This window comes from Haemaphysalis longicornis, unplaced genomic scaffold, assembly GCF_048455015.1.
Source record: "Haemaphysalis longicornis isolate Haplotype H1 unplaced genomic scaffold, Haemaphysalis longicornis Haplotype H1 scaffold_12, whole genome shotgun sequence".
Classification (NCBI taxonomy): domain Eukaryota; kingdom Metazoa; phylum Arthropoda; class Arachnida; order Ixodida; family Ixodidae; genus Haemaphysalis; species Haemaphysalis longicornis.
In genome coordinates, this window is record NW_027526225.1 from 51,330,806 (window position 1) to 51,402,894 (window position 72,089).

Sequence of the window (72,089 nt, forward strand, 5' to 3'; positions counted from 1 at the left end):
TTTTGATGCCAAGGCTCGAGTACAAAAATCCACAAAGCGCTACTGCGTTTCTCTTCCTAGATGGTCAATTTGCCCGCCCTTCAGCCATATGTGCTTCCTCGAAGGTCAAAGTCAGAAGAATAACCACGCAGCAGGCCGCAGCTTGTGTTTGCTTTCATGCTGGTTGCTTGCGCGGCGTTCCACGGGTGAATAGCGTAGCCACGAGAATGCTTTTCACCCTTCATCGTTTGTCTGGGGAGGCCAGAATGCGCGTCTGGCCTATGGAATTGTTCCCTGGCGGGGAAAGAATAGAGAGTTTTAGCAGTCCGTCGGTTCTGTCGTTTGCGTTGTTACTGGGTTGACCCGGACCTGGCTGGGCACTTGGGCATTCGTCGCGGTAGGGGAATTAGTTCCGCGGGCCTGCCTTCGCCATGTCCGTGCCTCCGCATTCTTCCTACTCGCCCTTCCGCGCGCTCAGGAGCAGACCGATCCTGGCCAACCCGGTAACAAGGTAGCCAACGAAACGGACGGACTGCTAAACGGGATCCGGACATTTCGGTGCTGGACATTTCGGTCCAGCACGTTTCGGTGTGGAGATTTCTGTACACGGACATTTTGGTGCACGACGTCTTGACCCAGACATTTTGAGTGAGTGGATGTCCCAAGGATTGTTTGAACATTTTAGATTTAATATTGTAATTTCGTGACTTGATATGATTTTACGTTCGAGACTTGTGCTTGCGCCGCCGTTCGTGGAAACGAACGGAGCATTGCCACGTGAAACCCAATTTCTGTAGCAGATGGTAAAAATTAACGTTGTTATTTTGGATCCGTTCAACCATGTTTCTGTTATTTTAACATTCATGTGAACAACCCTAATACTTTAAGTGTTACCAAAGCGCTTTCCTTTCACTTCACCCAACGGTGCAAGACGCTGCTGCTTTTAGTCTATTCCCCCCCCTTCCCCCCCCCAGGAAAACTTCCGCAAAAAACAACAGAAAAACGAGTTCGATTAGGCGCGTGTGCATTTCGGCTTAATTAATCTCTCAATCAATATCACCGTCGTGATAACCCATTCGGTGTCAGTTCTACTTAAAACTAACAAACCAACCATCGCACTTACGGTGGCGTTACTTAGGGGAGGGGAAAGCTGAGCCCCGCCGGCAATCACCCCCCTAAGTAGAGAGAGAGGGGTGTCACTTGTGCTTCACCATTGCGTCGACTGGACTTCGAAAACTTGAAGGCGACTGTTGCCGCTCTCGTCACACTAGCCTATTCATTTTTTTTTGCTCCTTATAATGGGAGGAAGCGATGTATGGCTGGGGTGTCCATGATATGCGCGACTTGATGAGTTAATTCATAAGGGGGCGACTGAAGGCGTATAAAGAGCGATTCCTGGAGTGGGGGCGCCGTCGATATCACAGCGGCGCGCGGAAGGGCGTAGCCAGCATACGATAGTGGCCATTGTGTTCTCAGCGGCTTTATGGGTGCCTTTTTGTGTCACATTATAGAGGTTTCGTGCGCCCATGGTGAATGTAAAGCTTTTTCTATGTTTTAAACGCGAAGTGTGCTATCTAATTGTTCTGAATGTATCACCCAATTCCTGCAAAAGCCTCCACTAAGAGGCTAGCAGTATGTTCTAAATAAAAAATAAAAAATCACTGCGGTGACACTTCGGAGACAAAGAACTCCAGCACGCATGTAGGATTTTCAGGGGAACCGAAAATAATACGGCTGAAAAAGAAATCTGGTCGAGATTCGAGCGTACAGGCGGGAGGTGGAAGGTGGGGGGGGGGGGGGGGCGCCAGAACAAAGAATTAAAATGTGGTAAATGTAGGCTTGTAAACATTAAACAAAGGTTGGTTGTCCCGAACACAATGGCTGGATTTTGTATGCACAACCGGTACGTGCTTAATCAGCATTTAGGACATTAGAACCTGCGGCTGCTTTCCAAAATGCCCGTTTTTCCTCCCCGACAATATCCTAGACCAGTGTTCGCGAATTCATTTTAGCAAGGCAGCCAAGCCTACGTAATACTCTTCATAATGTTTTCTTCATTCTGATGGGCTAGCTAATGTTTGTTACTTTTTGGATATTGAGAGTGTGCATGTAATTTTTGTAATTTGAGGGTGTGATTTAAAAAAATACAAAAGAGGCGGTAGACCATCGTAAACACGGGCAATTGTCTTAGCTAAAAAAGAGCGAATATAAATTAACAATCTCTCATAAATGCAAAAACAAAAACGTGTGCTAAAGATTTCAATCGGCTGCATAACAGGTGCCCCAGGAAGAGGTATTAAACAAAAATATAGAAATGTAGAATTTCTAAAAATACCTGGCAAAGATCGAACATGGCATCAATAAAAAAAATAAATTCACTGCTCCAGATTGTTGTCCATAACCCACGTTAAGCGGAAATAAAAATATAACGGCTGTCGCAAACAGGCAAGCACCGGATAATTTGGTCGCCGAAATTTGGACACCGAAATTTCCGCACCGAAATATCCTGCACCGAAATGTCCCCGAGCCGTCTGGAGTTTGTCCAGTGCTTCCTGAAAAAATTCGCCTAGGAGCGTTTCTTTTGATTATCTTTATCTCCACATAATCTGCTGCCGGTGGTGTTAATATTCTTATAATATACGTAGTTCGATGTGAGTTTTAAATGTCCCACTTAATTTCTACCCAGGATTATCCGACACTATATTTTAATTTAAAAACCTAATTGTAACGTTAATGTAACGACACGTTCCAACTTTCGAAGTGGAACTGGAACGCGTTCCTTTCGCAATAAAGGAACTTGTAACGGGAACTCGTTTCAAAATTGGCAAGGAACGAGGAACGAGCTTTCGTTCCTATTTTGGAGGAACGTGTACAACACTGCCTGGCGCGCCCAACCACATGCAGCGTATTTTCGGCGTCAACGCGCGGGCCCGCAGGAGAGGGCGAGTAACCGCATGGGACCGGCGAAATCACGCGCCGGCGTGCGCGCTCGACGCTTCTTTCGGCGTCCAGCACGAGATTGAACAGTCGCCGGTACTTGTCGCGCAGGGACTTCGATTTTTTCTGCACGGTTTCTGTGGCACAAACACACGAAAACAATGACGACTTGTTACAATAACTATGCGCACAGGCTGCAGCGCAGGTAACAAGTGCCTTACCTCCGTCCGCAACACCAGGCGCCACGGCTGCTGCCACTTCATCCCACAACGTCTGTTTGCAGGGTTTGTTCTTGTTATCTTTGTGTTTAGCCTGCCATAGAGCGGGGTGGGCTGCGACTACAGTTATTAATGCCGCAGCGTCGATGTTCGGCATGCCGGCCACCAGTAAAACAGCCATGGAGGAAATAAAAGTTTAGGAGGGAGCGTCACGTGACTATCGTGAAGCCAAGTCATAAAAAATAAAAAGGAGACTGCTGGGAGATGCCCTGCCTCACGTTACAGGCAAGCGGTAGTTCTTTGCGCCTCACGCGGCCGCCCGCCTGCCGCGCTATGCTGCGTCGTTCCGTTTGGTTGCCGGGCCGTCCGGGTATTCGGGTTTCGGCGACAAGTCCCCGTCCGGGCGTTGCGCGCAGCGCTGCCTGCAACCCTAAACGCGCAGCGGGCTGATCGTGCAGGCAAAGTGTTCGGACGGGAGAGACAGAAAACATCTTTATTTATTGAGCTCTGGGATCCGTCGAAGTGCACCGCAGTCGAAGTGTCGTGTTCCGCCGCAGTGCAAAAGCGGGTATGTCAGAGTACGACATCCGTGCCTCACATTTTATTTCACAAACACACCTCACTTCCTTGATTCTGGTAATTTTATATTTTCACCTCCCAGGCGTAATTTAGCGTTCGTTACCCATATACCTATCGCACGGATTGAGCAGTTCTCGGACAACCAGCCCGTGTTCTGCCTGCGACGCGAGGCGGAAAAGGATTTGTTCTTCCCGCGCCCGCACCCAACGTCAGTGGTTCTGCACCTTTTCTTTTCTAATGCCTGAAGGAGACAGCAACGCAAAACAGACATCGTCACGACAATTGTTGCATGTACAACGTGCCACCGTGCCGGAGCACCGATAAGGCGAATGTATGCAAATGCGCACGCGAGCGAAATCGAAGCTTCTCGCACAACCTCTCAGCTGATGGGACACTCGTTACAGAGCTATGATGTAAAGGAAAGGTGGCGCGATAACTCCCAGCAAAATTGGAAACGCAATCGTCAAAGCACACCTGGCAAAAACCACGCACCCGTAGGCCGCTCCGTGCTTGTGAATGTTTACAGCGGCGCGTTCGAGCAAAGCCGGTCGTGGTTCCAGCGGTAAGCGTCAAAGTCGGCTCGCAGCTCGTGAAGGTGCTCCGTGAGCATGGGATCTACGTATCGTGTAGCTTTGAACAGCGACAGTACTTCCACGATACGAGGGATACGAGGGTGGGAGCGCAACGCTGGCGGAAAATCACGTACGGCGCCTTCGGCAACGCCACTCGCCTCCTCCTCCACCGGCAGCCAGCCGGAGCCACTAAATGCTACCGCGGGCCTGAGAGTGGTGCATCTTCCACAATGCATTGCGCGGGAGGAGCCCGAGGAGTGGAGAATGCGGCGTCAGAGGAGGTTGGCTTGCCAAAGCTGAGCCGCCTGACGTCATGCTCCCTACAAACAAATTTACTTCCTCCCTGAAAACAGCGAGTGGACCTGACGTTCAGGAAAGGTGGACGAGCCCTACTGCGCATGCGCCAACTAGACATCAAAAAACAAAGAAAGCGACTTTTTTTGCCGGATGTGACGTCATAATTAAAAAAAATGGCAGCTGTTGTACGTTTACTAGAGCAACGCTAGAGTGAACTAGAATTCTAGTATTCTAGTTCACTGTACGTTTACCTCGCTGCGATCTTCTCGGCGTGATTTTTGTCTGCCGTTGCAGCGGTGCATAGGTGTTCGGCTTGCGATTGTGATAAGGGCGCTCTCAAAGAACTTCTGGAGAGCGCTCACGGTGGTGTGCAGCGTGTAATGATTGAGACGCTGAGTGTGTGCGGCCGCCTTATTTGCGCGTAGTGCGTTACGACGGTGAACACGGGCGTTCTGCATCAGTTGTGCCGCCTCAATTTGCGAGAGTGATGAGTGCGCTCGCGACAAGCTTCTGCGCTGCATTTTATTAGAGCACCGTGTTGAGGCCGCTGGGCGTTTCGTCTCCGATGTGCGGGTGCGCGTATGCCTTCAACATCAAACGGTCGTGCTATCATGGCCAGCCGCGAACGATCGTTCGCACGAAACTCTTATCGCTCACCACACGGTCATTGACTAAGAAATATCAAGACAAGACTATTGCGACCGGCCAGCCACAAACGATCGTTCGCACGAAACTCTTGGCGCTCACCACACGGTCGTTGACTAAGAAATAACAAGACTATTCCGACCTACAGGCTACAAAGGTGATTCCTGCGCGTCGCTTTGGTTCGTCGAACCCCGTGTCTTGTAATAGCTGCGTGCTGTCATAAGCTCTTGACATTATATTCAGGAGGTCATGGTCCTGCTGCATGTTGTTAAATCGTTGCAGAGGACTCTTGGCGCGCAGAAATGAAAAGTTTGTAATTATCCACGTTAGTTTCGTTGGTCTCCAGAGGGTTGCTTTCCTGACGAGCGTATTGATGCGTATATCGCGGTATGGGAGCTGTACAAATGTGTTGACGGATGTGGACGGGCACACTTTGTAGCTGTTCTTGGGGCGCTGGATATACGAGGAGTTCAAGGGTGTCTCGTCTGGTAGGTGGTTGAGGCGGGAGGTTTGGGAGTGATGGTAAGCTTCGTGCAGTTTATCCAGTTCGACCAACTTGCACGTGGGTGTCGAGAGGGCACTGTTCGGTCTGTGAAAATATTTATTTCGCCCACCACCATATTTGGTGCCCTTTTGTGCTTCTGCGATCAGCCTTCGTCGTGTTCTGCTTGAGCGTACACAGTGACAAAGTTTGATAACCGTAGCGGGACCCCGCACGGCATGCGGCAATGGGCCACATTAACATTCTCAAATGCTATTTCCATAACACTGTTGGACACGAATTCTTGTAACTTTGTTCCTCCTGTGGCTACACAGCCCGTCACCATGATGCACAGCATATACTGAAAGTCACGTAGTTTGTTGTTCCTATTTCAATGTATCTTGATGGTACATAGGGCAGACAAGGCCCTAACAGGCGGTGGTGGGAGCATGCCGCATTGGTGACGACTTGAACAGAAACCGATTTGGTGCTCCACTCCAAGACTCAATGCACGCCAGGTGGCTGCATGCCAGAATTTGATACGATGAGAGTGCTGAAGTTGTATGGCACAAAACAGGAACGAGAAATCTTTGAGGCCTATGTGATAAAGGTGGGAGACAGATGCACTATAGAATACTGAATAATTAGTGTGAAGTGTGCAGCAGCTGTAATTGCTTTTTATACATGTGGCTTTAAAGCAGTGTCACATGAGGGTTTTGTTTACTTTGTAATCACTCTCAGAGGGAAATGAAGCTTTCCTCTATCCTTTCCTTGAGTCATGCCTGACATTTGACCAAAATTTCCAAGATGAAGTCTCAACTAACCTGCATAGCCACCTCCATTCAGTTCACTGTTTGATGCATATTTAAGCACAAAACCCTGGGACGTCTGCCATTAATCACTCATAAGAAATCCTTGATGCCCGCCACACTCACCACTACCACTTCCACAACTTTGCAAAAAACAGATGCAAGCACAGCCATGACAGATTCCACCGTGCTTCCCAGTTAGCATGTCCCTTTATCAAGAAGGATGCATCACACCTCAAGTACACTACGACGCATACAAAAGCTAGTGATCATCTACCTCATCTGGACATCACGCCTTTCTACAAGGGAATGAGGCGGCACCCACTGCTGCCCTCAAATTTACTAGCCACGGATTCGTAGAAAGCAGAAAAGACCTGCCAGATTCCCTCGCCAACCTCTAAGTATAAAGCCGTTTTACAGATGCCTACAAATCCACACATACTACAACACAACATATTACCCAACACATGCCCCTATGAATGCCCACCCTGTAAAGGAAGGAAGGAGAGAGAGAGAGAACAAACACTTATTTCTAAGTCCAGGTCCTAATTTGAAAGTTCAGTTTACCGGATCCGCGTAGTACTCCTGAATGCCTGGTCCTAATTTGAAAGTTCGATTCACCGGATCCACGTAGTTCTCCATAATGTCCGTGCGGATCCGGTGCACGTGTTTGTAGAGAGCTTCCTGGGCAGCCTAGATGTTCACTGTCGGCGGGGGAGACAGCCAGAGCTCCCAGGAAGTGATGAAAGTGAGGGATTGGGTAAGAGATGGTGGGGTGAAGTCCCAATTAGAATGAGGGACGGATGGGTAGAAAGAACACCTGGGGCAGGAAGGATGGCCAGGGCGCCGATAGATGCGGTGAAGAATGTGATGGGAGGGGAGTGAAGAGGTTTAAGCCTGTCGAATGAGGCACGCAGCCTCACGAGTTACGACAGGAACTGGGGGGTGGGTACAGGGTGCGTGATAGGCATTGGGCGTTTAATTGGTAATGGTGGGAAGCGCGGTGTTGAGTACGAACCGTCGGCGGGTGGTACAAGGTTGGCCAGGACATGGGCGGACCCGGGAAAAATACTCGGGTGAGCGCGTCTGCTAAGGCGTTTCCGCACATGCCAGCGTGGCCAGGAACCCAAACCAGTGTGAAGCGTGGCCAAGGATTCGATGCAAGTATCGAAGTGACGAAATCAGTGGTGTGTGGGTGGGTCTCATGGTTAGCGAAATTACGAAGGGCTGACTGACAGTCGGAGAAGATATATACTGGCGTGGTGGTAGGAACATTAAGAGTAGCATGCTCTATTGCAAGGGCAATGGCGTATTCTTCGAGGGAGGTCGAATCCGGTGGAGGAAGAAAGGAAAGCATAGCAGTGTTTAAAGAAGGGAGTAGGAGAAATGAAGCCATGCCCATTGAGTTTGAGGGTATGTAGGAGATAGTAAAGGGAAGACAGAGCGGTTAAGCATCCAATCAACTGCACCCAATGCTTATCAGTGATTTCAAATAAATGCGTCAAACTTGCATGAAACACCTTACTGCATTTTGAACTCTCGTTCGTGAAATTATTTGTGTAAATTATACACTTATACTCAAGTGACCAGGCAGTATGTTTGAAGGTGTGTGAACATTCGCAACTTAGAATACTGTGCGAGTACTTTTTGATATTCGATTTGCAGCTCTGTTTCAAATATTTGAAATTTACAAATAGTAGAGGAACGAATGTTTGCTCTATCTGAAGATGTGCAAACTTTCAAGCTTCACTACATGGTAAGACCTTGCGGGTTGGTTTTTCTGCATGACACCGAAGCCGTGCCAAAAGCCTAATGCAGAAGCCTTGCACCAAGCAAGTGTTCACTAACTGTGGTGTATGTTAGGTCAAGTGCCACACTACAAAAGCAAAATTTATAATCTAAAATAGCTTTCCTATAAATATAATAGCAGAAGTGAGAAATAAAACGTTATTGCTGGCTTGTTGGTGAGGTCCCACCAGCAACTAGCATGCCCAGCCTCCTTTCAATCATTGAGGAGAGTGGGGGCACTGCTGCCTATCATATTAAATATACCTAATATGCTTACTGTCTTCACAGTATTTTGAGGAACCCATATTTCTTTATCTCAATATATGCAAAATTCTTGTTGCACTGGTTTGCATGTCTATGTTTTATTTTCTCTGTTATATTAAATTTTTTGTATGTCAAGCGCAAGTACCTGAACAGAGATGTGTCTAGTTCTGACTGCCTAAGCTGTCTTTTTTGGTGTAGTTATGTTTTATACACTCTAGAAACACCAAAACAAAGATAGTGTGGTTTGAAAATATTCAATTCGCAGCCCTATTCGTATTCAAAAATATTTTATTGAATTCACAGCCAAGTTTAACTTGTGTTCAATTCACAGACGCAAAGTTGATAATCACACACCTCTAAATATATATACAAAAGGTAAGTTGTCGTTTGTAGTGACAAGAAACACTCAGCTGCAGTGGCGTCGCTAAGGGGGGGCCGGGGGTCCCTGGGCCCGGGGTACCAGCCCCTCGGTGAAGGGGGGGAGGTGCCACTTGTGCCCCTACAACGTGCAATGCTGACGTCGAAAACTGGAAGACAACTGTAACGAGACCAAAGCTTTGGCCTGTTCAATTTACGTCCCCACCAGTCTATTCAAATTTGTTTCCTGGTACAATGGAAGAAAGCGAGGAGAGTTTTGGCATCCAGAAATGTCACGGTAGTCGAGGATGGGTGCGGCTTGAGGAGTTAATTGGCTGCAGGGTGAGCGGAGGCAAACAAGGAACGATTCCTGGAGAGGGGGTGCGTCGGTATACGACTGCGACGCTCGGAGGGGTGTAGCGAGCGAGCTTGCTTTCCAATGGGACAACAGGGGCCTAACAAAGCCCCTTCATCACGTCCAGGACCACTGTTGGGGCGGCGGACGAGATCAGTAGGGGGGAGGAGTGAAGGGGGAGGCATCCAAGCCTACGAGACTTTGGTCATGTGTCCTCGGTGGTTATTTATGTGACTTTTTTTACGCACATCAGATATTGTGTACGGGTCATGGTGAATGTTCAGCATTTTCTGGAGTCTTCGCAGTGACGCGTTGAAGACCGTGTACCCCGGTCCGGTTGTCATATTTTCAGAAGGAAACCAAGGTGAAAATGACCTGAAAGAAAAAAATATGGGGAAGATTGAATCTTGAGGAAGCGGGGACTGATAATTAAAACGAAATGAAAGTAAGTGTGAAACATGCAATGAAGGTTGGTGCGGGGGAGCTAACTGTACAAATTAAGCCTGTGTTGGGAGGAGGGGTGGGAGCTCAGGTGTCCAACATTAGGTGAGACAAATGGGTTGTCGCGATTTCCCCTTGGTTGCACCCGATTCCTTGAGTGCTTGCACTAACCAACCAATTCGCAATTTAAGCAATTGCAAAGGATCTGATATCGGGTGTTGATAGCTCATTTTTTATGTCGTTGACTTTCCTTCATCGTGCCCAGCGACGCAGCCAGCACATGCCAATTATATGGAAGGGGCGTATTCCATGCGGCCCCGTGTAATTAAACTAAAAGAACAACGGACGAGTAGCTTGTTGAACAAATTATGCAAGAAATAGAACAGTTATGTAGGCATTTATTTTATTTACCTAACTTTTAATCAGGTAAATCTACGTTTTTTTATTTCATTCCCCTGTAAGTTAAGGGCAATATAAATGAGTATCTGCGTTGCGCACATAAATAAAGTGGATAGCCGTGTGTTCATCTTCTTTCCATTTTACCATGGTTTCCGAGTGACCGTCCCAAGGAGTTCCAAGTGAAGAAATAGTTGAAGCTGATGACCTAAATATTTTGCTCTGGTAGGTTCATCATCTAGGTGGAGGGTGAGAAAAAAAAGGACAGGACAACGAAATTAAGTGCATAACAAAAAGTTAAACACCAGGTATGTCACCCACTTTCTATCATTAGGCATTCGATCCGCTGAGTGCTCCCATCCCGGAATATGGTCGGGAGACCCCACGCTAATTGAGGTGGGAGTGAGGGGCAGTTTCTGTGTTAGTGAGAGCGTTCTGCTGAGTGCTTTGTGAACATTACTAGAAAAAAAATTTTGAAGACTGTGCGACAAAGGACAGGACGCCCCGTGTCGTATAGAAGATTTTTGAGCTGAGCGCCCCTCCGCATGCATTGGGGAGGAAAAATCTACTGGAACAACTCCGGCAGCACAACGACGACGTCTGGCTGCAAAACATCAGACCACAAAAGAGACTTCGGTGAAACGCTCCAGAAGCGTGACCAACTGGAGGAAAAGTTGCAAAGAACATAAATCCTTCCCTACGAACCCTCCACTTGTGTACATGCAGGCACCGCGCTCCACAGCGAGGCACTTCGTGAGTGACTGGCGCTACAACGCGACCCCAGTCACCCCTGAAGGAAGAGGGAATCGAGATGGGTCAACACCACCTAGACTATAAAGCCGAAATTCTCTTTTGCGCGACGCGGCCTACGTCATCGTGCTGGGGCGGGCGGGGGCTGATTGAAAAAGTCGGCTTCTTGGCAAAGCACAGGGTCGTCTTCCCTGCAAAGCCCAAATACTTTTCTGCTGGCGTCGCCTGCAAGCTTTTCCGGGGGCCCTGCCACCCCTTCCACTGTCCCCTGCAGGAGCAGAAAGACGGCCATTGTCGCGAGACACGCTAATTGCCTCCCGATGGGGCCCACAAAAGCCCAACGAGAAGGGGGCGAAAAGAAAAGGCGCGCCCACTCAGCATAACTTCCCGGCTTATCCTTTGTAGTGGCTGGGCGGCAGGGTTCACTAACCACAACTTCCCAGAATTTTCATAGCCACCCCTCACAACAAGTTTCCTTCAGGGTAAAGAGGTACAAGTAGTGCCACACATCATGCCCGTGTTTGTGTCAGTTCGCGCAGTGACAACAAATATCGATGTATATTTTGCGGTAGAATGAGGACAGATTGTTCGGTAAATTGTCGACAAAAATAACTTACAATTATGTTTATAAGTTACAGCCTTCATTTGCAAGCAAGTTCGACGGAGGTTGAATGATACCTACCCCGCACTATTTTCGACAGCGCCTGTAAACTGAAACTGCTGTGTTCTCAGTCAGCTTTTTTTCTCACTGCACCCACGTGCATGGTACTGCGCGCATGATCCTGACGAAGCTTCTTTTCGTGCCTGTCATTTGTCATTCTGCCGGGATGGTGCGCCCTAAAATTGTGATGCCGAGCAAGTGATCAGTTCCGCGGTGTCGCGGAAATTACACACCAGAGTGTAAAGTGCCGGTGTTTCGGTTTCCTCAAGAGGACGAGTTGCGACGAAATTGGATACGTGCGATACGCCGAGAAGACTTTCAACCTACACTGAACTCCAGGGTGAGCTCCTACTGAAGCATGTGCTGTGGTGCAGCACAAACATTCTGCTTAAGAACTTCTGTTGCCGACTGAATGACAAGATCGCGGACGCTAGCGCAAAAACAAAAGAAAGAAAGCTTCGAACGCTGAGCAAGTGAGTCACTGTGTTCACATCAGGACTGGTGTTCTTTTAGTGCAATAAATCCGTTTAAAGTCATCATAAATGCATTTGAAGTGTTCGATCTGCATGCTTTTAAAAGATAGCTGGCATCATTTGGATGTTTCGCTGCAAAAAAAAAAGGTTGCTTGCCGAGAAGTCGCAAAGACAGTCCTAATAACACATGTTTCACTAATCTAGACGTATTAATTCCCCTATAAATACTTTACGCGCAATAGCAAAAAGTAAATGGCGCAGGATTGACGTGAACTGGTTCATAAAAAAAATCGAGTAATTTTGTGGTGATACTTTTATCTAAATGTGGAGCAACATGCCTTCAAGTTTAAGATAAGCGTAATAGTTCAACATGGTCGCATAGTTTCCTGCGAGATACGATAAATAGTCCTGACCCCTTCGAGTTTCAGCGTAGTGTGTGAAGGACTGCTTAATTCTAATGGATTAAAAAAAATTAAAAGTCGTTATTGAGGTGAAAACTTTTTATCAACTCACTCTTTTTACAGGCATCGGCTGCAGACACCTCCGTGCATAATAGAACATTTTTATTATCCTTATAATGGTGTCCACGAATGATCAGCCAGTTAGTGATATAATAATGCTATTTTTCGGTCTTGCTTTTCATTACGCTCTCACAGCGCTTTTTGGCACATGGCAGTGACCTTGAATATGGTGTGCATGTTACAACAAAATATTCGTAATGATGCTGTTCGTACATGACAAAAAACATATTTAAAATAAGAACAGGTAAAATTCAAATTTAGCTTTACGTTGAGTCTTTTAGCATGTATTGCATTGTACTGCCCAAAAATTATCCAAAACGAAATCGTGTGCTTCGTGTGTTAATGTTTTGTGCTTATAACTTCACTTCAAACCTATCTAACTTCTCGTTTGTGATTGTAGCTTAAAAACGTTAGAGTTAGTTGCAAGTGCAGCACATTTAAATCCCACGTATACACTACAATGTAATCAATGAGCAGTCTCCTATTGTCTGATGGATTGATAGTTAGTACGGTTAATGGTTAGACAAGAAAATATTCGCGAGCAACAGCGGAAACGATTTTTGTGGCCACCGATATGTTTACTCAAACAACACAGCTTGGCGTTACATGGTCGGCTGACTATGGGGTCATGTCCAAGCACGGGAACAGAAACAGAATGCTACGACCCCACAATTTTCGCCGTGACACGGCACTAAACCTGTTCAGTGCCTCCGCTTCCGTGCTCTGCGGGCGGCGCGCGGCCGCCCCAGCTGTGTGACGTCACGGCGGCACTCCGCAGGCCTTGAAAGTCTAGGTGGTGTTGGATGGGTCCCAAACGTCTTGTTCTTGGTTATTACTTTTGGTTGGAGAGGGCGATATTATTTCCTCAGCTACTGGGAAAAGGTTGTTTCATCTAGGATCTGTCTTGAGCTAGTCGACTGTACAACGACGTCAATGAAATCGTCACTAACAAATCGGGATGGGCGCGACCGAACGGTTGTGACCCAGCGTGTGGCGCTGATACACTCGGGCCCGTACGAATCTGATATTTTACTCAAGAGTTATTTCTTTATCGCTTCGTAACCTCCTTCGATTCAGATTTCCTCCATTGACTAGTGGCGGCTTCACTGGTAAGCCCGAACCTCACATTTTATACTTTATACTGTGTTCGTTTTCCCAAGACGCCAATGTCAATTAACGTATTTGCAAATGTATGGTGGAATCTTTTTACAACGTACGAAAGGAAACGACAACATTGTCGCAGACAAACATCCACACGACTAGCCGTGCACTGGCCGCTTAGACGACTCATGTACGGCCAGTCATCTCTTTCCCCGCTAAATGCTCCCTTTCTATCTGCTTCCATTCTCAGTAATCACATAACCACAGAAATAGAGACCCGACAATGTATCTATTTCAAACGTACTGAAATTCTCACTTAGAGAAATTTCCAGCAGTCGCATGCTGCCACAGAGGCTGCCTTTAGTGACAAACGGGCAGGCGCAGGCGGTTTTTCCTAATTTATGGGGCGGCCGTTTCCATCACATTTTATACCACTTGTCCTGCACAATACTTGGAAATAGCTTTTTTTTAAGTCCGGCTGTTGTTTATTTGCTGGGACAACTTCTATTTCTCCCCCAGCCTTCTTTCACCAGGCTCCGCCTGTGGTCCTTCAAGCATAATTTGTTCAAGGCGTGTTCCTAGACACAGGAAAATTGATGCGAATGAAGTGACTATTTGTCTTGCATGTGTTGCCTTTAAACAGCCCTATCATTGCTGGCCACCCTCCTCCAGGCCCGCGGGACGTCTGCATGATTTAGTCAACACAGCGGGCTGCAAAGCTTTCCGAACGCCTCTGGCGACCAACTTATTATAAGTGTTGTTGTCTGACGAGGCCCGAGACTCTCTCACACCTCCATTGCTCTTGCAGGCATCCATTCGCTTGGTATCGGCTGTAAGATGTGGTACTCTCACACTGCCGCATATCAGCCTTCACTTTTCTCCTAACCTACTTTGGTTTGGCGCATTACACCCTGTGCTGCCGCAAGTAGCTCTTGGCCACTCCTTTCTCGGCTGCTAATGGTGTTTTCGTGCTCACGACTGACACACCATAACGCTCCTTACTGGTAGGATTTTTATCGATGCCTAATTCACTGAAAAGGTCAGTGTTGTGTATCAAGATCTGCACCAGAGTCGTCGTCTGGGGTTCTCTAAACCAAGCTCGTGTAGCTATTATTGCCTAAATAACACACGGCTTCTTATTTTGCTGCCTACTTTTCTAATATATTGCCAGTTCTTATAAATAACTACACATCAAGTATCCTGTGGCTTCATTTCGCATCGCATGTCGCATATTATGCATGCTTGCATTGACGTTTCGAAGCCCATGCATTCAGTAGCTGTAAAAATTTTTTTTTACATTGGTATCCAAATGAAAGACAAAATTTGTCGAGACCAATCGCTCTTGTCGCGCGATGAGAGCAATGCCAAGTGACAAGAGTGACAGAAATCGCTTTTGGTAGCTTTAGTCGCAAGTGTGAACCAGCGTTCATATGCTAACAAGAGAAGACATTAATATTATCAATAATAACAATAACACTAGTTTTATTATTAATCATTGTTTTGTATATGTGAGGGGGAGACAAATTTTCTGGGCCTCGGGTGCAAGTTTACCCAGCAACGCCACTGCTCAGCTTCCATTGCCATCACTGTTGGAGAGAGAAAACTGACAAGCAAACCTCATCCCTGACTAATTTCAGTTTTAAGTTGTAGTGGTACTTTTGTGCTGTTCGACAAGCAATCACTTATTTGCGGTAAGATTGCTGCAGGCAAGTCCTCAGTCACGCTAAACACAGAAGAAATGAACTTGAAAGCACTGCACATCATAAGATCTGTTCCTAAAAGTACCAACTAAAGTACAATATTGTTCTTCGGCATGTGACAGCACACATCAAGGGCATATTGGGTGAACTGTCCAGCATCTGTTGAATGCATTGCATTATACCAGCTTGAACGTGCCTTAGAAGGGATAATTTTAAAAACGGTAAGTTGAGAGGGCCCACGAAAAAAAAAATGCTTAGCACCAGGGCTAAGTGCAACTAGTTAATATTTTCTCATTCACTACTTGAGGCCTGGATGTGGATTAAGGCTTGGTTCCTACAGCCGGTAACAACAACAAAAAAAAACCTTTTGTCCTGTGCGCAGCCCTACCTCCCACCGGGCTGCATGTCCTATTATCAGCTAGCTTAAGGTTTCAGACCAACAAAGTGATTAGCAGACAGATTATGGGAGTTACTACACCTTCGCAATGGTGAACATTACCTGCCTGCCTCACGACTCCGAACACACAATTATACCTTCGCACAGGTTAACTCCGTTGTACTGGGACAAAAACACAGCCCTGTGGTCTACGTAGAAGTGGTCTACGTTTGCAGTGGCTAGCTTGGTTACGATGGGAGTGGTCATGCGCCATCCCAGTGCCCTCGTCTGACCGGCGTTGCTGCCTCTCGCCACGGTACGTAGGCGGCGAACCGCCCGGCGGCCTCAACACGGCGCTCTAATAAAACACAGAGCAGAAATTCGACGGGAACGCACTCATCACTGTCGTAAATCGAGGCGGCAGAACTGATGCAGAGCGCCCGTCGCAACGTACTACGCGAGAATTAGGCAGTCGCACACACTCAGCGTCCCGATCACACGCTGCACACCACCGTAAGTGCTCTCCAGAAGTTCTTCGAGAGCACCTTCATCACAATCGTAAGCCAAACACCTATGCACCGCTGCAACGGCAGGCAAAAATCACGACGAGAAGAGCGCAACGCAATGACCGCGCAACAGCGGCCATTTTTTTTAAAACCATGACGTCACATCCGGCAAAAAAAAAGTCGCTTTCTTTGTTTTTTGATGTCTAGTTGGCGCATGCGCAGTAGTGCTCGTCCACCGTTCCTGAACGTCAGGTAGCGAGTGGGACTGGCACAACCGGAAACTGGCAACAGCTCCGCTTCCGCCGATATCTGGCTAGCGTAGATATCGGCGTCGCCCGAGCGTCAGCCCGCGTCGCCATGCATTTGGCCGCGCGCTCACGCTCGTCGACGCTGTGGCTGGGCCAGGCACAACGGACCGGGGCTGGCTCACGACAACCAAGGCAGAGAAGTGGCAGGATTCTGTCGAGGTCCCTCGAGCCGGGAGACGGAGACGGTTCAGAGAACACGCAGTTCGTTTTGTAAAATGGGTGAGTGGTCTGTTGCGGTGCGCGAGAACTATTAGCGTGACACCTTCCACCCCAGGGCCTGCGGTCGAGATAGTTGAGTACGCATGCGTGTCAATGTATGTGAACGTTTTCAATTTCGTCTGCAGCCGGCGATGCTCCAGCGCTTCGTTTCTCTCGAATGTTGCACCCGGCGGCGCCTTGCGCATGGTTCTTGGCAGCCGGGCGGCCGGCTGCGTGAGGCATGCGCCGAAGTCGTGTAACGGCCCCGTTCAGTTGCGAGATATGTCCTTCGGGCGCTCTTTTATTTAATAGTCATATCATTCACTGTAAAGGAGAATGGTGTTGGAGCACGTCGAGAATATTCTCGCATGATTAAACCATTTCCAGTTGTTATGGGATGAACAGACAGCTGATATTGAGCACTGAAAACACTCGCGTTGGGTGATTCTTTTCACAAAAAATAACTAAATGCAAGCAACATTTTTTGCACATTTGTGCACATTTTGCACGTCAGTCGAATCGTAAAAACGTTTCTGAGTTTCTGACCATGTTGGCCGTTGGACAGTGATAGCTATGAAGATTATAAAACAAGTAACTCGTCATCATGGTCATGTTCTGGTGCTGAGGCATAACCCGCGTCCCCGTGGGATCGACACTCACTCGTCACACAGCAGGGTGCCAGATTGGAGAGAAACGAAGAACTTGCACCCGAAATCAAGAAACTTTCTTGTTAATTTCGAGATCATAGGATTGTTGTTACGAGAATAAATGAAGGTAATGTCCCATTTTTAAACACGATAGTCTTTCTTCGGCTACTTAAACGAGAAAATTTTGGTCTGCCTGTCTGTATGTATGTATGTCTGTCTCTCCACCAATTCAGCCACCCGGCCAAAACTTGGAAGTATTGTTAAACGAGTCACTTATATAGGCAAAACCCTTCCTAACTTCTAAAACTGCAAAGATTTGTCATACATGTCGGAAGAATATAGCGCGAATAAAACACCAGGCACATTTGAGGCAAAATGTAAGGGCGTAACCGGAATTACCCGCGTTCTTTTAATTAAGAATAGAGGTGGCCTTGATTTTTACTACAGCAAATGGAAAGAAAACGCGTCAAAAACAATGTTTTAAGGTTCTGAACAAAAAATTCAATAAGAATAATAATATATAATAATAATAAATCACAGAGAGAGCTAAAACTGCGGTTTTATACAGCATCATGCTTGATGAGACTACGCATATCACCCACGAATCGCAACTAGCGCTGGTGTTGCGCTACGTGCATAACGGCGTATTACGCGAGGACTTTCTTCAATTTCTCTCTTTGAGAAGGCCATCTGCCGAGCACCCTGAGACCATGAATCAAAATGTCCACGAGCCAACCATTACAGGTAAAGATCTGGGGCGCACTGTTCTCGCCATCCTACAAAGGCATGGACTGAATTTAAAAAACTCTGTCGGAGTTGGGACAGATGGTTGTAGCACTATGGTGTCTAAAACGAAGGGAGCGGTAGCAGAGATTCAGAGAAGTGCGCCGCATGGTCTAAGATGTCCATGCTACAATCACGCTCTTTTTAAGTTATCAATTTCGAGATCAACTGAAGTGCAAGTTATCCGAAACGCTGTCGGTGTGATAAAAGAAGTAATTGCATTCTTAACAGCTTCGTCTAAAAGGAATGAAGTTCTCAAACAGATGTTTGGAGGGCGACTCTCAGGATTCTGCGAAACCCGATGTGTCGAACGCCATGAAAGTGTTCAGCAGTTCCGCAGCTCTCTCCCAAAGATCGTCGAAACGTTAGATAACATTGCCCACTGGAGAGAACGCCGGAGTGCGTCCAGAGCTGCAACACTTCTCACTGCGGTATCTGATAGCCACTTCGTTATTGCTTTGGTGGTCCTGAATGATCTTTTGGCCCACACGTATCCGCTCAGCAAGGTGTTTCAAAAGCCATCGATAGACGTTAAGACGGCTGAAGACGCTGTACAGGACACGCTGACAGTACTGCGGGAAAAGCGAAGTTTGAGCGAAAGCGGATTTTCTAACATTTTTAACGAGGCCACTGCACTCACTGAGGAAATCGGGACATATCTTCGCCTGAAGCGCGCACCGAAAAGACAGGCTTGCTCCCCAAATATGTCCACGAGTGACGTTGTCACTTACTTCAGATAAACTGTCTACGTGCCTCTGTTGGACAATGTGATCATGGACATCATCCAAAGATTTCCATCTGAGACGCTGGATATATTCCAGCTCTTTCTTCGTTGCCTTCTAATTTAGTACTTGCTAGTTGCACTTCCGGAGCTAGCTTGATTTGAAGCAGCTTGCAATGAAGTATGGCTCAATTACTCGCATGCCACCGACTAATCCTGAACAGGCGTTCCGCGTTGAGTGCGACTTGTGGTATGCGAAGTGGTGCCGAGAAAAGGAATATGGTGCGCGCATTCCGTCGACAGTCATTGAGGCCTTCGGCGCTTGCGGTAAGGACATTTTTCCAACGATTCACACACTCCTGCAGGTCCTGGTGACGCTGCCGATCAGCGTTGCGACAGCAAACAGGTGCTTTTCAACTCTTCGCAGACTGAAGACGTGGATTCGGTCCACCATGTGCGAAGATAGATTGTTAGGACTTGCTTTACTGTCTACGCACCGGGACATTTTCGTCGACGTAAATAGTGTAATTGAGCGATTTGCTCATGGTGGTAACCGCAGGTTGCTGCTATCTCTGTAATCCGTCTATAACGGAAAAACGAATGGCTGTAGATTGAGTGCTGTTATCTTTGTAATCCGTCTACAAGCGAAAAACGAATGGCTGTAGATTGATTTTCTTGTGTCGGGTGCGTTAGTGTATGCCTCTTTTTGTATCATTCCCATCAATCATTTGTGCGTTTAGAAGCTGGGAAATTTATTTGAAATGTTTATTTAGGCACAGTATGCACCTTCAGTTTATGCTGTCTGGTGCTTGAGCGATTCCATGCGTCTGAAAGTATGTGATATGCCTTATTGGAATTTTTGTTTGGGCTTTTTCGGCGTTGTGGTTCAGTCGCTGACGCTCTCTTTGCATTAAATAAATTATCAGAACAACGTATACTGACTCTTTTTTGCTTTTTGCTTGACATTTACCTCCTATACATAGCATATATAGAGTAAACCCTTCCTTATTCAATGTGTCGGAAAAATTGTACTTCCAGCTCTGACTAGAACTTAACGGCAGAAATCACGACGGCCGTGCTAGGATTTGTCTGCACTGCGACTAACTGACCAGTCGCACGTGCACACTGCGTACTTTTCCCTAGTTTCTTCAGGACAAAAATAGCTCAGCGCATTTTCAGAACATTATGTAGCGCTGCAAGGGTTGTTTTCTTCTACGCCTTTAAATTAGCATGCTTAGAGTACACAGGTTTAGTACACGTACCAGCACGAAAAAGCACTGAGTATTTGCGTGGATTTCTTCAAGGGGCAACTTTCATCTCGCTCTCCGCGCCTTCCTGTTTCCTGCTATGCAAATGTAGGGAGCCCCCCCCCTTGGTGCCACCCTGGATTCACCCCTGCCGGAACGTTGTTATAAAAGTTTGTATATTTACATTACTTTAATGTTAAGTCATAAGCATTGTAATAACATTAGCATTTCTAACATTGGTTTTAAGTTGTTTCCTAAACGTAAAATAAATGTTGGGAACAGAACGTTAACATACATGTTTGTTTTCAACGTAAAATAACGTTTCTAACATAACATAAACATTGAATGTTTTTTTAAACGTTTCATAAACATTGCCACGTAACATTTAACGTTATTTAAACTTTCGCAACTTCCAGATAACGTTATTCTAATGTTCTGTGCTACTTGGGAAATCGATCAAAAACCGCTTTGATCAGTGGTGACTGACAGCTCCCTCAGCGATTTGTCGCTGCTCAGCGTGGGGACGGAGATTCTCAAAAATCGTCAATGATGAGGATATCATCAAGAAACTAGCGAGTGAAACGGAATGTAGAAACATGTAGAACTTTTTATCTATTCTTAAAACACGAATAAAAACAGAAAGCGTGCTAAAACGTACGCATGCCCCATTTCAAGGTTGGATTTCGGCGAAACGCGCGTAAGGTATAGAAAATTTTGTTTATTTATTTAGTAATTTAAGAGAAAAAAAGCCGCATGCAATAGGAATGTGTTTTTTCTGTTAAATATATATATTGCCTGCAAAAATGTGAATCTGTTACCTGTTTACCAGTGAACTATGTTTTATTATTAAAATATTTTTGTCATGTTCGGTATCCATCTCATTTACTGTAAGCGCCACTTTTTCTAAAAAAAAATTAGCTCCCCGCAGGTTCCGAATATTTTATTAATAAACCATTCAAATTAAATTTCGCGCTCAGTCGGCATATACAATATACTGCCTTAGGACAGCTTAAATTTGAGTTTCTTGATGAAATCACAAAATAGCCAGGCGATTGGTAGCTTATTTACTGTAAGGATGGGTGAACAGTTTCTGAAAAAGGACTACCTGTTTACTTCGGTAGTGCTCACCCGCCGCCGACCAAAGCGTGGGCTGCCGAATACGCCGCCGCTACAGAGGAGCTTGGCGGCTTTCATGCACCCTCTCGCCGAGCAGCGCCCCTTGCGGCCTCTGCGCGCAGTCATCGCCGGCGGGGCCACCCCCTCCCGTAGAGAATGCGCGCGCTCTGCACACTAGCCAGTATATTCTAGGCGCTATACTAATCACGTTCGTATTTCTGTTTCTGTAGCTGCAGCGGCAGATTTGAGATCTTTCTTGCGAACCACCTTTGTGGTTGTTGGTGCCGTTTTTACGTTTTCAGTCACACCGTCACTGCAGAGTGACGTAATGTTCTGTTGTTAAAGTGAACGACGGTAGGGGAGATAACCGAGATAAGGCATCGTACTTTTACATGTGGTGGCAAAAATGGCGTTTGGATCCGAAGAAGGTAATTCAGAAAAAGTGCTTCGTTGAAATGTCAATCGCCTCGCCGACGGTGTCGTGCATTGCGCTTCTGTCTGACAGTACAAATTCCGAACGCTCCGTCGACAGGGGCACTGGGCAGAGCTCTGATGTTAGGTACCCAGGGTTTGTTGTCATAAAGAAACTATGCAGGGTGCTGTTTTGGCCAGTGGTTCTCAGCCATGAGCGCGCCGGGGACCCCTTTTGGGCTTGCGAAAGTGATGGGGGATCCCACGATGAAACGTACGTTGATCAGTGTCATAATGTCAACAATTTTCTCTTGAATAGCCTTCCGAACATCCATATGCTGCTTTTTCTCTGTCTTTTTTGTTCTCGTTCATAGCTGGCGTGTTGCGCAAAAAGCAGATACGTGCTACGCAGAAAAACTAAACGTACAGGTCACTCGGCGAAGCCAACTTTTTGCATTGCCAGTAAGTGCTGACCAAATGAAGCAAATAATTGCGCGGGGGGAAACGTTTTGGAGGAAACTGCCCTCATTTCAGAACCACTGCGCTAACTTGCCGTACAGCAAACGTTTGAGGGAGCATAGCGTTACCATGTTTACGTGTGTTTCCGGGAGTCGACTACGAATGCGCGAGAGCTACCGCGAACAGTAACTGCTTGATGCTTGGCACAGCCGTTCAAAGTATTCTTGGTTGATGTTGTCTGTTACATTTTTTCTGATAAATAATGATCAGGAGCAGGACAAGCGACTATTTTACTCGAATGGGCGAGCAAAATGGCCATCCCTACTTGTGCTAAGCATCGCCCGCTTTAAATAGTTCAGTTAAGTTTCTGAGCTCGGAAGGTGCTTTTACGCTTCCGAAATTGTGCTGGCCAAGGCAGTGTATTGTAGTATCTGGGGTTTTTGCATCTCGGTGTTTCGGTGGTTCTACCACCAGGGGGCTAACCCCAAGCTATATATATGACGTCACTGAATAAATTATTCTCTTTTGGCTTGACTCTTTCACCGGGTGTTTCTCTCCTGCTTCGCCCTTCGGGGCCGTCGCCGACGCGACACTACAATGGCGCAGCCGACTCAAGAACCGTCCGAAATGTAAGCGCTCGACATTCCTGCAGTAACATGTAAGCCGCCGAACAGGCCGCAAGTTTTATTTTCAAGTAGTGAGGGGGAAAGATAAAGTACAAAAAATTTAAGGGAAGGAGTATGTAGTATCTGGGGTTTTTGCATCTCGGTGTTTCGGTGGTTCTACCACCAGGGGGCTAACCCCAAGCTATATATATGACGTCACTGAATAAATTATTCTCTTTTGGCTTGACTCTTTCACCGGGCGTTTGTCTCCTGCTTCGCCCTTCGGGGCCGTCGCCGACGCGACACTACATGTATGTTATTCAGTAATTTACTACAAATTTTAGTCGTTTCTTGACGACATATTTAGTGCGAGCATAAATTCTAGTTTACTTGATTCCCTCTATGCTCAGTGAATGGCGCCACCATGTTTTCTTTTTTAAAGCTCTTCACGTTATGGCTACAGTGATGTCATAACAACTGAAGTTATTGTGAATGCTTCATCCGAAAAATGAAACGTTTAAGCAACTTTAGGCGAAAGCAAATAGATGTGAGCAACAAAATTTTGTGGGATTTGCTTTGAGACGAATTTATCGGATGTCGTTACCTGTGCCGGCGTGGTTGGAATACGCAAACTGCCAACAGTGGGCAAAGCGTGTCCTACCGTTTTCAGCGGTAAATGGAAAATCCTGCTTACGGTAACGCAAACATTGAAACAATATGCTAAAACTCTCTAGTGTTTCCACTCCTGGTGCAGATTTTTTACGAGTGCACGCTTTCAGGAAGTCGCCCTTTTGTTTCTCTACGGTGAAACACAGCTGCCGTGAAGGAGGAGGCGATATTTTAGCTGCAGAGAGATCTGAAATGGCCTTGGCAAGTTGTGGCCGTTAACCAGTGAGAGGCGCAATTCTGAACGTGCCAGAAATACAGATATAGTTATTGTTTTACTTGTTTCTTCACTGCAGACTCTGGGAGCTCCTCAGAACACTCACTGACCACTTGGGAGTTGCCGGGCGAAAATTGGGAATGTGCAAGACCCAATTCCTCGGCCAACCTGGACAGCCCAAACGGATGGTTTACCAGTCCAAGCCTTAGTTACCAGCTTCCCTGCTCGGCATCCGAGGGCACCACCTGTCAGATCGTGGCACACCTGTCGGCCTGGAACAGGTTTCTCTGGCCCCTCTCCTGGCGGCTTCGAGAGATGCCAGGAACAGCTGGAAAACTCATTGTGTCACTTTACGAACCACGTGAGAGGCATTGCTCGCCGCAACTGCAGTGCCAGGCTACGCAGCATGTGTGCTGGCTTCTCAAGACCCACTGCTGTGTGACGCACGTCGAATGGCGTGGCGCTCCCTTCGGTTTAGTCCATTCCCTTGGTGAGCTCCTGGTAGATGCCATTCGAGCAAGTGAGTCTATCACAAGTGTGAAGCTTGCGGATTTGTCTTCCCGCCTTGATAAAGATCTAGTTTCTGCCGTTCTCTCTCTGCCACATCTGTTGGAGCTCGAGTGTGGAGAACACACACAGGCCATTATGGTCATGCTTCCTACTTTTCTGCAAGGTTCGACGTCTCTGACAGCCCTGAGGCTTCCAGATGCATACATTGATGATTCGATCTTGGAGGACTTTTTCAGGGCAGTTGGGCAAAGCTTGTCCTTGAAGGAACTTGTGCTTTCGGGTTATGTCATTGCCCGTGCCCCACCCATGGCAAAGGCAGCGCTCACGGAATGTCTGAAGAACAGTACCTCGTTGACAAGCTTGACTGTGGCACTGGATGACAGCGTAAGGTACTTGCCGCTCGGGTGCATTCTGGAAGGCCTCGTTGAGAGCCGGAGTGTTCTTTCTGTGGACGTAACATGTAGTAAAATTGGCCATGCTGATGTCCAGCTCATCTCTCAGATCTTTGAGCACAACAGCGTTCTGCAGAGCTTTAGAATAGCAAGGGATTCTGAGTTTTATTCAGAGGGAGCTTTTGCTAAGGTTGATTCTGACCGCTGCCTCAAGGCGCTCGTTGGAAATCGCACCCTTGAGCAGGTCGCCTTGCCCATTGAAGTTTGGAATGAGGGCCAGTGGAAGGAGTTGTTTGAGGCACTGCCAAGCAAGAGGAACCTGCGGAAGGTGATCATCGGAGTTCCCGACAGAGGATTTCTTTACGAAGAATATCCTCCTCTCGTGGGTACTCTCTGTGTTTCCCTCAAAGGAACGGCTGCAGAGGAGAAGGTTTCCTTTGACTGCCCCTTTGATAACGAAATGCTTCACGAGAGCTGTATGTGCAAGGCATTTTCAAGTGTCACACTGTCTGCCACTGGTGAAAACAGGGAAGCAGCTTGTGGGCTTTTGGATCGCATGCCGTCGCTTGGTCACATAACAACGATGCACCTGGAACTTCGCGGGGTTGATGACCAGAATCCAGTTCTGTTCTCAGCTCTCACCACATTTTTAGGAGCAACTCGTAGTCTTAAGACCCTCACTTTCAGCATATGGGTAGACGACTCGCTGCATTACTGGCAGGACACCGTGCTTCGGGGCTTGGCTGTTAATACAAGCCTGAGGAAATTGGGAATCGAAGTATGGCGAGTTTCGGAGGACATCTCAGTGCTTGCCAATCTTCTAGCAGCCACCATCAACACAAGCAAGAACATCTGCAGGTTTGACATGCACACCGGAAATTCACGTGTCCGAGAACGCACCTTGCAGATACTGTCCACAGGAATTGCAGACAACTACAACCTCCTCAGCGTCACCCTGCCAGCTATGGATTCATGGGCAATGGCAAAGACGTTGTTCTGGTTCAAAGTTTTGGACACAACAAGGCGCAACTGTGGCTTGTTGACCGCTGCTGCCCACTTCGCCAGGGGAACGCGACGTGACAGGTACGTACCCCCTGGCCCAGAGAGGCTCAGGATTGCGGTTGAGTTAAACCAGATTTTAAGGCAAGAGCCTTCAGTTAAAAACTGTCGTTTTCCGGTCAAGAATAAGGACGCCACTGCAACAAGCAAGGGTCTCCACTGGAGAAGACTGATTACGCCGTGTTGTACCCGCACCTTGCGAGCAGCAGAACAAGTTGGCGCTGTTGTTCCTTTCTTCGTGGCACATATCCACTATTTTTTTACCAGGAATTGGGAACTTTAAGGAGATAATAAAATTGACAAAACTGTGAATTGGAAATGTAAAGTTGTAGGATAGTGCATGCGGCCTGACACCTGAAAGTGATGTCACGTGAGTAGAACAGGCGCATACTGGCGACGCAGAACCCCGATACCGAGGAAACGGGTGTGTGTGCCAGTCTATTTGCTAATGCGATTCACGCCACAGGACAAAGAAACGGAAGCGAAAAAAGTCAGGGAAGCTTGCACGCACGCGCAAGATTTGAACGGCGAAGCTGTTGTAGGGGTTCATTGACGGACACAAAGTTGCCTTTTAGTATCTTTGCGGTATCGTGGTTAAAGTTGGTGGCGTAGCATTTCAATGACTGTATTATTTTGAGCGGGGCCTGAATGAGCTCGTCGTTTTGGCCAATGTTTTGGTACGCCATTTTCGCAAGTGTGATGACAGACGGTCTCCAGCGGATGATGCTTTGCACGCCGAGCTTCTCGAAGCGCGGGCTCCTTGACAGTCAAGTCTGCGGTACGGAGCGCATGCGCACAGTCCCACGAGGAAGAGCGAACGAGGGGCGTACGCTGCTATGATGTGCCTCTCGTTCTGAGCTAGTGTTGCCATGATACGGCGAGCACTGGAGCTTTGTTGTGGCCGATGTCGGCCAATCTCCTTAAAGGGGCCCTGAAGACAAAATGCAAGTTTGGTTCATTCAAAAGATTGCCTCGTTAGAATCGCACTTTTATAGTGAACGTCGCTCAAATAAGCTGTATAGTTAGGAAAAAAGTGAACGGCCGTGCGTCCCACTATAGCTCATTTCCCGCAACAGAACCTGTGATGTCGTACCAGACAGCTCTGCGATTGGTGGAAGCCCGAAAAAGCAAACGCTAGTCAGGCAGAGCTTATAAGCTTGCCGAGCGAGCTATTTGCGCCTAAATTTAGAGAACATTCTTTTTACATCAGTAAGAATGGTATGTCAAATAGTGGAAGTTACGAAAGCGCACGTAAACATAGAAGTACCGATGAGTACTGCTGTTGGTACTGCGCACAATATGCTTGGTTAAGATGCACAGCAGTGCGGGCTTCGGGGTTGTCTCAGACGACACCGGCCAATTGACGCAAGCGACGGTGTCTTACGTGACCATATTTGTCGAGCAAGCGCCATGTTTCACAAAACGATTATTTTCTCCATGAACAAAAACAAGCCAGGTTCAATTACCGTCACAAAGAAACTAGAGGCAGAAAACGCCTTGCCGCAGTGTGGCGGCGGCATCTAGGTTGGCTAACAGTAAGAAAGACTCAGCTCCACATCAAGTTTAGCAAAAGGACCTGTTGGTATGATGTCATTGCAGACGTCGTTCAAGCACTCGTTTTGGCGCGAGAATCAAAAATTTAGCTGAAATTGAATTATTTCGCAGTGAATAATTAAGCATCGTTTGCTTCCGGACAAGCTGGGGGCTCTATAGAAGACGAAATCTTAAGAATAAAACAAACTTGTATTTTGTCTGCATGGCCCCTTTAAGTGGGTATACTTAGCTTGACATATGTGCACTTAAAGCATGCGGTTAATATTTTTGCCCATATCGGCCAATCTCCCCAAGCTTATCTTGACGAACCTGCGCTCAAGGCACGCGTGCTCAAGTGGCCAACATTTTCTTGGTACATAAAACTGTGGACCCTGTACACTATTTGCTCAATAGCTTCGTTGTTAAAAAAGGAAAAAAGGAAACATGGCACGGCAAGGAAAAAGCTGTTGAAATTGTTCACGCTGAAACGAATAAATAAAAGTAATGAAAGAGACGCCAATACGATGTAGCGGGAAATAGTTTGTTAATAAGTATTGCCAGGCTTTCACATTCAAAGCAAGCAAGCAGACCTGAGTGCCCCCTAGAAATTTTTTTGTTTTTGGAGAATTGCAATAACAGCACTGGCTAGTGCATAATAGTGTGGCAGCATCGAGTCTTGTTGAAAATATCTAGTTTTCATCGAAAGTCAGCATTTCTCGGGTTTTGCAGTCTTTTCTTGTCTTGTCTACAAGCAAGGTTTGTTGGAGATACCGATCCCTTCACTCCATCCTCCCTGCTGATTTGCTGGCATCTGCTGTAATGGCAGAATAGCTAACCTGCAGATTGCTAGTACCGTATTTTCCAGTGTATAAGTCGCGTTTTTTTGTGTGAAATTTTCGTTGGTGCGTCTTATCCACCGCTGCAACTTATGTATGGAATAAACTTGGTAAGTGACGGCCGCGGGTTGTCCGTGCTCGAAAAGGTGCCTGTGTGCTGCGCGATGTCAGCGCACGTTAAGAGACATAGCTCTACTACGGTCTAAATGAATAAATTATTTGTTAGCGTGTCGGAGGAAGAAGGCTTCGATGGTTTTGCCTAAACGCTGTCTGTAAGTACATGACAACTGTGTGTATCAGTAAACCATTTTTGAGAAGTTAGCTCTGTCAAGACTTGGGACAGTAGATGCATGTGTCTAGCGCTTGTGTCAAGACTTGGGACAGTAGATGCATGTGTCAAGACTTGGGACAGTAGATGCATGTGTCAAGACTTGGGACAGTAGATGCATGTGTCTAGAGGCGGCGGCCACCGCAACCATGTACTTTCCGCACTTTCTAACGAACTGATCCTCTATGAGTTTACCTGATTAACAAGTGCATTTGTACACTGGTATGACCTATATACATTTTTTTCGGAAAAACTGCCTTTTTGAGAAGGGGGGGGAGGGCGAATTATACACGGGAAAATACGGTATGTTCAACCTGTCAAATCAGTGCATAAACAGTGTTTGTGTTAACCGTTATACTGGGGAAAATCAAAATTTTGAAGGCTGACATAGATCGAAAATGTGTTGAACACCTGTGTGATGTTGTTGCAGTAGTTAACACCTGGTTTGTGTATTCTGCTGCACATTGCAGTGCTGAATGACCACATAATGGTACCAGTTAAACAGTGCAATGCAGCCACAAGTAGGTCTTGAACAAATTGTCAACATCACTTCAGTGCATCCTTAAGCCGAAGTTAGAACTGCGAAGTAGCCAAATGCCCAAGACAGCTGTAGCCAGCGGACCTCGTTTTTTTTCTTATACTTGAGAAGGTGAGGAAAAGCAAAACATACTGGCCTTTCTTCTTGCTTGCGTGCGCTATTGTTGTTGACAAGACCAAGCCCCTTTGTTATAGATAGATGGTTAAAACGTGAAGCTTTCTTTCTTGCAACCTCAGATGAAGTTAAAAATCCAGACTGCTTCGACTGTGCCGGAACAGCGCAATGGGATAGGCATCAGCTCCGTAACGCAATGCACTCAGGTGTGATTCTGATCACTGGAAGCGTTTCTTTTGTGAGGTGTTTGTTGGGTTTTTGTTTGTGTTTGTTTGTTTGTATCATCATCATCATTTCGTGAAACCCGTTGTGCCAAGTGGCTTTCCTGCAGTGCGTTTTGGCACGACATTGAGGGCCATCAGAGAGGCGTAGAAAGCTTCGCTTCAAAATGAAGCTTTTCTCACGAGTGATTTTTTTGTTTGGAGACGCACCGATATGGTCACTCCAGCCAAGAACCTAAATGGTGCAATCCTGTGCGTTATGTTGTCTTGCTCTTCGCTTTCTGTGTCGGACGCGTGACGACAGATGATAAAGTTCTTTCTGCGACAGCGATACAGATGGCGTAATGGTCTTTTAATCTGTCAATATCCCGGCAGCCTCCATTGTTCTTGTGTTTGATGTTTGTGGTGGTACATTTTAATACTACGTAGTATGTCATACGGCATTCAATAATAAAATGTGAAAACCTGTATCTGGAATGCAGGGAAAATATTTATATAAGTAAGCAAGCAAGCGAGTACCTGAAATTGCTGGTTCAAAAATGCGTGCATTGCCTTGTGGGTCCTCATGTAGCTTTGGGTGCTTTGTTATCCACCTAATGCGATTTGCGCAGTTTGGCTCAAACTTAACGAGTTCATTGAAGTTTTATTTCCTATTGAGTGTATTATGGTAGAAACATCCGTTTTCATGTAACCATTTCCACATTTTTCTCACACTGGCGAAAAGCGGACTGGCACCGACATCCTCGTCAAAGATATGTGTGTTCGTTTAGCTGTCGGGGCTCACCAACCAGCGCAAAACACAGCTTCACTGGATTCCCCGATCCTCATAGCCGTTCCGCTATGCCACAGAACGAAGAGCTAGTTGGTAACCCTTAACAGCTAAACGAACAGCGCATATTTTTCACAAGGACGGTCCACCAGTGCTAGTCTCCCTTTTCTCGTTGTGAGAGAAAAATTATCAGGACACACAGCGTTCCTTATGATGCAGGTACTGCAAAAACTTGAGTGTCCAACTGCCCAACGTGTCCTATTGTAATTGGCCGCAGCGGCGGCTTTTCTGATGGAGGTGAAAAGCAAAAATGCCTGTTTGTGCGAGATTTCGCCGCACTTTAAATATCCCCAGGTGGTTAAAATTAATCTGGAGCCCTCTGTGCGCCTCATTGCCCGCGTTGCGTCGGCGCAGTAAACCCTACAATCAATCTATCATTTAATCCTCTTGTAATTATCAGCATCCTCATTTTGCGTCTCTCTTGCTTAATATGACTCAGCACATACTCGTGTTGGCATGTCCAAGCGGGGGGGAAATCTTGGCGGAATGTGACTTTGCCATTTGCCCGATTCAGCTCCTCTAATTAGCATGCTCAAACTACTCACATAGGCATCAGTCCCATGCTTCCAAGACGTGTTTCTACGTCGAAGGCCACACCGCATTTACTAGGAAATAGTACTGAACTGAACAGCCACCTGAATTTCTTAGTTCAGTGCTACTGTGTTTGGTGTTTCTCCCTTGGGCCCTAACCAAGCCAACACCTGCGTCCCAGCTGGGCGTCTCGATGACTGCGGCATCGTGTCTCTGAGATTTCATTGCTACAGGAAGGCTTCCTGCGAGCATGCAGTGCCACCTAATGGTTCACTTCGAACACTCCTTCCATTGTTTTGAGCAACTGCAACGAGGGCCCAGCTGTTTGGCCTCAGTAGTCCAGTGGATGGAACCACATGTTTTGGCGGGAATTGCGTGGGTTTGAACCGCAGAAACGGAAGAAATTATGCAAAAGCCGTGATTTTTTTTTACTCTAACATGTTCTCTTGGCTCAATTCTGTTCACCGTATTCGTGAATAAGGGCAGTTCGGTATCACGTAGGTTGGCTGAGTGGCGGGGAGCAGCAAATCTTCACATTTAATTAAACTTCTACATCGCACCGAAGGTGCCCGGCCTGTGCCTATCTTGGAACAGAATACGCTGTCCCGTCCGCAGGTACTGCGCGCTGGCACTGGACCGAATGCGCGACCACCCGGAGCTGGTGGAAGAGGTGGCGAGGCTGGAGAAGGTGGACGAGGCACGAGCAGCCACCATGGTCTGTGATGGCCTCCGGAGAATGGAGGGAATGGATGACTTCATGCGATTCGCCGGGGTCGTCAAGGAACGCGTCTCTTGTCATCCGCGTGAGGACGGCCGCACGCAGTTGGACGCCTTGAACGAGGACTGCTGGAGCGCAGTGCGCCGCTACCTGAAGCTTTATGACATCGGGGACACCACCGGAAATGCCCCACCTTACTGAGGCATCCTGCACGGCTCCCTTAAGCATACCTGCCCTCTTTTTTAATGAGTGTGATAATAGTTGTTTGATATAAATCTTTGATGTTTTTTGTGAAATAAATGCAGTTCAAGTTGAGCACCCTCTTTTTTTAATGAGTGTAATAATAGTTGTTTTTTATTTTATTTCGAAAAAACCCTAAAGGCCCTCTGGGGAGGGTATTACATAGGGTAGGGGGGGTTACAAAGGTGTCACATAAACTGGAACAAGAACAAAATAAACACAAGAACTAAAAAATGGTAGAAATAATTAACATTGCTAGAGTGAAAACAAATACAAAAATTCGGTAGAACAATAAGAACAGCTATTGGTACAGTAACTAGAACAAACTACACCGATTATAACCACATGGTATATTACCACATGTCATCTGACAACGCAAGAACTGAATGAAATGAGGCAGTGAAATGATACATATTATACATTGATATTTTTGCTCAACGCATTAGTAAATTTTGTGGTATTCGGTTCAGTAACAATGTTTGATGGTAGATTATTCCAGTCTATTGTGGTACGAGGAGCAAATGATTCGGCAAAAGCAACGGTATGACATGTGATGCGTTTGATTTTGCATGAATGATCTCGACGCGGAAAAATGGCGGCGGGTTCACACATAAATTCGTTATGAAGGCATGCATGGTAGTACACTTTATGAAATAATGTTAAACGAGATATGTTGCGACGTTGCAATAAGGTTTCAGGTTCAGCACGATTTTTTAATTCGGATACGCTGGTATAGGGTGAGTAATCAGATAAGATGAAGCGGACAGCACGGTTTTGTAAAGCTTCTAAGTCATTTATTAGATATGCCTGATGAGGGTCCCAAATGGCTGCCGCGTACTCTAGTTTAGGGCGTATTAATGTAATATATGCTAACTTTCGTAAACGCGCGGGTGCATGTCTGAGGTTACGTTTAAGGAAACCAAGCGAACGGTTAGCGGACGCGAGGATATGGTTAATGTGATTATTCCATGTCAAGGTACTGGTTAGATGTACACCAAGGTATTTATAGGTGGAAGTTCTGTCCACGAGGCTGTCGTTTAATATGTAGGATGCTGAATTTTGGGAGGCATGATTAGTAAAGGACACTAGTTTTGTTTTAGCAAGGTTTAGAGGCATTAGCCAGGTTGAGCACCATGTGATTATAGCATTAAGGTCAGATTGTAGAATATCGTGGTCATGGTTAGATTTAATTTTACGGTATAATACGCAGTCATCCGCAAATAACCTTATGTTAGATTTAAGGCAGTCTGGTAGATCATTAATATAAACTAGAAAAAGCAAGGGCCCGAGTACACTTCCCTGAGGAACACCAGATGTTACGGGGACTAGAGAGGAGTTGTGATTGTTACCTGATGTAAATTGCATCCTGTTAGAAAGAAAGTCTTTTATCCATGTTATAACAGCCGAGTCGATGTTCAGTAGCGTAATCTTGTGAATAAGTCGATTAATCATGTGAATAAGTCCATTAACCATAAGTCGAATAACCATTTTAGCTATGGTCTCTAGCAATTCATGGCTGGAAAAGCAAGAAAACGTGTTGAAAAAGTCTGATGGAGACACTGAAGTGAATTTATCAAAGTTCTCTTTTTGTTTGCAATTGCTGAGACTGGCTCAGATAAACACAGTTGTATCGTTTGTACAGTCGATAAAGCAATATTTAATTTATATAGGCGGACAGAAGAAAACAATACCATGCGACATTTGCGGAAGTCGCAGCAACTGGATGTGATTGGACAATGTCCAATATTGGAATTCAAATCAATTTTGGTTATGTGAAGCAACATGCTTGGCATCCGACGTTACCTTTGGCTGGGCCTCCTCAGCAGGCGACAGCTACGCAGTACCCAAGGCTGCAACAGCAATTGCCATCCGGTGTTGTACTCAGACCACTGAATGGATCAACCTGGCTGCCCCAGAGGGAAATATTATCACGTTTTCATTGATGTATTATCAAGGACTTTTGGTGAAACGTTCTTACACTTCCCCAGTTGGCCCTGAAATTGTTTTGCTTTTCAATCTCGTTTTGCACTTCTCCACAAACACCCTTTTGTGTTTCAGCTCGGCTGTAGGCTCATCTGATGATTTGCAGGTGGGGTTTAATTATAACAAGGCGTGCACACAAGAGAGGCAAAAAACAAGAGGTGACACGATTTTCAAGGAAAGCGGGATACATTTAGGTTAGGGGTTAAACACTTGGCACGGTTGGGACAGAGGAAACAATAATGAACACAACGAACGACTTCACACTGAAGACTAAATGCCAAGTTCGTACTAGTGAAAGTGTAAGCTCTAGGACAGGGTAAATGTCACTAGTGAGAATAAGTAGCTCACAGCTCTTCTGCAGGGGCATGGGCACGATATTCTCTGATAACAGCGACGTGCGGGCAAACGCGTTCACAAGAATCCCACCTCAACAGAAGGCAGCGACTTGCAGCAGTGGCTACAAAACCCAGAAATAGACGAAGGGCAGGGAGATGTCGCGGAATCCTGCCCCGCGACTGCCATCTCGTCGGCTCTGATGCTCGCGTTGCAGGAGCTCCGGGAAGGAGTCGTCTCGTCCGTGCTGATCCGCTGCGGTCCTGTTGTTCTTGAGTAGGGCAGACAGACAGAAATTGAACCTATTAAGTCGGGACAGTCTAACCTAGTGGCCCAGAGAACCGTCCATAGTAGACGCCGGCCGTACCTGCGGGGGTGGCCGCCGGAAGTTTAGGTACTTCGCCCTAACGCAGGCCTTCTGGACAGCCCGGAGTTGAGTTGGTTGAGTGTAGTACCCTTCGCTATGGAGCGCCATGGCCCATTCTCCCTCTCTGGTGAGTTCGGCATACTCTTGTGACACTGGGCACTGTCATAGCATATGAGCTAAGTTACAGTAAGCTGCGTCGCAGAGGGGACAGTGAGGGTTGTTACGAATGAGCCCGCCGCTGGGCTTTGTTCCAATACTCCTCAGCTGTGCGGCGAAGCTTCCACTACGTGCGCCTTTCAAGCAGGCCCTCCCTGTCGGTGACTCACGCTTGCAGCAAGCTCCCACAAGCCTGGGTCTCTGGCTCTTATCTATCGGCGCGATCAAACTGCGGTGGCGTGTCGACGCAACACGTAGAGACTTGCCCCAAGGACGCAGAATCCCCGCGTCCACGGCGGAGAACTCCTCTCTCCCCTCTCTCGGACTCAGCGTGCGCCGCTACTACCGACTGCTCACGAACTCTGGAAAGTGGTGTGTGTGTCTGTGCCGTTTGTGTCGGGTGCACAATCTAAAGGGAACGCTTGTTTCGACCGTTAGCGCTTTGGGTATAAATACGAACTCTCCAAGCGCTGTAATTCATTCCTGTTTGAGCAGTGAATCAATGCTGTCACTCTGCTCGAGTATACTGTACTGTAACCTCGCCCGTCGGGGCATTGTTCTTTGGCTTCGGCTCATCTCTCGCTATGAAGTAAACGAGTTACGTTTTGTCTACGGCTTCTGGACTTCTTCATGGCTGCAACATTGGCTGGCCACTCGCTTCAAACCACACGTATGTCGGAGGCGACGGGGCTCGGCTCGGGTCAGCCTTTCCGTACGCAGCAACGGGTTGTCAGCGGTGGGATGACAACGTCGCCACAGGGTCTATGTCCGGGTGAAATACCGTATCTACTGACGCAATGATCGCACTTTGTTTCCAAATATATGATGAAAATTTAGGGGTGCGTTCATTACGCGAGGTAAATTTTTCTGGAAAAAAGTGTCAGCGCAGAAAACGCAAGTTGCAGGTCAGAATTTGTACCACAGGTCTCATGAACATAATAAACATATTAAAACTCCACGGACCACCGCCAGTCACGTTGCAAAATGATGCAAAATGCAGTGTTTTCATGAATTGCGGAACGCGCCGGAACGCGTTTGCTGCGAAGGTCGACCAGTACAGTAAAGCCCGCTTATATCGCACAGCGCGAGGATTGTAAAATAGTTCGATATAGCGAAAATTTCATATAGAAAGTGAAGCAAAAAAAACTTAGATGAGAGCAATCCTGCCGACAGAGTCACGAGCTAACGCTGATACGACACTTTCTCGGAAAGAAAACAATCATTTATTCGGGCGGAAGAACTGCGTGAATGTAGCCGCATGCTTCTTGGAGCGCAACGCGTTGCTGGTGACTGCTTGTCCAACGGTATCTAAACAATCGACAAGCACAAGACCGCTGCCTTTAATGGCACTGCAGTATCGCCGTAGCAGGCCCACGGCAGCGACGGCTTCGCTCGTGCTCGGAAGTGGTACGGAGTCCTCGGCGTCTTCGACAGAGCGGAGGCAAGCATGGACAGAAGCGAATAACGGCGAACCCAGCGAACCATGCAAGTGCGGGCCGCGAGTGGCGCGGGCTTGAATTTCGCTGACACCGCAGCCCGCGCGAACAATGTGGCGCTTTCAGAGCCAACCGCATGCATGCGGGGAGCTGGTTCAGAGTTGGATATGAGTAACTCTGTAGCTGGTCCACCCTGCCACGGCCGTTTAGGACGCTCTCGAGCTCGCGCGGAAGTTGCGAGCGACACCCGCGCCACCGCTGCACACAAAAGTATTGCGGGAAAGCCTGCCGCATGCCTAAGGAGATCGAAAAATCCGGCGCGGGAGAGTTCGATAATCCATTGTGAGCAAAATCGCGTTCGATATAAAATGTTTGAAATGCATGTAGTTTTTATCGCAATTTTACAAGGGTTCAATATAGGCAATAATTCGATATATCCGTGTTCGATATAAGCGGGCTTTACTGTAAGTAGCTGCTGCTGTCACAGTGTGGCACATCAAGACACGGCTGCCGATGCAGCAAGCCGAGTACGTTTTTTTTTTAGTTGTCTTGTGTGCATTGTGGGCATTTAGCGCGAGTTTCTTAGGCGCCAATAATGAACTCATGCTTGCCAATATCGCTAATATCGGCAAGTCCGCGGCAATAACGTAGCCGTGTCCGCTTTGAAAGAGGAGGAAACTAAGGGGAGCACGATCATCGTCATATAGACTTAGCACACATACGACATAATATGGCTGCGGCAAGTTCACGGGGCGATCATTGCGCGAGAAATAAAAAAAGTCATACTTTGACGACGAACTTTCAGGGGCGCGATCATTACGCGAGTGCGATCGTTATCCGACTGTGTGTGTGTGAGGGCAGGGTGGGCCAGCGGAAGTGTTCTTCGTGTAAGTTGGTAGTGTGCGACTTAGGTGTGCCCGTGTAACTAGAGTATTACTCGTTGACAGTGAATGACGTGTCTCGGAACTCTCTCGGGGCTTCTGGAGCTCGGCCTGTTTGATCGCCGCAGCTGACGGTTTCTCGCGCGTAATCGTTAGCGAACTCGTTGGCGTTGGGGAGATTGTCGTGGACTCCGTGGCCCATGCGGGCCGGGGACCATGTGATGTTATGGAACGTCTTTTCTTTTCTTACCTGTAGAATCCTGACCGATTTTTCGGCAATATTTCCTTTGAGGAGGGCTCTTGCCGCCGAATGGGAGCCAGTGTAGATTTGTTTTTTGAACCATGTTTCTGTCGTGGCTAAGGCGATTTGCTCGGCCGTAGTGGCCTAATTGGTGCATAGAAGGACGCCGAGGTGACGAGGTTTCCTTTGACATCCATAGCTGTCATGCCAAACCTGCGAGCGGCCATAGGCTGGCCGACGTCCACAAACAGGACCTTGGCCCATTCTTTATTGGCGACCTGTAAGGTGCACGCTCGGGCCCTGGAGCTCGCCTTCTCCCCTCGCTATATTTGGAATGTACGTTTTGAGAGAAGCGCAAGAGGTAAAAGTGCGCCTAACCTTCCCTGAAGCATCAAAGCACTTTGACGGGCTAGTTGGTGTGACATGATCGAAATAGAATTGCGCAAAAATGACGGGACGACAGAAGAAGGCACACCACACAGCGCAGACTAACAAACAAAGATTAACAAACTGAGACTAACAAACTGAGACTGACAAGATGATAGACTAAAACATTTTATTCTCAAGCAAGCAAGGTTGTACTGCTACCTATTTGTGTAAAAGAAGCCATACTCGGTCAGCTTTGTTTGCTGCACATGAAGCTGGCGCACATCTTTATCAAGAACATCTATAGGTGCTTCACCTAGCTGAGCGAAGGGTCCTTGGTGGAAACGAATTCCCTGAGAGACTATCATGCGTTGGGCAACTTGGGCCTCCTGCGATGATGCTACCCGAGTAAGGTGTGCAACCGCGTCGTCAGAGTTGCCAGCCCGGGCCCGAAAAATTTTTAAAATGTGAGTCCGAGCCCGCCCGGCCCAAACCTGAGGAATTTTCAAAGTCTGGACCCGTCTGCAGAGTGGTGGACCGAGACGAAGGACAGGTACCATACCTTTCAGGGTATCACCAAAAAATTAGCAGTGGCTTAGCTCGGCTGTGCCAGCATATACGTAGCTAAGGTTCAGCTGGTTATTCTTAGGTTTCCTGGTTGTCTAGGATTAGCTGATTGTCATGCTTACAGCTGCTAAAACGATTTCCAGTCTAATCTAGTTTAATAAAATCCAATACAGTCCAGTCCAGTCATTGCTCCTCGCGCATGTGCAGCTCGCCTCTCCAGGAGCCACGCGAAACGGCTATCAAGCGGCTCCGGCGCACCGTCAGACTTGGCTACTGCGCAACGGAGGCGCACAGCTAAGCACGCCCCGGCGCCAGTGCGTCTGCCGCGGCTATGACGTCACTCCTCTGGAATGCGCAGACCAGCGAATGTGCATACCCAATTCTCTACACACCCGTACTCCAATTGGATTTGACCTAATCCAATCCAATGCAATCCAAACCCAATCCAATCCAGTCCAATGCCCCTCGCGCTTGCGCAGCACGGCCCTTCAGGGTTCACGCGAAACTGCTCAACCTCGGCCTGTAATAGCTTACGCTACAATATTACAGAAACAACAGGAGGGTGCTGGCACTGCCGTACTCCGAGTTATAACCAGGGTGGAAGCGTCCACGTTCAGACAGCTGCAGACGAATTCAGTGATGACCCCAGTCGTCATGGAACACGTACAGCCAGAACTCTATACGGACGACACGTGCGTGTTGTGTGACAATGCTAGGGCCACGACCGCCCACTTGCTGTGGAACTGTGAAGTGCGACCGAACGAGGCGGCAACCAGGACAGACCTACCGCCGTGTATCCGAAAAGCAGTGCGCAGTTATGACAAGGACACCTAACTATCAGCCGTCCAGCAGGCCCTGGCGGCCCTCGAAAAGCATCACCGGAGTGAAAGCTGTGGGGCGACGTCTTCCCTTACGGGGCAGCGGCGCCCAACCCCGTAGCGAGTAGCCAGGAGTGGTCCGAGTAGGGGTGACGTCGGGATCGACGATTGGCTACTTCCGGGCGCAGTGAACACACTGTGTTTGTTGCAGGCATTCAATAAAGTCTTTATGCCATTCCATTTGCTCAGGATTATTATCCGACACTATATTTTATTTAAGAAAAATCAAATGTAACGTTAATGTAGCGACAAGCTTCAGTGTTGGAAATGTAACGGGAACGCATTCGTTTCGCAATGAACTTGCAACGGGAACTCGTTTCAAACTTCGTAAGGAACGAGGAACGAGCTTTCGTTCCTGTTTGAGAGCAAGCTGAACGCGTTCCTTTCGCAATGAACTTGCAACGGGAACTCGTTTCAAACTTTGCAAGGAACGAGTAACGAGCTTTCCTTCCTGTTTGAGAGGTAGGTGTACGACCTTCCTGTCTGGGAGGTAACGGTACAACACTGCCGCCCGGCCCTTCCTTTTTTATCGGGCGCCGACTGCCAGGTGCGGCATCCTCTGCTCCTTTGGGATATTCCGGATCGCCTACGTGGTGTTCCGTACTGCCGACGTGCTCGTTTTATTTTTGTATTTTGCACTCGTTTTTTTTTTACGGTGAAATGCCTGGCTAGGCCGGACATAGCTGAATTCATTCGGTTGAAGTTATGTCGAACGTGTCTTTACCTGGAAATTTTGGGTTCCGTCGGACGTAACTGTAGACACTGGCTAAAATTCCGTAGGAAAAAAAAACTTTTGTTTTCAATTTCGGGATCCCTCGGAGGTAACTCTAGACACTGCGTAGAAAAAAAATAGTGAAAGAAGAAATGGAGCTTGCTGGTCAGCTGAATTGTGGCCTCGAATAAGGCAACGCTCATAAATTATGTACAAACACACAGAAGAAAACGACCGAATACGCATGTACACAGTTGTTAATGTTAGGGGCGAAGCTCCTTAAGGCGTGGGTCTGTCCATCCTCGACGTATGTATGTAGCCACCTCTAGTTTAGTTCTTGGATTGTTTACTAGATGGCGTGGCTACCTCTAGTTTAGTTCTTGGATTGTTTACTAGGTGGCGGTACTTGTATATGATGAAAAGATGCGCTTGGATTGTTTACCAGATGGCGTGGCTACCTCTAGTTTAGTTCTTGGATTGTTTACTAGATGGCGGGGAGCGTTGTAATAGAATCCGTTCGCTGTTGGCGCGCGCTCGGAGTCGCCCGATGGATAAGGCTGCAGATGTGCGAGCCCGCGAGGCAGAAGCGCTCCGTGAAGCTGCGCGACGCCGCTGCCAAGATCCTGCCGTACGAGAGCGGGAGGCCGAAGCGTGTCGTCTGGCTGCGCGACGACGACGCCAAGATCCCAGCGTTCGAGAACGAGAGGCCCAAGCGTCACGGCAACGGCGCGAGGACCCTGCCGTACGCGAAGCGGCACGGCTGCGGCGCGAAGAGGATCTCCAAAACGTCAGAGAACGGGAAGCGGCGAGAAAGCGCGCGTATCGGCAGGCAGACCCCGATGCAGTGAGAGCTCGTGAGGCGTCTGCAAAACGCATCAGGCGAGCTCAGCCCCAAGGTGCCGACGCGCGATTTAAGCGAGACTTTCTAGACGTTACGTTCGGACACAGATGTAGTGGGCGAACTTTCACTGAAGAGTCACGGTTTTACCGATGATTTCCCCTCAGGAGCTTCGCCCACTCATCATCATTCACCCCGTGGATATGCTGTGAATTGTTTTCGCTGCCTTTACCGTTAAACAGATTGCTCAGAATATTTAAGGCATACTTCAAATCTGCATACTGTGCCCACATTTTGTTATCGAGGCTAATGATGCATTCAAAAACTCCTTCCTCCAATCACTGTTGTCTCCTGGTAGCATATCATTGCCTCTTGTGACGCCAGCGCTGATATTCATCGTGAACAAGTTGCCGAGAAACGCATTCTTTGAGTTTGAAACGCTTTAATTAGATCAGTTGGATATTAATAACACAAATATGAAAAATACTTTACACTCCCAGGTAGCACAGAATGTCTAGAAAACGTCGTATTCATGGATTAAACGTCAGAAAGGGATTTTAGACAGGAGAAGACGGCTTCTAGAAGTCAATAGTTACAAGGATAAGATCCCTCCGAAAACTGCGTCTTTAAAACGTATTTTTACAACTGCTTTAAGCAGTTGTTCCTCTGGCTTTCTTGTAGCCGTCCGTAAACTCCCATGCCAATGCCTTAACTCGCCATTTTTCATAGCCTCGTGTGACTGAGAAGGCGGTGGGAGAGAATTCACGTAAAAGCTTTGCTCTCCGCCTCTGCCTCCTCCGCCGTCCGCATGCGTATGGAGGCTATCATGGAGGAAGAGGCTATGGTCTGGGCGCGCTCTGGTTAGAGAGTAATCAGTTTTGGCGCCAAAGGCCAGAGCCAGAGTTGGCGGCAGCGCTGTACTGCCAGTTCTGCGACGCCGACGCTGTGGTGGAGCCTCTTTGTGCATCGCTTTCATAGTACGCGCAGAGAACCGGGAGGATTTTTGTAAGTATTTGCAGTTTGTGCCGGGTCCGTACTTCAGTATCTGTTCCGCCCGATGTGACCGCCGTGCCATGAACCGTAAATGTTTCTGATATATTTGTGATAGCGATTGCGAAGGAGAGCTTTATTTTATTTCCATCCACAAGCGCCGTTACGTTGTTTTGACGTGTGCAGTTTCGCGCTGTTGTGAAGTATTGAAATTGAAATGCCATGGCTAGTTATAAGCAGGAAGCGTTTGGGTAAGCAACTGCATGCACCTCGAATATACTGTTCGCATTGTAACATTTGTTAAGTGTTTTGGTTTACTTGAGCGACAACTTGTGCCCTATCTTGGAATCATTGGTCGGGGTTCGTTTCACTCCTTATGAGAGAATTATGTCGTACCACGTGGCGTAGTGCCTGCACGGCAAGGCGTCGTGGGCATCGTGGGTGAACGCACGCGGCCTTTAGCGCCCCGTAGCGCTTCAGGTGTCCGTCTTTTGATGCCGATAAAGCTCAGCAAACCATCTACAACGTGCGTGTCTCTCTGCTCTAAGCGGAACTGCGCTTTTATTTGCGCCTGTTTATTCTTTTTTTTTTTTGCAACAATTCAAATCCATGCATTGCCGGGTGTTACGTACGCAGGTTCCAACCACGACCTGCTTTGTCTCAGAACTGAGAGCCCGACGTCGACATGGCGACATGCCGTCCCAGCCCGATGATTGACGTGGTAAGCGTTGTAATTACGTCAAAACCCGGTTCGCGACAAGGCTCGATCGTTGGGCAGCATTAAATTAAAATAGTGCGAAAATTTCTTGGGATTGTTATTCTTGAATATTTTAAGCGATTTATAAAATATATCAGCTCGAAACATTATTTCTTCCATGCATGCGAGCCTTGAATTTTTCATTTTCGTTCTGTCTATTTACAGCTGCTAAAAAGCTTTCATCATTGTTCTCATGTGTGCGCTTTTGACTTCTTTAATTTCACAACTGGAGGTTACTTCCTGCTCAAATTTCAATAAACGCGAGTTTACTTAAATGTGCAAAGCTTTAAGTCTTCCGTGTTGGAAGTGCACTAATGCAACGTGCCTGTTTGCAGCTTTTACAGTTCTGCGGTTCCTGAAGACTGATGAAGTGGAGGCGGTACATTCTTCATGGGTATGGGACAAGATTTGCTTTTGGCCGGTCGCCTATAGTACAACACGGCTAAAAAAAGCAATTACTCAACTTGACCGACTGGACCCTTCATTCAAAAAGCACGACGTACGGGTATTTGGCACAGCAAGTAAGTGAATTGTACCAACCTCGTGGACAGTGTAACGTTAAATGACGGGGCAGGGAAAACTGACTACACTGCTGTTTGCTCTAACGCAAGTGGGCAGTCTTTTTTCCTGCCCTTATTCGGGGTAACCCAAGGTGGTAGCCAGTGCACATGAATGAAGCTCATTTGTTTAGCTGCAGTGGCTGTCATCCGTATTCGACTTGTCCAGTTACTCATTTACCTTTTCATTGCGTGCGCTTTTCGGCACTGTTTCAGTTTGTGTTATCCAGACCAGTAAATGTTCGTTTTATGCTGTGTTAGCAAGTGCTATTTGCAGTAGCCATTTTTTAGAAGGGGGTTTAACCAGTGCTTATAGTGCTTATTCCAAGGAGAAAAAGGCTACACATGGCTTTTTATTTGTTTAAAAGTTTTTAACGTTGCTGGCGCCAGGTGAGCATTGGAATTCTGCCTATTTTCTTGTACACGATCTTTACAATGTGATCTTTTAAATAAACTCAGTTTAATTGTTTCACTTTCCTAAGTGATTGTCATTTTTTGCAGAACCAGTTGTCCTTGCATTTTATTGTTTAAGCGTGAAAAGCAAATGTATAAAGTTGTGAACTTGATGGTAAAATTTTTTGGGATTGACCGTTTTTTGTCAGTGCTTTATTTGTGTTGCATTCTTGCTTTCAAATAACCATACGCAAATGTACAAAGTTGTGGACGTTATAGTGCAAGTTTCTTGCATGTACCCTTTTTTGTACAATGTATTATTTGTGCTGCATTCTTGCCTCCAAATATTCATAAGAAAATGCGCAGAGTTGTGGACCTGATTGTACAAGTTGATTCTTTTCGTTTTGTTTTCAATGTTTTGTGTGCGCTCCATTCTTGCTTTAAAAATAAGAAAGTGTGCAAATTTGTGGACATGCTGGTACAAGTTTCTTGAATTGATCTTTTTTGTTCAATGTTTTATTTGCACTGAATTCTCCCATTAAAATAACCAATGTAGTGTTTTTGTATAATGATGCTTCTGGCACGTGCAAGGAAGCTTTTCCACTGAATTGTGTGTTTTGAATGGTAATGGTATTTTTGTGCTCAGTACTTTTCCCCGTTGCTTGGTCTCAAATAAAATGTTTTCTGAAACCAAAGGCCTTTTTATTGCGAATGCGTGCAGGAAAATGGCGGCATTCACGCCTAGCCCCCCCTCCGGGGAGGGGGGGTAGTAGGGGAGCGGGTTTATGCAGCCGCATTTTATCCGCATAAAATGCGGCTCTAAATATCTCAAGAAACGGATTCTTACCGTCTTTCCAAAGCCCTTTTCTAGACCGTAATTTTTAAGACGTCTTTAAACCATCTAAAATGCCGATTGCAAAGCCACATTGACGGACTTGTACGGCTCTTGCAAAATCCCACTTTTAGACCGATTTCCAAAGACGTTTTAAAGCGGGTAAATAAGTTGTCTAGAAATAGTAATACCCGCTGGACATTAGACGTGATTTAAGACCTCTCTAAAACGCCGCGAAAGCGTTATCGGATTGTCTGGGATGTTTAAAAGCCGTTTCTTTCGTCCTGAAAAACCCTGATAGTAGACGTCCTTAAGCTCTTTTGTGCTACCTGGGCTACGGCACTCCCTAAAAACTAGAGCAGCGCTTTTCTTGCTTTCGATAAAGAAAACTATTCTATATTGTCATCAAAGTTTGTTTTTACAGTTTCTTCTTTTTTCCACACTCAGCAGAGCAACATAAAAAAGTCTGTCGTGGGTCCTTGTGTCCCACAAATAGGAAAGTATTAATTTTAGCTTGCTGAAGGATTTTTCACAGCCAGCGATATGGAAACGGAAATGGCTAACTTTATCTTAATCGCGACGCGAAAGTTGGAAAATACGTTGTCATCCCCATACTGTGGGAGGTTTTGATATTCTCCGCTCAACGCGCCGTGAAAACAGAATCTAAAGTCGCTTCACAGAGGTCCTGCGCGCTACCGTCGGGACGATAAAACTCGCCAAAGGTGTAACAATTTGTTTTAGTTCGTTCTTGTCGTCACTGTAGCAGAACTTGTTTATGTCCAGGAGGAAGCCAAACTTGGCATCGGTATCCTGTAGGCGAGTTAATCTCTCGTCGATTTCAGAATGAAGACGGTCGAGTGGGGATTTCATGACCCTCTGCGTTTTCTGCTTAGCCGCTCACGCTTCTCCTTGCGAATTTTCACCAGCTATCTGTTTTTTTTTTTTCGTCTCGAACGCCTTTCTGCATTGACATCCCACGGATCACAGAGACCAAGCCCTTCATCGAGTGACTCACTCCCCAGCGTTTCCCTTTCGTCATGAAACCGTTCTCTAATAGCGTTCATGTCTAAAGCAGCCTCGTAAAAGTTAATTTTTGAGTCTTGCGGCCTTCAAACACGATCTATTCGAACAAGTATCTTGTTCCAAAAGCCGAGCTAAATAAAAAAAATCATTCGCTGGTGGAATAGCTAGTGTGCGACCACTACCCGTTTCACCAGTTTCTTTGTCGTTATTTGCCATAACATAGAAAACTTCAAATATGTCGTCTTCAAGGTACCTGCTGACCACGACCGGCTTTATATATAAAGCCGGTCGTGCTGCTGACTGGCTTTGCTGCTTTGATCCTCCTTGCACTCCGCCTCCGACTCGTACTTGACAACAATAGGCATCAGGATCTCTACGATTTTCTGCTCGTTGTACACCTCCCCTTGCAAGAATAAAGGGCTAATCGAAATTTAAGAGCGCCCATATTAACCTCACCCCCCCCCCCCCTGCCGCGGCTTGTATACAAACGAGAACACATGAAAACACATGCGAACAGCATGCACGCAGGCACACTGGATATCATCCCTTGCTGCATCCCGAACTCCGTCATCCGGGCACACCTAATTAGAGAGTTTTAGCAGTCCGTCCGTTCCGTTCGTTACGTTGTTACCGGGTACCGGGACCGGTCTGCGCCAACGTGCGCGGAAGGGCGAGGAGGAAGAAGGGCGAGGAGGCGCGGACATGGCGAGGGCAGGCCGGCGGAACTAATCCCCCTACCGTGACGATTGCCCAAGTGCCCAGACGGGTGCCGGTCAACACGCTAGCTACGTACACGATGGAACGGACGTATACTGCTAAAACTCTCTATTCATACATGTGTACAGCGCTCCCGACACGGATCACAGTTTCGCTGTTTGAACGGAGGCATTGTAACACAAGGATAGCTCTGCGGAAGACGAGGACGAAGAGGGGGCAACACTCCCGGGGCGCTTTGCCGGGGGATATGCGGGTGGTGCAGGCGCCTCGTGTGTGTCCCCTCTCTTCGTCCTCGCCTTCCGCAGAGCTATCCTTGTGTTACAATGCCGTACCAATAAACTTTAACTAGAACTATCTGCAACAGTGACTTCTGCTGCTGCGCTGCCCTGCTACTGAAAGATAGCCCCGCTGCCCCTTTTCCCCCTAGGGAACAAGTTGGGCAGACTCGGCTCGGCGCCCCCTCCCAAGTGGCGCCCGGGGCATACTCCCCTGACCCCCCTTAGTTACGCCGCTGATTAGAGGAGCCATGAAGAGTAAAGACAACTTCGTTTAATTTGAAAGAACTAGGATTCAGTATCTCACTCAGCTCCATTACACCGCAAAAGAAGTTTTTTTAACGAAAAAAAAAGCAAGAAGTATTTAAAAACTTTCAAATTTCGCGCCACAGTGACGTATTATGAGCAAGAATGACGTCATACGGGCCAGCAATAAAACCTAATTTTCAGTGCGTTAACTGCACGTTAGTATTCAAGTGATGCGGTCAAATGGAACTAGAGGCCCCATTACAGACGTCCAGTCATGTGTCGTCGCGACAGGTCAGTTAGGCGGCCGCCAATCGCACAAACAAGGTTCCGTGACGTCATAGAAAAGTTGCGGGAAATTGGCTAGGGGGTCGCGACTGCTTCACATGTTTTCTTTATTACCTCCGTCATTTGTTCGAATATTCCGATGGTATTGGTATCATTGTTATCGGGACTAAGCAGTCTTTCTAATAAACGCAACTGGTATTTTGTCTTCATGGCTTCTTTAAACGTATACCAATACGTGGTTTATGAGACAAAGGTGTACTATTTATGACCGGTGCGTGCACCGTCTTCTCTAGAACTGTTCGCATTTCCCGATTTTCAAGTAACCGCTTTTGACACAGGGGATCGAAGCCTGCGCCCGTTTGCCCGAACGCGATAAGTGTGGGAATAAGTTCTCAACTACGACTTCAGCTCTGTCTAGGTAATAAGTCGTTTGCCCGAAACTAATACAAACGCTCGGTTAAGGTAGTGTTTCCGTCGGGTTTTCTGTCAACCGGCTTATTTGCCGTGGCCGACTTCGTCTTATTGGCGTCTTTTTCGTAAGCGGGAACTTATGCGTACGGGCAAACGGTCCCTGCTTTCACGCACGCGCCGTGGGTCCAGGGCTTTTCGCTCGGCCAACCGGTAACTTCACTGCGTGACCGGTCGGCTAACTGCTCACGCAGCACTGCGTTCCGAAGGGGTCCGTGGACTGAGACACGACGTGACGCAAATTTTAAAGATTTGAGCCTACTCAATTGCTTACGCATGGAAGAATTACCGGAGGTCGTTATTTGATGGTAGGTATAGTCAGCGGCGTCGTCGCCCCCTTTCAGGTGAGGCCGGCCTCGGTTCCCGCAAGCGTACTCCAGTATTTCAACTGGTGTGTTGCTACGGGTCATGATTTTAAGATGGTCACAATTTTTGCAGCAAAGCTGTATATGCAGGATTCCGGTTTTCTCTTCCAGAGGCGAGGGTTTACTCGGTACCGCGCTGTACCTCCTTCTCGCCACCGTGAATGCCACTTCCACAGGTTCCATACGTTAGCCTCTGCACTAGCGTCACTAAATAGGCTACGCTTTAGAGCGCCGCCACTTCGTGCACCCGGGAGCGTCTGGGGGCCATTTTGTTTCTGGCTTGCAGTGTTGCCATCTCTACAAACGAAACCGCCGCCGTTTGTGATGGGCAGAGTGTGACCGGCCGCTCTAGCGTCCGCGCAGCAGGGAGAAAGGGAGGGGAGACGCGCTCAGAAAAAAAAATGGCTGCGCCAATATGTTAACAAATATCACGTGGTGCCGCCCAACCAATGAAAATCATGGCGGCACACAACAATGAGAGAAAAGAGTGTCGATACTCTAAAAACCTTTATTTAGTGACGCTACTCTGCACCGCCGACGCCTCTTTCACAGGTAGCGCAATCGGCTGATAACGGCGCTAGCAGCGTTATAAGTAGTTGCACTTGAAAGGGGCCCTAAATAGCCTTCCAAAGGTCGCCATTTCAATCGCGCAATCGCTGGAGTACCCCTTCACGACAGCGAATACCAAATATTACACCTCTGCGTAAAGCAGCTAGGGCCGCACAAACACGCAAAAAAGGTCGTTTCTTTCTTTCCTTGTTTACCTACCGCTTCCTCGCAGCCATACTGCCTCGCTCTGACGTAATTCTGGCTCTATCGTAGCCCATATATGACGCACGAAGCACTGAACCAACCTTACGGTGCCGCTATTGGTGCCGCCCTTTAAATGCTGCAACCAATCCGCGTTCGCGGCTCTGGGAGAAACGTGGGTGCGGTCCGGGCTAGCGGTGCTCCGGCACCAACGGCATAGCGTATCCTTGTAGGGACGAATGTCGATCGTCGCTATCCGTCACACGAACTTTTTTACAAGGTTTGCAACGTATGAATAACGCTGAAAAACAGCTGATATTATCTGCAGGCGGAAACGCCGCTACACGCGCGACCGCGGCAAGCATCTGCCTGCACGGCGGACAAGGAGCCCACTGCGCGGTGTATGCACGGTGCGGCATACACCGCGGTCCGCAGCAGCTAAAACTTGTCACCGCACGGCAGAGCGATACTATTGCTGAAAAGCAGTTTGTAAATGCAAAATCAGTTTGTAAATGCGTGACAGGAGGTGATAGTGCAGTAAAAGATTGCGCTGGCGATCGTCGTCGGCGCGGCTTCGTAAAGCGGTGACTGTATAACCGCGGCGATGCTAAGCCTTTTCCGAGCGTTGGGGCATCCCTGTTCGCCGCGACAGTGCCGCATGAGGAAACGCTAGCATGCCGCTAGTCGTCGGTGTAAATCTTCAATTACTGTCGTGAGCGAGCACGTTGTGTTTGGGACCCCCTACCTGGCCTTCAAACGCTCATTTCCCCTATTCTAAAGCTGACGTGCTGACGCGACCACGGCCGACGCGAGGAGCACGGTCGCCGGTAGGGTCGAGCGGCCCGACCGGCCCCGCTCGGCAGTTGTAGGAGGAGCCTGCGCTGCTAAAAAAAGCGTGACGTATACCACCGAGCGGAGCCAATGGCTGCGCGCATCTCGAACCTTGCCTTGATTCTCTAGGTGGTCTTGCGCCCGGTCGGTGACGTCACTGTTTCGACAGTGCTTTGGAGGCGCGATGAGAGGGGAAGGGCTCCAGACCTTATTACTGGCCCTTTTTAAAGAATGATAACTCGGCTAATACTGAACGCCTTCAAACCATTTTTGCGGCAGGACGTTCCTTGGACAGTACTCCAGGTTTTCCGCACGTAAAATCGCAACCTCTACAACCCTGTTTAGGGCCCCTTTAACTCGCGATGGTTCGGACGCATGTCGTTCGCTCGGAGGAACAAGAGCGGGATTTGAAGGAGCGTCGGCGCGCACAAAAGCGCGAATGAGCGCAAAAACAACGGCTAGCTGCTACCGCAGATCGTAAAGCCGCCACCTCGATTCCACTTCGTCAAGTATCATGCATGCGAATTGCAACACCGACCTCAGTCAATAATGATAGTGAAAACCCGATATAACGAAGCCTTCGGAAACCGCGAATTATTTAGATAAATCGAGAACTTCGTAAAATCAGGACTGTCATGTTACAAGCAGTTGATTCCATAAATTCGATGTCTGAAGGGAGGCGTGTCCCAGCAGTTAGCATGACATCGTAATTGCGGCGGCCGTGGCGCTCGCCTGCCGATAATTCGCCTCTTTCATTGCGGTGTGCTGCCACCTAGCGTGCCTAGCGGAAGTTGAAGCTGTAGGGTTTGCCGGCGTTTCCTCCGGCTGCGTTCTTGTTGTATGCACGGCAATCCCACATTACGGCGAGGAGCAGCCGAAGTTTTTCTTCTGTGTTGGTGTTATAACGCCTTAAGACGACAGCCCCTGATCATCACATAATACCAGGCGGCTTCTTATCACTGAATGAGGGCTGGCAGAGAAATCTCGGACAGATCCGTGTGCCGTCCGAGTGGCAGCTCGAGCAGTACTTGGAGTCGTCTGGCATGAAGTCCGATCGCCAGCTCAACAAAGGCCGGCAGTTCGCAAAATGCCTTTAAGCGCTGGACACATGTACGATTGGTACACGCGATTCGCATGCGACTGATCGTTACGACTGTCGCCACTAGTCGTACGCGTGAATTTGAGACGGCCCGATGCGCGCATGAGATGCGTCGTCGGCGTCGCTGCGCCCACAGTTTTTGCACCATGGTCAACTACGACGATCGCTGAGCTGAATTTGTAGATTCTGCGCGTTTGTTCGCAAGAAATGGATAAAGCAAGCAATCGTGAAGCGTTTTCTGCCTTCGGAAACAGTCCGCGCACACGCCGGCCGCGCCTGCCAGCTCGGCACACTCAGCGGCTCGAACCGGCGCAGACCACGGTAGCAACCGCGCTTGTCGCTGCTCTTCTGAATCAATCTGATCGCTAAAAAGTTCCACACGCGAGAAAGTATGTGTTAGTGTGGTGAAAAATTGTGCTAGGGATTGTTGTCAGGGCTTATTTTAAAAGCGGCGATCAGATATATCTGCCGCGATGCAAGCCTACGCTGACCGGTCGCCGCGGCGCGCGGTGCGCCGAGCAGCCGAGAGATGGCGATACCTGCGCGGAAGCATCGAAACAGGCTACGCAGATATCTTGGTTATAGTGAACTAGAATACTATTCTAGTTCACTGTATCTTGGTCACCGATCGCTCAAACGGCAGTTATAACTTAAATAGAGTTCCACATGCGAGAAAGGGTATGATATATAGTGAAAAGTTGTGTTGCGGATTGTCATTCGCAGTTGCACAGATAGCAGCGATCAAATATCCGCCAGGATGCTAAGCCTACAGTTCCCATCACCCGAGCCGACGCGAGCGACGCAAGCCGCCGTAGCCGATCGCGTGCGGCCGACGGGAAGCGATAGAAGCCGACACCGTTCCCTTTTCGGCACTCCGAGTTACAGCGGAACGCAGCACAAGTTGTGGGCATTGTTCCGCGCACAACGAGCACACACAAAAAATCAAACGATGTAAATACAACCACGACCCCTTCCCGCTTGTGCGGGAGCTGTGGGGAATGTCGTCTGCTGCCCCTACTGGACTGCTTAGGGACTTGGCCGCTAGGGGATTGCGCATGCGCAGTGGGGTTGTGAAAGAGGCGGATTGAGCAATGCGATCAAGACCGCGGTGAAAACAATAAGAAAGCCGTGGCTTGCCCTGAAGTCGTCGCACCCCAGAAGACGCGCGAAACACAGCGCTTTTTTTTTTGTTTTACCACTTTCCCACTGAGAGGAATGTTCTTGGCTCTCACATCCCTAAGCGTCATAAACAGGGCTTCCTCCAACCTCTTGTGAGGGGTTGTCAAGTATTTTCTTCGGCGCAATATTCCAGACGAAGCGGCATGGATGATGGAGTCCTTCCCCTTCAATCAATATTGTGGAAAGTGTTCTGGCCAGGATTCTGTGGTCTGCAGCCACGGGACTACTCAGTGAATACCGTAGAGCTCCGTAAAAACGAGACCAGATGCGTCGTTTTGTTTCTTACGGGGCCAATGATCTTCGTAGCGTTCTTACGAAACGTATTCAAAATTGCTGCTTTTTAAATTGTATCGGTTTCTCTAAATTATTGGTTAAATCGGGAATGCCGTTGAATATATTTCGTTAATTTGAGTTCATAAAAGCATTGAGCCGCATAGGCTCCTTTGGGGGAGCTCGAATTTGTTCGTCAGATCGCGAAAGATCGCGTTTCATTATATCGAGTTCTGACAATATATGAATTTACTGAAGCAAGAAAACCCCACCCTACCTACACCTTCTCATTGATAGAGCTAACAGTGAGACGAAAAGTTGAAGAATTCAGGATTGTGCTGCAGAACCGGTACTCAGCTCTAATCGACGAAGTAGAGTTTACGGCACAGGAAGCCAGCGACAATCTTACACGCATTGTCACGGAGTGGGTGGTAGAACTCGGAGGTACGATCACTAGACAGGATACGGCAGGGGCGTAGCCAGAAATTTTGCTCGGGGGGGTGGGGGGCTGAGACTGCACCTCGACCTCCTCCATATGATTTTTCAAGGGATTAAAATATGTTTTTTATTTATTTGTTTAGGTACACTAAGGGCCCCGAAGTGCATTACATATTGGGGATCGAAAAAGAAAAAAATAAACATAGGATCAGTGTACAAAGAAAACCATGGTAAGAAATTATACACACATAAGGCAATAACACAATTTGTACACTCACTAGTTGCTATCAGCAATAGCAAAGTGGACAGAGTATGTTATAACATAGACAAGGCAATAGAAGTTCATTTACCACTTGGTTTCCGAATTGATAAAGTCCGGTTCCATCCATTCGCGTGAGGTACTCATTTTGAAGATATGATAAATATGTATAATAAGTATTTATGTATATATACATAATAAATACAAAACTATTAACTGATAACAATGTATGTTACACGTTCGGGACGAATTATTGAACCCGTCGTACTGTCAAGAACAAGAAAAATAAAATATTTCTTCATAAAATGTATTCGTATGTTCCTAGAATTGCTGCAGAACTGCTATCACTGCATGTAATTTTGTTTTGTCTACATAACAACTAACACTTAAAGAAATATGTAAAAATATAAACAGATATCCTTAAGAAACATGAAAGCAAAAGACACAGAAGTAAAGAACTACATTCATCTAAAACTAACAAAAGATTGCATGCAGTGGATATTATAAACGTGAAAAGCACGAAACAACTTGCGGGCGGACGTTTTAATGTCGCTTTGTCATTCAAGAATTTTTTTTCCATTTTTGCTGACATGTGACGGTTAGGGACAAATCTGAACGCCGCTGTCTTTTACGCCATTATAAGGCGTAGGTTAACAGTCGCGTACAGCGGATAATTCCAACAAGATTATTCACAGAAAAAAAGGAGTCAAAACGTACACTTGTGGAGAAAAAAGCGAGACGATTATATTTGGATGACGGCAACAAAAGTTGTCTTGAATTTCCTCTAGTGCTGCGATCACCGCTTCAAAAAGACTGACAAATGAAAGCACTGCATCATGCTTTTCCACCCAGCGCGTTTCGCATAATCCCAGAAGCCGCTGCCTTGTGGACTCTGGGCACATCAAACTTATCATTTTTCTCAGAACGCGTGAACGGTTAGCAGATTTCCGAAAAAAATTCGATGTTTCCTTTAGCGTCCCAAAGCAGTTTCGGATATCTGTAATGGAGCAGGCCGCACACAAAACTAGGTTAAGGGAGTGGCTGGCGCAATGTGTGTACAATGCGGTCGGATATTTTTCGCGAACGACGGCTTGCACACCATTGTTTCTACCTGCCATAGAGCTTGCGCCGTCATACCCTTGGCCACGAAGGTGTTGCATGTTAATTCCTAGGTCAATGAGAAATTTGATAATTGTGTCGGCAAGGGCTCTGCCGCTTTGGTCCTGTATTGGCACAAAGCCTAAAAACACTTCTTCGATGTTGTCGGTATCCTTGTTTAGGTACCTTGCGCAAACGGTAAGCTGTTCAATTCCAGCAATGTCTGTAGTTTCATCGGCAAGTACTGCAAAGCAGCCTGAGGCGTTTACTTTTGCAACCAATCTTTCTTTGATGACTTCGCCAGAAATTTCTATAATTTGGTTTTGTACCGCTGGGCTTAAATACGAGGCATTACTGGGGCAGCCCTCCAGGTGGTCCTTCAGAGCTGTATCGCCACAATCGGCTCGCATTCGAAGTAGCGCTCTGAAGTTTCCTTCGTTTTCCGCGGAGACGGCGCTCAAGTCCAGAGGACCGCTGTCCCTATGGCCACGCAGAGCCAGACCCTGCCGTGCGCAAAAAAGAACTGTCTCAACAACAGGCTGCAATTTTCTTCTGTTTTCTCTTATTTGATTTTGTCTGCCCTGGTCCAGCTGATCAACCACACTAGGTGCGTTTCCTAAGAACGTTTGGATAAAGTTATCAGCCGCCAGTTGACAATCACGGTGATATTTGGTGCTTTCGTGCGCATCAAAGATTTCGAGAGCGTGCTTCCATTTCTGAAAGGCTTAGACACGAGGGCTCCAGTGCGTGCATGTTGGCCCTTGCCAACCTCCGGCCCGCAGAACAGGACGCACACTCGACAAAAAGCACCTTGTTGAAGGTCTGAGTAGCTCAACCATCGATATCTATCGAGCCATGCCGACTGAAATCTTCGGTTTTGCTTCAAATCTTTCGTAGATTTGAATCTGTATCCTTGAGGTGGAATCCACGGAGATGTCAGAAGCTGATATCTGGTCTGGTCTTCCATTGTTGAGTAATTCGAGTGCAGCCCTATGTCAAATTTGCTTGTTAGGACCGTTTGCGCATCTGAAAGAGTTAAATATTTGATATCACTATACGTGGTTCGATACATGAGCGATCTGTTTCTAAATTGTGCACAATAACTGAACGAATAAGAAAAATATGTGCGAATTCTCACCAGATGAGCATGTTGAGCCTGTCGGTACAGACGGTACAGACGCATGCTTCTGAGTTTCCAGATGTGGCTCTGGCACCAGTCCTTCGTCTCTTGTGTCAGTAGAGATTTTTTGTCTTGAACCAGTACCTGCGCAAACCACAAGGGAAAAAAATAAACAGCAGCCCTCTCTTGTCGCTATACCCAATGGCCCAATAATGCGCCATCTTTGTTTATAAGCTCCTACCGCCATGTATATAAGTAGCATAATGTTCGGTGTGTGAAACTGCACCTTTGTCCTGCGCGAGCAAGGTGTTTCCTGCAATGCTCAGCGTAACGCGCTGGTTCACCGGTTTGTGACTTAGAAGCTGTTTTCGGACTAAGAAGCGGAATCTATATGTGTTTAGGGGAAACAGCGTAAGATGTGCCACCTAGGCTAAGGGTGCAGTGGCGACAAACTCAATACGAGTTGTAGAAAAACCAAATTTTTTAGACTGCGCCTCGTCATAGCTCCGTCACCCCCGTGGTTATCCGGCCTGTTCAATCCTACGCGTGATCAAAACCAGACGTGAAAATTGCATGTCAGGGAAGGGGACATTTTTTTAGCGTGAGTAGCAATTTTTTCGATTTTTTATGCAAACCATGGAAGGGAGCGCTCCTCTGTGTTCTTGAAAAGAGAAGAATTTTTTTCTTTGAAGGGGGAAGAGGGTTGTCTCATCACGCGACTGAAGGACCTACTGAATAAAAAGACAGCGCAAGGCTTGATCCACAGTGCTTTTCGTCCTGCCGGCATCGTCGGCATTGTACGCCGGCGTGGCGAAAACATTTTAAGAAAGGAGGAGGAGGAATCAACTTTTACTGAGCCCAAGAAATCGGTGGTGCGCGCTGGCACCAGACGGGGTGGTTCCCTAGTTACGGGACCCATATGTTCCCAGCAGCTCCTGGCCCCTGTCTGTCAGCGCGAGCTGAGTCGGCAGGGCGGGGCTGGTCAACAAGGTCTCCCATCGCTCAAGGGGTTGGGGATTGGGGGTGTTGTGGGGAAGGGAAGGAGGGGGGGTCTTGAGTTCTGTACACTCTGCCAAGATGTTCGGCAGGGTGCCCCTCTCTCTTTTGCAAAACGGACAGAGCGTATCGTGTTCCGCAGGGTACATGCGGTTCATCAGTACGGGATGCGCAAGCGATCCCGCCTGCGCTCGACGCAGGATCGTCTGTTGCTGCCTAGTCAGTTTGGGGTGCGGTTCCGGCAGTCTGCACCTCTCCTCTCGGTACATCCGGGATTCCTTCTCCTTTAAGAAAGGCAGCGACAACATCGAAATAATGATTTCGAAACCGAACATGATTGAATTTCAAGCAGTTGCATGACTGAAGGAAAAAAATAGGACATATACAGAAAAGGTCTCAGTACTGAAAAGAATGCATGCAAACAAATGTCTCCACGAATGAAAGTCAGGAGAACTGACTTTTATGAGAAAGAGTTGCTGTTACATGTTGGTTATGCTAACGCTTACTTTCGCAAATAATGCATCTTATTCCCCTCACTTGACTACTGGTTTATCAGTAATAATGTTGCTATTTTGCAAACGTAGCTGCCAATACCTGTCCGCCTACGAAAACCCGATTCTAGGCTTCAAGATCATGCATTTTACGCACCATACATTGAACACAAGAAAACCCGTAAAAGAAATAGCATAGTTACCTTTGCTGGCTTCAGTGTCTTGGCACGGACGCTTGGACGTAGGAGGAAAAAATGTCGATATCCTCTTCTGTGACATATTGTAACGCCGAATTCCGTGCAGTCGCTACGCGGCATTGAAGGGCAGACAGATGAACTCCGAAGACATATTAAGTTGAATATTTACACTAAAGGTTCTTATCTTCCCTGATGATCTGACGACGACGATTGTAGGGGAGGTTTCTTTAACAGTATATTTAAACGAAAGAAAAAATATTTGCAGACTGAAGTTGAAGTTGAGCAGAGTAAGAAGTAAAATAAGCGTATCAGACAGCTAACTTTGTGTGAAACCCTGAGGATCCGACCCCGAGACGTCGTGTCTCGTTGTTTTGATCGGTCACTTAGGCTCCGCCCACGACGCACGTGCCAATCAGCATCTCGTGGCGATCTGGTTGGTTGCATTCACAAATCCGTGCATAAACTGCGGCGGACAACGCCCCCGTAACCCCGAAACGTTGTAACTCTCTCCCACCACTAGAAAAAAAGGAAAAGAAAAACAATTAAGTAAAACACAACAAACGAAACCACGTGCAAATACTTGAGGGCACCTGTTAAGTTCGATCACCTCTTTTCCTAAAATCGCGAGCTGCTCGTTTATTCTGTCATATGTTCTTTTTTTTCCTGCCGATTGGGATGCGGTGATGAATGGACAGCGCGGAGCGCAGACGGAAACACATTACTTCGCGCCTCTGGGCTTGACGCGGGCGGCCACGGGGCGGGTTCAAAGAAGGGACGCGCGCTGCGCATCGTTTCGTTTGTTTGTAATGATGCCGCAGCGCCCGGTGCCGGCGCCTCGGTTTGAGGGAAGTGGTAGGCTTGGCCGCTGCTGTATCGGGCAGGTCGACGAACTGCGGCAAGTATTCGCGGGGAGGGCTATGACGAACTAACGAGGCCGTCTGAGTGGCCCTCGTTTTGTGCGATCCCGAGCACTTTGGACCAACCGCGGGTAGAAGGGTTGTTTTCGCCTGCAGGTGTCCCCGCGAGACGGTTGAATGGACTTCTCCCGCCAGTCATTCTGGGGATCTAGGCTTGGAAACATTGGGTCGCGCAGGTCATTTAGTCGCGTGTCTCGTGCCGGCTACGTGTGGTCTTCTTTCCGGCCTGAAAACGCGACGTCGTCTGGCTGACAACGAGGGCGGCAATAACGGGACGGCGGGGCGCGTGGAACGAGAATGGGGGGTCCGTCGGGAAACAATTAGTCGCCTATCGGCGGTGGAAAAAAGGCATAAGTGCCGTGCGCGGCCAGAGGGGGGGGGGGGGGGGGGGGGGGGGGGGGGGCGCTCGACAAAGCGACTTAGAATTATCGGCTTGAATGTCTGTCGGCGACCCGAAGCGCGCGCGCCGTCTCAAAACTTTAATGACCACCAGGAGGGAAACGGGCCACCAAGGGAGAGCTGGTGCGCTTTCCGGACAGGACTCCTGGGGTTCTGGACAAAATCCTAGGATGGTTTCCGGTGCAGGTGGTTGCCTTGGTCGCCGTGCATGACAGCGCGTCAAAATTTCGGGGGGGGGGGGGGGGGGGCTGAAGCCCCATAAGCCCCCCTCCCCTCCCTATGCCCCTGATCGTTGTTGATATAACCCTTTACGTCCCAGCAACAAATTCGTTTTCTAAGTGGCACCTGTTTCGGTTTCGGTTTAACAGCCCTGGGTAGCCGCTGCGAACGCTTCCGAGACTTTATTGGTTTCGGTAGTTCACTCATTTCGCCACCAGGGGGCGAGAAATCGCACATTAAAAACTGCGCCCCAGCCATGGAGGCCAAGATGGGCTCTTCCCAAATGGACCGGACTCTACCCGCCTCAAAGTAGCATCCCTCATCGTCAAATTCGCCGAAGCCTCCGGCCTCTTTGAACTCCTCTAAGCTCAACCCTACCTACCCTCCCTCTACCTCCTACCACCTCCCACCCCCTACACTCCTTCCCCTCCCCCCCACCTAACCAAAACCCAGTTAAGGTGTCCTCTCTGAGAGACAGTTACCGGGTTTTTTCCTCACTCCCTTTCCTCTCTAATAACCACAAACAACAACAACTCAGCCGGCCTGGAGCATGGAGAAAACAACTAGCATGGAGGAAATTCTTTCCTCCATGCTAGCCGCTTTCACGATGAAAACTGATATTTCTTCTTGCTATTGTCGTATTTTCTGAATAACAAGCGCAGGACACAACTTGCAGGACTTGGAAAAACACGATAGGCTAAAAAATACACCCATTCCCTCAGTGTGCGTTCCGTCGTCACGCTTGAAAAATGCACCCACACATGTGTGGGCTGGGCTTTCGTCGTCGTTGTTGTTGTTGCTGTTGTTGAAAACGTTTATTAAGAAAAGAGGGGAAGGGAGTCACAAAAATTTTCCTGGGCGGTACAGGGTGACGGGCTCGTGCACTGCAGCGCTAGCGATAACTATGTTTTTCTTGCTTTCTTTTTGTCTCATTTATTCGCGCTTTTGTGTGTGCTCGTTGGTAATGTTTCCTTGCGCATTAACCTTGAACTAGTTCCGTAATTACTTGTGATAATAATTTTAATTATAATTATTAATTATATTAATTAAAACTCAATAAGTATTTGTTTCAAAGAATGCGATTTATAATATCAGTACTACTGAAAACAATGTAAAACGTATAAATAATACGTAAAAATACAGTTTTTCTGCGCCTGATGCCGTTTTTAAAGGAGCCATGAAGAGAAAATACAACTTCGTTTAATTTGAAAGAACTAGGATTCAGTATCTCACTCCGCTCCATTGCAGCCACAAAAGATGTTTTTTAACAAAAAAAAAAGCAAGAAGTATTTTAAAACTTTCAAATTTCGCGCCAGGGTGACGTGTTATGAACAAGAATGATGTCATACGGGCCAACAATAAACCATAATTTTCAGTGCGTTAACTGCACGTTAGCATTCAAGTGATGCGGTCAAATGGAACTTGAGGCCCCATTACAGCCGTCCAGTCATGTCGACAGGTCAGTTATGCGGCCGCCAATCGCACAAACAAGGTTCCGTGGCATCATAGAAAAGTTGCGGGAAATTGGCTAGGGGGTCGCGACTGCTTCACACGTTTTCTTTGACATCTCCGTTATTTGTACGAATATTGCGATGATATTGGTATCATTGTTATCGGGACTAAGCAGTCTTTCTAATAAACCCAACTTGTATTTTGTCTTCATGGCTCCTTTAAGGTATTCGATCTTACTACGCGCAGATCATACGAATAGAAGCCCAGCCCACACATATGTTTGGGTTTGCTTCCTGCGTGAAATACTCTGAGCTTTCTATCTGCACAGAGCCACCCTTCGCAACATCAGTGGACTACCCAAACATACTCGTCTTGAGAACCTGCAAGCTGCAGTTGCTCTTCCCCTTTGGAAAATATCATTCAAGAGCAATTGCATCAATCCCTTCATAAACGCTCATTAACTCATCAAGGTGTCTTCATCATCGCCTGGGACAATCTGAATCCGTTACAACCCAACGACATCCCACCGCCTTTGGCTCCCTGGAACCGCCCTTCTGTCACGGACTCAACAGCCACCCATCCCGTCCCGCGTAACGCCCACCCCGTCCGCGCAGCTCGCATCAACGCCCTCCGGAACAGTAAACGCCCCCAAGAAATTGACATTTACACCGACGCAAGCATAGCTAATCCACTAGTTGGCATCGCATGGACATCACCTGATCTCCCCTCCATCCAAGGCAAACGAACCCTTGATATTCCATGTGCTACCATTCTGGAAGCGGAACTGCATGCCATCATTCAAGCCGTCGACTTCCTCATGTTCAACTTTCACTCCTCCGTCCCTTCACAAATACGCATCCTGACGGACTCATTCGAAGCCCTAAAGACACTACAAATCCCACATCGACCAATCTCATTGCCAACAAAATCCTGCATCAAATCTCCATCCTAAAATCTAGCGGCATCCATCTTCGCATCGACTGGTCGCCTGAACACGAAGATTCATCACCGGGGAACCAGGCAGCCCACTCGGCTGCACGGGAGTGTATAACCTCCAGTCCTCCGCTGATACCCGACTTGGCTCCTCCGCCTCCTGAGTCATTACCGCCAGCCATACAGATTCTACGGTACAAAAAAGACAAAAAAGACCGCCTCAAGGCCCTCACTCCAACCGGCTTTTTATCTGCTCTACCCCCGCTCCCAAGATCATTCGAAATTTTTGTGAAGAAATATTTTGCAAATGCTATAGCTTAACCACAGAGACATTCCGTAAATGGTGCACCCCATCCCTGCCGCCTCGATGTCCCTTCTGCGCCTCCCTCACACCCGCCAATCTCCAGCACCTAATTTGGCACTGTCCGAAATTTACGCGTTACAGAAACTTCAAGCCTCCTCCAAATGCCTCCTCCTAATACATTGACCCTCGAACACTGGAACCCTTCACGCTGACTTTAACTGCGCATTACTCCCTAGAAAGCGGTCTAGCGCGAGCAGTTCAGAGCCGTGAGCCGGCTCTCCTCACCCCACGTGCCTTCTTCCGCCTTCGTAAGGAGCCAACCAGCTTCAACTTGAACGGTTTGTTTCCAAGATGTCCCAAGCTACGAATATCCCACCCTCTACTCCCACTTCCCCCACTTGACCAAGCGTCTTAATGATGTAATAAAGGCTATCTCCTCCTCCTGATTTTGTTGGAAGCGATAATCGTTGGACATCACCTTCGAATGGCATGCGCTACGTCCTGTCTTTCTTATTCCGAGCGGCTGTTGCCGTGATTACGGCGACCGCTGGAGTCTTTCTCGTTCCGAGCAAGTGTTGCCGTGATTACGGCGAACGCTGGAGTTCTTTATTATTTTTTTGGGTGGGGGCCAATCTCCCTAAATGAATGCTGGGCTTGTGGAACGTGCCCAGGGGACGCTAGGCTGTCGTCGCGAGGCACGCACTTGGTTTTCTATATATAAGTCGCCGCTCGGCCTGCGCTCACGTGCGAGCGCTCGGCCATTTCTAAGTATTTTTAACTGCGGACACAAAAAATTACGATTTGCTAAACACCTTCGCTGTTAAAAAAAATGAGAGAGGCAGTGAAGACCGCGTAAGGGTGGGATTGCGAACACACTACAATTTATTTCAAGCTTTGCGATCCCGTGTATATAGTGGCCGGTCTTTCGTGATTATGCCATTTGTTGCGGCAATGTGATCGCCACAAAAGGGATATGTGCTGGGCAGTATTCATCAGTGCGGTGGTGTCGGCTGGAGGTGGTTTTAGATGGAGCGAGTGCGTGCATGTTTTCTCAGGGGCGGCATTCTTGCGCTCCCTTGCATCTTCTCCCGAGGGGTGCTCCGTAAGCGACCACGTTTCACAGCTTCCGTTGTGAAACCCATGTGCAGCTTTCCCGCTCATGGCAGTCCTTTCAACAGTGATTACACTGTAATATTTTAGCGAAATGAAAAGTTATTTTGCACAGCTAATACTTGGGGTGAATACTTGCTTTGTGCACAGTTTCAAGTCGCGCACGTTGCGCGACTGGGTTCCTGAGCCATGGGAACTATCCCATAGAAATGCATGGGGAGTTAGATTTGATAGCGAATTACACAAACAAATAGTCGGAAACCTGAAATGTTCTTTTAGCGTTTTAATCTTCGCGTTGGCGTCTAGCTTTATGCCAAATATTATTTTCCTAAAGTGGTTTTGCTAGGTTCCCGAGAGGTTGTAATTTTGAGCGAGAAAGCTGGGTATGAATACAAATTTCTAACACACGTTTCTAAGTTGGAGGTGTCAACGCATAACGAAAAAAAAAAAGGCCTCAACGCCTTTACTACGTTTGTTAGCTGAAGCCGGGATTTCTTACTTAATATATTCTCGAGATCATCAGATAAACCAAATTATCTTCGTTTCTACAGTTGCTGAACACTTTTCAGACGCGACGTGACGGCAGTAGTGGATCCAGACTAACTTTTTCGGGTGGGAGGTACGCGGTGGCGAAGTGGCACGGGGATGGGAAGCACTTGTTTCGGAGGACGCTTGGGAGGGAGGACCTGCCACCGGCTCATGATGGGAGGTCGCCCGGTGTCCTTCACAACCTGTAAGGATTATTATTGGCATTTTCTTGTAAACAGTTAATGATACCATCATATCGACAATCTATGACAGTCAAAAATCGACCATACTACATTGACAGTTTATCATAAGTCGACTGCTGATAGCGTTGTAGCGAGAGTTTCTTGTCAGTGCATACCATCGATAGCCTCCATTACCTGCAGACGACCGGCTTCACGCAGCGGCTGTAGCCCGGACTGTAGTGACTGACTGGTGTGCCCGGACTGACAGCTTTCTCGTACCGACAGCTCTCTTTATACCTCTCTCTCTCTCTCTCTCTCTCTCTCTCTCTATATATATATATATATATATATATATATATATATATATATATATATATATATATATATATATATATATATATATATATATAAATATATATATTGTTACGTGGCGGTAGGACGGATGACATGAACCATGGTCGATGTTGAAGCGATCTATTTACAGAAAGAGATGCAGGCTATTTACAAGTCGGCCATCGCAGCACGAGCGATAACCCCACGCCAACCGTCTTCGTCTTCGTCGGTGTAAGATGCCCATCACAATAGGCTGCACAGTCCACTTCCTCGTCTTCTCGTTACATATCCCCCCGCCATCCAAAAAGACCGTCCCGGTCGAGATCACAGTCGATGAACCCGTGCGGTGAAGATGAAATGAATATAAATAGTGAAGTCCTTGCCGCCACTGCACAGGGTGATCGGTCCATGAAGATGGGCCCCAGAACAGCGATGCCGCCGACGCCACGAAGGATCCTCAAGCTCTTGGAATCGCGCCGGAGAACTGGGCAGGGGAATGTCGTCGGCTTATGGTCTCGTCGCGGCAAGTCAGGTCGGCTGGTCTCGTCGGATCACGGGCAGGGGACACCGTGCTGGGGAATGCGCAGGCCAATGGCTCACCGGGGCTGGGGCGGACCGACGCGATCCTTGATCCTTGAGGTGGTCGCTTCAGAAACCGAGACGGGCGTAGCTGGAGGTCTACGAAGGGGATCAGAACCGCAACCTCCACCAAAACATGTTACGTGGCGGTAGGACGGATGACATGAACCATGGTCGATGCTGAAGCGATCCATTTACAGAAAGAGATGCAGGCTATTTACAAGTCGGCCATCACAGCACCAGCGATAACCCCACGCCAACCGTCTTCGTCTTCGTCGGTGTAAGATGCCCATCACAATAGGCTGCACAGTCCACTTCCTCGTCTTCTCGTTACAATATATATATATATATATTATATATATATATATATATATATATATATATATATATATTGTTACGTGGTGGCAGGACAAATGACGTGAACCATGAGATGGGCGAACAATGTATTCTCACTATTTACAAGATGTCGGCCATGAGACCGAATCCGCGCTGGCCGCGCGCCTGCCCTACTTCTTCTTCCTTGTCCTCATCCTCGTCGTCGTCTTGTAACATTACCCCGCCGTCGAGGGAGACCGTCCCGGTCGAGGCCTTAGTAGATGAACGAGTGTAGTGAGTACGAACGATGAAATTATAATACACAGTGAATACGTCGTTGCCACCACGGTGAGGATGAAGAGCTTGGTGAACACTGGCCCCAGAACACCCATGCCCGCCGACGTCATGAAGCAATGTCCAAAGCCCTTGAGAAGACGCGCCGGCGAACGGGGCAGGGGGATGGCATCGTCGTTTTGTCGGGTCGCGGCTTCTCACGTCTTGGCTGATTTCGGCACGTCATAGGCTGGGGCTCGGGCTGGGGAACAGATGCCATGATGGCTCACCGGGGCTGGGGCATGCCGACGCGTTCCAAGAGCCTGGAGAAGACCGCTTCAGGAGTCAAGACGGTGAGATGCTGTGGGCCAGGATGAAGGTGATCGCCCCGCACACTCCACCAAACATGTTACGTGGTGGCAGGACAAATGACGTGAACCATGAGATGGGCGAACAATGTATTCTCACTATTTACAAGATGTCGGCCATGAGACCGAATCGGCGCTGGCCGCGCGCCTGCCCTACTTCTTCTTCCTTGTCCTCATCCTCGTCGTCGTCTTGTAACAATATATACACTCTGAAGAAAGGGAGTCCTCTCCATGAAACGTCAGTAAACTTCTTTCTTTTTTCTACATCTTTTTCGTTTGCCTCTATCTCTACTAACCTTATATATATATATATATATATATATATATATATATATATATATATATATATATATATATATATATATATATATATATATATATATATATATATATATATATATATATATATATCCCTCCCTTTCTCTCTCTCTCTCCCATTTATCCTGTCACTCCCCCTCTACTTCTCTTCCCCTGCACAGGGTTGTATGCAGTTGAGCTCCCTGCCGAGCTCACAATATCCCCAGTGCATTTTGCATTTCCTTTCCCTTTTCTCTCCCGCATACCACAACCACCACCACCATCGATAGCCCGTTATTAATAGCACTATCGATAATTATGCCTCACTAGGGAAGGAAGCCACGCCAGGTGGGGAATAAATGAACTTGCTTCATCGCGGTACATTGCGAGAAAAGGACCATTTATGAATAAAAATGAGTGGCTCGTTGAACGAAAATAGTAGATTCAGACAGAAAAACCGGCTCGAATGAATAAGCGTATGAGTCAACAGGTATACACAGCATCGTGAGGCACACATCGGAAATTCTCGATAATGCAGAAAACTATAGCGGAAAGATGTCAGCCCGGTGGAAACCGAGCAGCCTGCCGATGATGGCGAGGCGTTCCAAGCCTTCCAGTGGTTTATTGGGCGAGTTGGTCATTCATGGTGTAAGTAAGCGCGAAAGGAACAAGGACGAACGAAGCGGTCGGGACACGGCACTACTATCAGCTCGCTTATTTTCACTCTGATATGTCCGATTTTATACGGGGAGATACGCAGCGAACGAAAGAAAGAAGGAAATGGGGAGGAGAACAAGCAAATAAAAAAAAACAAAAAAAAGTGAAGGATGACAGTTCAAACGCCCGCGTTACAAAGGCACTTTTCCAAGGTAAAATCTAATGATTGGATAAGAATTTCAGTTCTTTCTTTGTCAATGCTAAAGATGTGCTAACGCATTTGTCTTTCAAATAAACTATCTGGTAGGCCTCGATGATTTCTCTTGTTAACTGATCCTCGTGTCGGGCTACAATCCTAGTCTTACCAAATGTGGCCTACACTCACAATCTCCGCAGTCTCTGCAGTGTATGCCCAGATGTCTTTCAATCGTTTTATCTACATTATTCCTATTCTCTCTAAGCCGCTCATTTAAAGGGGCACTGACACAAAATTTTGAAGGCGAGATAACTTCGGAGATAGATTGGTGGGAACACATATACATCATCTGCAAAATATCAGCGGCGAATACAGCCTAGAACATATTTAAAATCAATTTTAAAGTGTGCGAAACGCAACCGAGCAGCCAGCAGAGGACCACGTGCAATCGACATCCCGAGGATATCGTGTAAATAAACAACATCCAAACACGTCACGAGTTTGTGTTTGCCGCTTCCGCACTGCGGGCGTTTTTCGCCGGCTCGCCCGGCTCGCGCTCCAATCGGAGGGCCGGAGGCCGGAGCTTCTGCTCTCGAGAACGCACGACCCGATCGTTGGCGGCGGAGGCGCCGTGATTTCGTCAGCTCATCGGGCAGCTGGCCGCGACCAAAATTCTACAGCGATTCCAGGCACTCTGTTTCTATTACTGTTTATTACCATTGGATGCGAAAACGCGCCGGAGGCACGAAAAGCCCACTGAGCTAGCCGCACGGTCGCTGTGCAGGCGGCGGCCACGGCCGCGAAGTGGCTCAGGCCGGCGCAGGTAGGTCGAGTGATAGCTTGTTACCGCTGCACGAAATTGTCCCCAAGTCCCGACCATGGTGGCTTACATTAGAAAGGAGTTAATGATGCGATGGCGGGTTGCATTAAAAATTGTCATCTGCACCGCTTACGAGAGCGGCACTCGAATATCCGCCGCAGTGCTAAGCCGAACACATCTGTAGGCGGACCTGTAGGCGGGCCGGCTGCTCCCAGCGCGCGTCTTGCACACAGCGCCTGCGTCATATCCACGGTCGCTTTTTAATTAAGCGCCGCACGAGATCAGTACGTGGGGGAATTCGCAGAAACTGCCGTCTATGCGGATTCGACAGTGCTACGGCGGCTCTGCTCTGTGATATCCCTCCGACGGTCACGTGGTCCGCTTTGTTCACACAAAATCCACAAAATCCATCGTTTCGCGGCACCCGCTGAAACCGAAACTGCGACTGGCCGCATTTAAAATGCCTCTAATTAAGCAACCGTCGCACGCTGAAGCAAATGAGGTTTCTACAGGTTATAAGTAGGTCACTAGCTACTTATCGCAACAAAAAAAAAAAGACAAGATGCAACATTTTTGTGTCAGTGCCCCTTTAAGCAACGACCTGACTGTCCGACGTACTACCTGCCACACGGTAAAGGAATGGAATGAACTCTGCCTTCTGAACAATTCACGAACCGGTCGCGATGCTGCGTTGCGCACTCTGTTTTCTTTTTTTTCCCCCTTCCATTGACCCTGTTCATTAGTTTCGACAATTTGTTGGGAGCAGAGAAGACAACGTTAACGTTGACGTGTTTTCCTATTTTCTTGAGATTGTGCGAAGTACCGTGCAGGCACGGCACGACTGCGCACTTCAACTTTTCATTTTCTTTCTCCCTGGGTTCCGCGTCTGGCTTTTTCCTAAGCTGTTTACGCATCTTATCGGCGACCGACACCAGAAGAAATGAAGGGTACCTCCCGGCAGACTTTAGACGAATAGTCTGTTTTTTGAAACTATCTTCTAGGACGTGGGAGCAGGATTTCTTTGGCGCATTGGTAAAACAATGCCTGGCGATCCCACGTTTAGTCAGCTTCGAGTGCACCGACTGAAAAGTCAAAATCGGTTTCTGGCTATCATACTCCCAACAGACGTGATTGGGAACGAACGAGAGTCTGAGATCAAGTAATTTTACGGAACACTCACTTGGAGTTTCATGTGTCAAAACAAGAGGTCCGAGACACTGTCGAAAGTGTGACAGAACACTGGTTACGGCGGAAGTGAAAGCACTACGCCCACAGTCTAGGAGCACAAGAAAGTCGTCGACATATCGGCACACCTTAATGACGGCCGATCGCTCTAAGCGAGGAGCTAGGAGCCTGTTCAGTGAACCTAGGTACAAGTCGCTCAGGAGGGGAGCTAAGCACGACCCTATGCAAATGCCTTTTCTCTGAATATAAACTGTCCTCCCGTGTCGCGTACGTTGAATTCAGGTAGAAGGAAAGCATTGCCAGTAAACTGCTTGTCGAGATTCCACACGCGTTCTGGAAGCGTACGGCATCATAGCGGTCAATGCAATCCTCCAAGCAAAGTATATAGCAGATTATTGTGCGGTACGGAATAGTACAAGTCGTTAACGTCAATAGAAAAACCAACACGTTATTTGTGGTCATTTTCTTTCAAAATGCTAATGACGTCCTCCGAGCGTCTTATCATCGATCGCTAACATTTCCTTTTTTTTTTTTTTTTTGAGAAACAGTGCGAAGGGTTTCTGCCAAGTGTCCCTCTCATAAACCATAACCCTAAGGGGCCAGTCAACCTTAGGCGTCTTCGTTGAAAAAAAAACATTCTTAAACCTACTCTTGGTCCTTTACAAACGCTCTGAGCTAATCGGGTGAGATTTAGTCTTTCACACAGTTTCTTGGCATCTGTTCCGCCACGCGACAGGTACACATTGCTTTTCGTCTGAAAGGAAGCATCGATTGCATTCCGCGCTTTTGCACGATACGAGGAAGTTGGCAAAACGGCGAAACCGCCCTCTTTGTCGGCCTCTAGCGGAGCAAGAGACTGCTCCCTCAGGAAGGAAGTTCCTAAACTTCCTGAAGGAACTTCCAGTTCCGTTACAGGGGCAATCTGTACTCCTCCATTTTTATTTTATGGACCTTTAAGCGCGCCCCAGGCAACACCCGGCTCGCCCCCGCCAAAACTTTGCTAGTGGAAGGTCAAAAAATTCCCCGCATTTCCCCGAGGGGAAGAATGTGAAAGTGCGAATGCACGAGTTGAATTTGCGCGGTTCGGTAATGTTCGCGAAAGAGAGATCACACACACACACACACAACTACAAAGAAAGAAAGATGCATTTATTCGCAGACACCTATTTGTGTTGTCGTTGTACTTGATTGCTAGAGCGGATCTCAGCTTTGAAATTTCGTGTCAGTACTCCTTTAAGCGGGTGCATTAGCCCTTCTCACGCCCGATTCTTGGCCAATCCCCCACGTGGGTATGTGCCATGTCAGCGGCCAGGCAGCGCGCGCCCATCTCCCCCCGTTGCCAAGGAAGACGAGGAGATTCCTGGCCAATCCCCCACGTGGGTATGTGCCATGTCAGCGGCCAGGCTGCGCGCGCCCATCTCCACGTGCGCGGACATCGCCGGTGGACGCAGGTTCAGGGTCGCTTAAGAAGTGCGTTAGCACTTAAAAGCGTGGATCTGAGTCCCCGCTACACGCCACGTATTGTAAAAACGCGCGAATTTCGCTATAGGACCTGCAGTACAGATAAACTCGGTCGGCCTTCTTAAGCGACGGGCAACACTTCTTCGAATTCCCTCAGCGAAGCGTGTAATTAGCCGCGCAGACGCCACCAAATGTCGCACCGCCTCTGGACGGTGTACGAGCAACAACACTGCGGACCACGGAGGGGGAAAACACGAACGTTGGCGTTGCCTATCTCATGGTATAGTGCTCTGCTCATAGTATTTCTTTCTCTATGGTTACTGTTTTTCAGTCATGACGGCCGAGGCCCAAGCGTCTTTACTTCAGCGTTGCTCGACCGACGTCCGTTTTCGTCTGCCTCTCAACGCCGCACCGCTCTGATTCCCGAGTCGGCCTTGCTCGCGAGGCACGCGCTTTCGTGCCAGCGTGAAGAAGCGTGCCGGCCGTTGCTTTCGGAGGCCTAGGAGAAACAGGTGCGCCTTCATTCCACCACCACGGAGGCTGTGGGAGAGCTCCTTTAATTACCCGCGCAAAGACTGGCCGCCTGTGATAGCAGCCGCGAATTGCACTGGTATACAAACGAATGCGTCCCGGCTGTCTCATCATCGTAGAGCACGTTCCCGTTTGCAGCTCTGGAGGCATTATGGCTTTGTTCTTCTCCGTGACCCAGGTGCTTCTAGAAAAAAAGCGTGTTTTAAAGACGATAGTCTTTCTTGGGCTACTTAAACCCAGAAATTTTGGTCTGTCTGTATGTCTGTCTGTCTGTCTGTCCGTCTGTCTGTCTGTGACTCGATTCAGCCACCCGGCCAAAGTAAAACTATGCCTGCGCAATAGTCTTATATAGTCACAGCTAAATGTGCCCGTCTAAGTCCGGTGTAATGTTCATACTTCATCATCATTTATTAAACCCTTAAGGACCCCAGAGGGGTATTACATAAGGGGGGGGCAGAGACATCAGTAGTGCATATGTGGTACAAGAAAAATACGTTTGGGTACATGGTTCATTAGACAATTTATACAACAACAAATCTAATTAAGAATTTAACAACAACCAAAATAATAATAAACTAAAAAAGGCAGCAGCGGCAAGTCTTGGGGATTATATAAAATTAAAGTCTAAGGTGAGATAATAATAATTCTTTGAATTTCGTCGGATTCCGTTCACGGACAACAGAGTCAGGCAGCTTGTTCCATTCTTCGATGGCACGTGGTAGGAATGACATGTTGAATGCGTTAGATGAACCATGCAATCGTTGTATGCTCATGGAATTGAACAGACGGCTTGAGTAACGGGACGGTGTGAGCAAGAGGGAAGTACGGAGATGGTGAAAGTGATAATACAGTTTGTGGAAGAGGCATATCTGTCCGATTTCACGTCTAATTGTCAGAGAGGGGAGGGAGAGGGATGCTTTCATGTCGGTGACGCTGAGATGCCAATATTGTTGAAGAACAACAAGATATTACGCATATATAAGACAACAAATTAATACAGAAGTGATATTTGCAGCGTTCCTTTATAAAAAATCGTACATGTTTGATTTTGGCGAGATTAAATAATTCATCAACTGAAGAAAAAAATATCACTCCGCCGTCGCCTGCTGTCGCCCGCGCCATATAGCTTCTGGCGTCATTTGAAGAAATCAAGTGGCACGAGTTACGAAAGGTCCCACTAGATAGGTTCCACGTTCTGCTTAGAACGCACGTGGACTAGGGAAACGCGGTTCTATAAACGTTGAAGTAGGGCGCCTCGATTGACACGCGTCTTCGCCGTACGGCAGCGTTGGCATCGAGACACCCGGTTTGGAGCAGTGGAACGCGGGAAATTTAAAATGATTTAAGCAAACCTTTGGCGTCTTTACCTTGGGAGGAGCGCGACGCAACAGGAACGACATGAGAGGTGAGCAGGAAAACGAAGGGGATAAAGACTATCGTCTTTTAACGACATTTGCAACGAAAGCAGCAGATACGCGGCCAATTTTTTAATTCGGCCGCTGAGCTGGCGGGAAGAGCATCTTTCCTGAGAGTGCTTACTGTCTCCTAAGCTCGCATTTCATCTTGTTTACAAAAAGATCGGCTCTTATGCGTCTAAACACATGACTCAGGGGTCTGACTCTTACGCAAACTTCCGTAGTGGTGCGTGTTACGTGTGGTTTAGGGCAAGAACGAAACAAACGGGTATGGAGTTAAATTCTACATGAGCGGGTTGTAACTGGTCACAGCTGCTGCCGTACGAGGCAGGGCCTTATTGATTACGCTTTTGACGAAACCAAAAAGGCTATGCATATATGGAAGCGCACTTGAGGGCATACTTTGGCGGTGAACACTTAGGTCACGTGCCGGATATTTTTTCTCTTTTTTTTCGCGAAAGTTGTGCTAGCGCTGTGAGACACCGACAACCCATTATTCTAAATTAGACGAAATTTCCGCGTAACTCTTTTTGAAGCGGCCATGAAGACAAAATGCAAGTTTGGTTCAGTAAAGCCACTGCTTGGTTCCGATAAAAATGATACCAATTTCGTCGCATTCTTCAAACAAACAATCGAGATATTAAAGAAAACATGCGAGGCAGTGATGGCTCCGCGGCCACTTTTTAGCGACTTTTCTATTGTGACGTCACTGAAACTTGTATGCGGTTAATGGCCACCGAACGATGCATGCCACCGCCAAGAAGCATGACAGTGGGATTGCAGTGAAGCCTCCTGTCGTGTATGATCGTCCAACCTGAACGCTAACGTGCAGTGGACACACTAAAACTACCTTTTCACTGCTTGCACATGTTACGCCACTCCTGTCCTGTCGCATGTCACTGCACCGCGATATTGGAAAGTTTGTCAGCGTTCCTTTCATTTTTTTTTTTTTCGGTTATAAAAAGTCTCTCGTGGTTGCACTGGCGAGATTCCAAAGGAGGCTAGTTCTTTCAAGTTAAACAAAGTTGTAAATTGTCTTCGTGGTTCCTTTAACTTTTATATGTATTCTTTAACGTTAAGGTTCCTTTAACGTTAGATATCTAGTTTCGAAATTGAAATCTGACAAAGAAAACGCTTTTAGATGGTGTTAAAACAGCAATACGAAAACAACATTTGAAGTTTTCCCTGCTTGCCGACGAGCTCCAAGTGTAACGCCCCCATTTATACATAGCAGCACCCGGTTCGACACGTTTAGATGTCCAGCTAGGTTCTAAGATCAAGTATAACTATCACATCACATGTATGAAAAATAAAATGGCCTATTGCCACTAGGGGGTAATTGAAGCATTTTGCATCGAAAAGGAAGGATGCCAGCCAACCGCCTGTTATGCTATCAGTCGCCGAGTTTGCCTTTTAAATGCAGAGCATTTCAGTAACTCACGATGTCACCCGCGTTGTCCCGTCGTAGTCCGCACCCCTCCCCCTACACTATATAAAAGAAAATACTATCCGGCGCCAGGTTTCGATCCCTCGACCCTGCGGGCGGAACGCAATGTACATGGTGCTCTACCCACTGCGCCACAAAGCCGACACAGAATTGGAGGCTACGGACGCGCCTTATATCCTTGACTCATTTTACTGGTGACGAGCGCTCTCTCGTCAGCAGTTGCCACAAGTGCAACAACATTAACGTAACGCAAACTACTTAACGTCGTGCGCCCCCGGAAATGCTCTGCATTTGATCGTGCCCCTCGCGAGGGGGATGTTGACGCTACCTCTTGCAGA

General features: G+C 47.6%; 1 protein-coding gene and 1 long non-coding RNA gene across 3 annotated transcripts; one reads left to right on the top strand and one right to left on the bottom strand.

Annotated features, from left to right (window-relative positions):
- The first annotated feature begins 16,546 nt into the window (after window positions 1-16,546).
- Window positions 16,547-31,511, top strand: LOC144162640 (uncharacterized). Of its 2 annotated transcripts, none has more exons than XM_077693258.1 (3): window positions 16,547-16,733; window positions 23,664-25,569; window positions 31,091-31,511. In XM_077693258.1, exons 1-3 carry the CDS (start codon window positions 16,730-16,732, stop codon window positions 31,392-31,394), a joined length of 2,214 nt encoding a protein of 737 aa, XP_077549384.1. In that variant the 5' UTR covers window positions 16,547-16,729; the 3' UTR covers window positions 31,395-31,511. The 2 variants fall into 2 exon arrangements, with proteins under 2 accessions (XP_077549384.1, XP_077549383.1); XM_077693257.1 differs by lacking the exon at window positions 16,547-16,733 and adding an exon at window positions 21,443-21,654.
- A 22,239-nt stretch (window positions 31,512-53,750) lies between these two features.
- Window positions 53,751-56,259, bottom strand: LOC144161966 (uncharacterized). The gene is made up of 3 exons (XR_013320550.1): window positions 55,837-56,259; window positions 54,165-54,290; window positions 53,751-54,052 (listed from the first exon to the last, which is right to left on the bottom strand). It is a non-coding gene; the product is annotated as an uncharacterized LOC144161966 (long non-coding RNA).
- Between the last annotated feature and the right edge of the window lie 15,830 nt (window positions 56,260-72,089).

Coding starts and splice junctions, on each gene's coding strand:
- LOC144162640 (XM_077693257.1), top strand. CDS start 21,633: ATGGCGTTTGGATCCGAAGAAG. Junction 21,655..23,663: donor GGCGTTTGGATCCGAAGAAG/GTAATTCAGAAA, acceptor TCTTCACTGCAG/ACTCTGGGAGCTCCTCAGAA. Junction 25,570..31,090: donor AGGGGAACGCGACGTGACAG/GTACGTACCCCC, acceptor TCCCGTCCGCAG/GTACTGCGCGCTGGCACTGG.